The following is a 63,792-nucleotide window of genomic DNA, read 5'->3' on the forward strand; positions in this document are numbered from 1 at the left end:
CCAACTTTACGAGCTGGTTAATTTTTAATCATATGTTTTAATAAGATTTTCTTTTTTCTAATAACTGTACATTTTTGTACCATGCACATATTCATACGAATTATGCACCTCGTAAAATCGTTACGAAATTCCTGTGAGATCAGATTGAACACACTCATGGGAAAACGTACCTGAGGTTGCCATTTTGAATGAATTTGGTATGATGTAAATTGTGCAAAACCATACGATAAACATATGATAAAAAGCAAGAACTTCTTACGAACTTCCGATATATTTGAAGGTGGCTGAACCTTCAGGATCTCCTGAAGCAACATTGGATGCAGTTTAAGGACTCCATATGCGTGGTGACTTTGGGAATGTGGAAGGACGCATCTACTGGTCTTCAAACTCCTGGAGTCTGTAATGGACAATTGAGTAATTCTGCAGTTGAGAGATAAAATATAAAATCATCAGTATGGACGGAAAACAGTTACATTTATAATATTGTGATTCTCTGAAATAACGGTGTAAAGAATTGTTGGAGCTCTGTGTTAATGTACCATGAAGTCATGTTTGATATGAATCGATAACATTCATCAGGTTTGATTTAAAATTCTGATAACCTATTAAGGTGGAACCACAGCCATGGCTGAGAACTCTATATTTTATATTTACTGCAATGGCTGTATTCAAATTCATTTACGTCAGGTTATTTGAAACAATTTTCATTCACTATTCTAAACCTACCCAGCCCTTTGTTTCCAACTCAATTCATTATAACCCAAACCACAAAAATGAAAACAATACGTTCGGTTCCTATTGCATAAATATACTCTTGTTTCCAAACTTTAGTTTGGAGTCGTGCTGTGATAAATGTGCTTTTCCATTAAGTTAAAACGCATCTGCATCACCACAAGCCATTTTGTATCTTCCGACCCCTTCATTTTCCCCTAATGTGTACTATCGAGACAAACAGGTGTACCAGCCAAAATCTATTCGGCATCTGCACAGATGCACAACCGTAGCCTTTCCCAACATACAACGAACACAAATGCAAAAACCCGCCCACATGCGCGCACATACCCACACGCACCGAGCATCTGCCGTACACATGTCAAGCCGCAAGTGCACAATCATGAATATTTAACAGACTACCGTCTACACAAGCTCCATATATGTCACCCCCTCCACCGACAACACCAGACAGTCTCTTCTCAAATGGAAATCTAATTATTCACGCCGACTTTTTTTCACAGTACTGAGACTAAATTTAAAAGTATATGTGTGCGTGTGGAGACGTCCAAGCTTATATAAATCTCAGGAGTATTTTTTGACAATGTAAGGAAGACAGTGTTTTTGCACTGGACGTCGCAAGAATATAGACCGGCATACTGTATAGGGAAGGAAAATAGAGGTACCGTGTGTACATGTATGTGGGCTTTCCCAAGGCTTCTGAGAAATGTAGGTCAGGGACGAGGGCCGCGCGAGGAGGAGGAGGATATTGGCTTGTCAACCTGGACTCTGAGTGGGCTGAAATGAGCGCAACTCTCAGAAACAATTGGATTCTCTTGCTAGGGCAAGATGAAGCAAGATTGTTACATCTGCGGCGCCGGTCAAAACATATTTTAATTTGTTGCTTTACACTGATAGGCTGTGTCCCAAAACGCGGATACTAACATGTACAAAATATAATAAGTTTGCGTAACATGATGTCTACTAAAGAGACGCATTGTTCTAGTTGGGTTTGATAGCATATGTATCGTTCAGCACCTACGATATCCCACAATCCTGTGCACACGGTTCAGTGAAATGAATAAATATTTGATGTAGTGATGCTTAGGAGACACTTCATGAAAAATATGTCTAAGTCACGGATTGATTGAGCCAGACAGCGGCAGACATTCGGAGATAAATTTCCCAGAGGAAACTTTTACTTCTCTTTCAGGCCTCAGGAGACGCAAAGAGCCAATTATGTTTCATTTAAGTATCAACTTTGTCCTATCGATTATAGACAAACATTTGTTTCTTTTCAAAGTTTCTAAGGAGAAAGAATGAGACGTTTAGAAAAGTGTTCAAAAAACAGATGCAAGACATTAAGACACTATAGAAGACAAACCTATAGAAATGTTTAGATTTTGAAACCTTAAAGATTTCAAATACATTTATCGATAATCATTTTCTTAGTTTTATTCGTCATATCCTGACAATCTATGAAACCCACTGCTTTTGTTTTCTGCATTGAAACTAATATCCGTACAGTCTCGCATCTTTGTTAGATTGTGTTATGTCTTAGCCTGAGGCACAATAGTCAGTAAAGCCATCAAAGAGTTTGTGGGGTTAAGCACCGGCTGGCATTATCCACACTGAAGATGCTAATGCCATCGCAATAGCCAGATCCATGAATGTAAATCGGGATTACTGGCTAAAAGGATCAAATCCCTGTCAGCCCTAATCGAGGATGATTTCTACTGATGAGCGTGGCAGAACTTAGCGCACGGCGGAAGGAAATGCATTTAAATTGACACTTAACCTGCGGATGCCACTTAGCCGGCTTTAGTGATGGAGATAACAATGTGTGTGTGTGTGTGTGTGTGTGTGCAGTGTGTTTACACTAATGGAATAACGCACTTCTGTTGCTTCCGTTTATCCGCTCGCTTTTGTACTAAAACATGGTGGGTTGACAAATTTGGGAGGAAATGCATCAAAAGCCATTATGAATTATCGTACATGGCCTATCTAATCTTACGGGAAAACTTAACAATTTTACGAGCTGGCGATTTTGTATGAATTCGTACGATGTAAAAACGTATGATTACACAATGAAAAAAAAATGTTTCGCTTTCATTTGAGTTGTTTCTTTATGAAGTTTATGAAGAATACGAAAATTACATTCATTATTTAATCAAATACAGATATATTTTGGCAGATAAGTCTCTACATGTAGTTTGACCTATTGAAAAAATCATAATAAAGGGAATTTCTCAAAGTGACCATCATCTTTCCAATCGCTGGCGTTTATGCCTGTGTCAGTAATTTTTAAAGTTCCTCCGTTTATAAGATACTGAAAGAGTTCTTCAGGTCTCAAAGAACCCATTGACGGTACTCACAAAAAAAAACTTGGTTTCGGAATGATTATTGACTAATACTGTCCTCATAAACCAAGACGACGTCACCCATCATGGCTTCATCTCACCTTACCTGCGCTACAGAATTTCCTGACAGTGGCAATTGGAAAATATTTTTTATTTGTGAAAATGTGTACATTTTTCGTTAATTTGCACTATACCGATATATCGTAATTAATGATGTAAGCTCAAAATTTCCTTGAGCTAAATATACACTTAAACATTGATGCTACATGAAAATAAATATTACCACAAAAATTAGCACCACAGAATTGAACAAGAACCATAAAAAGTTTGTGCAAAAAAAAATGTTCTACACTGTGTGATCAGAAAAACCAAACTGACAGAGGAATCTTTCATGCATTGAGCGCACACTGCCCTGTCTTTTAGCTTCCACGAACGGCTCTTTTGATGAACTGTGCATGGAGACATACGTTTGTGAATCGCAATCAATTTACGCCTTTTTCTCCCCATATCGCACATTTACAGGCCAGTGCCTGTAATAGTCCGGCGTGTTTTTTTTCTATCAGAGATAAGTGAAAATACCTGATACCCAAGCGATGCAAGATGACAGCTGTCTGTCAAAGAAATAACTTGTGACGCATTGCACAGCCGAGTCATTTGTAACGCTACCTCTCTAACTCACCTTTGAAATCTCAAAGTCGCATGTCTTCTGGTTGCTTGAGTAGAGAAAACCGAGCACGCATCCCCCCCAAGCTGAAATTATCATATATAACGCGATATTGCTCTCTGTGGGTAGCATATGCAAATGCTCATCCACAATGCATTTGGTCAAACGTCTCGCGGTTATCGCGCTCGCTAATACCAGCGGTTCGTTTATAAATGCAATTACATAGGTCCATGAAAGCATGTCTTGTACACAGGCCTGGAATGGAGGTCTCATTCTCCGAGCCGTGAAGCAAGTAATTTCTTTACAGACTGTGAAGTTATGGCTTTCTTGAAGGGTTGTGGCATTGCAAAAGCGCAGAGTTTGTGTCGGATAGAGTAATCTCGTTGCTCGCCTCTGAAATAGACCTGCTCGTGCTGTATATCTCTCTCAGTGTGTTTACACATCTCTGTTTTGCCATCTTTCCGCCAGAACTTCACCTGACTGAGTGGGATGGAGACAGAACTGCGGTTTGCACCTTTGGTTTTTATTTCTCTCAAGAATGGTAAAGGGATAGTTCAGCAAAAAGGGAAATTGTGATCCGTTTACAAGCCAATTGCAAACCTGTATGACTTTCTTTCTTCTGCAGAACACAAAAGAAGACATTTTGAAGAATGGCGGCAACCAAACAAAATTGCCCCTTGTTGACTTCCATTGTATGACATTTCTCAAAATATCTTCTTTTGTTACATACTTTTGTGTGAACCATCCCTTTAAAGGGCAATATCTTCACTGTCCTTCTTCGCTGTTTTTCAGGAAATGTAAAAAAAAAAACTTTACATGCTGTGTTGTCAAAGTTAACAAGCACTTTTTTAATACTAATAATGGTATTTTGATATTTGCTGAGATTTGCATAAAGTGTGAATAATTATAACGATTTATGGCAAAAATATTTAATCACATAATATGGAGATACAAGGGGTCAACGATACCTGACATTAGTTAAATGAAAATGAATGACATACATTAAACTCCAATAAGTCCCGCATTATTAAAGAGGAATAACATTTTATTTTGGGAGTCCCAAATAGATCAGATCATGTCCTTTTCATATCAGCCACACACTCTTAACGTGCATCAAAAAACCCTCCAATTTGATGGACATCCTGCACGTTTGTTGTGTTATGTCCACGTTCTTACACTTGCAGACCACAGTTGTTTCGGTTTTATCGATCCCAGAAATCCCAGCAAAAAGGGAGCTACACAGTAACGGTGTTGTCGATGTGTGCTGACTGCGCCTGCTTAGACACAGCGATAAGCCCTGTGGACGGTGTCGTTTCCTACGAGGCATCTAATGCAGGCAAACTCGAGGCACAATCGATACCCAAATGGGAAGCATTTCAGACACTCTACGCGTCGCAGGTTAAACGGGGCTGTGTAAAAATAAACGTGCACGTAAGCAGGCTCGATAAGCTGCAAGCGAACGTAAATAATTTGTGTTCAGCGGAAAGCTTCCGGAAATGTCGGTTTGTGTGCTGTCCGCACAGACAAGCTGATATTTCGCATGTCGTTAGATAAAAATGTTATGGTTGAAATGTCAGTCGTATGGCTCAAAAGGTCAAGCGCAGATGTTTCTCCTGAAATGTAAAAGGTCTAACAAACAATCGAGTGTTATTGAATTATAAGACGAATGATTGTTTAACTTAAACCATTTGGTTTGTGAAAAATGTCATATTCAAATATTGACTTTTGATTGACTATTTGGGCCAGTTGAAGACACCGTCGAGATCTCTTTTGAAACAAAGACATTTGGGTGTTTTTCAGGAGAAACTTTTGAGATGCAGAAAACTGTGAAAGGTGTTCACAGAGCCTGTGCATTCACACACATCATTGTGAACTCACCCTTAAGATGTCTTTCTCTGTGGTCAAAGATGGCTCACTGGGCGGCCCTTCCTGTTGTTTAGGAGTGTTGTGAGCATTTATTACAGTTGAAAGTTCAGCACAAAGTGTGTTGTGTCTTACGGATCCGGCTGGTAAAGTCTGGTATCTTCTCGACCCCTTCTACCCGTCTCAGCAGGAAACTCTCTCTCTCTCATCTCTCTTTAAAAGCAGCCGGTGTTAAAGAGCACAGCTTCACTGTCACAGTACATGCAGTGTGCAATGTGGCATACTAACCATCTGAGTCTCTATCTGAGCATATACGCTTTATTCTTTTCTATATCCAACGGTGTTTGTGGATTTATGCACTGCTGCTTTTCTGCATTTTTATCCTTTTGTAGCATCTTTCCAAAGCTATTGATCTGCCTACCTAGGCAGCATTTTAAAGCCTTGTGGCCGTGACCATAAAAAAATCCTGTTTGAGGAGGCAAGCAGCAACATTTGTTTAATCCCAATTCTCATGCAGCATCAGTTTTGTGTCAAGAAACAACAATCCCAGAATGCACCATTTGTGTGTATGCATATGATGATATTGTGAGAAATGTCTCACACAATTTATGTTAATGGTGTCCATGTTGTTTAGATACATTCTTCGAAATATCTTATTTTTTTCCTGTTCAGCACAAGAAAGAAAGTCGTAAAGATGTAGTCTGAGTAAAAGGTGGATTTTCATTTTTTAGGTGAACAATTCCTTTAAAACATTATTTCTTGTCATGATTCTGCCTGCTCTTGTCTTGATTTTCTGGTCTAGGGGCAGAATCATGACAGACCCACGTGTTTTATGTGGAGAGGAACATATTATGGTCAATCAGGACATAATATGCGTTCTCTCCAGTCTCGTCATTTGGCCCCGCCCCTCTCGTTTCTAGTATAGCTTTCCTCCTGTGTCGCATTACCCACACCTGCCCAACGTTATCTCCTTTGTTAGTCTCCCTATATAATACCCTCTTGTCTATTGTCTTGTGCTCGTTGGTTGTACATGTTTCCTGCCGTGTACGTAGAGTTCCTTGTTTGTGTTCTGATCTGCTGTATTAAAGTCTGTTTGTCAACCCCTTCATCACTGCGTCTGCCTGCATTTGGGTTCTTCCACCACGTTCACCCTCGTTCCTGACAATTTCTATAATATCAACCTTGCACACCTGTAGTTAATAGATAGGTGTGTAGGAAAAAAGAAGAAAAGAAACCCTGCACACTTTCAGTGCTTGAAATAAAGATCAATTGAATTAGTATTACAACGTTTCTGTCTCATGGCCTTCATGAGTCAATATTAATACTCAAAAGTGCCGTGTGTAATATTTAGGAGGATCTATTGACAGAAACGCAATATAATATACATAATTACTCATGTAGCGTCATGTTTTATTATCTTAGAAAGAGATATTTCTATCTACATACACCTCGGGTCCCCATTCACCATGTTGTTTCTACAGTAGCCCTAAACGGACAATCTGCTCAATAGTACCAGTAAATACGTTATGCAAAATGCTTCTAAAGGGAGGTGATCCTTTGGTTGCAATTCACAACATCGCCGATAGATGCCACTAAAATCTCCACATTGCTCCTTTAAAATAAACATTTCTAAAATATACACAAAACAATAATAAATTCAATAATGGAGTAATTTAATAGGCAGCTTTGCCCAATATTTTGGATGGTACCATCACGGTTAAATTGTCATCGAAGTTAGCTACCTATCTATCGACCATTTTAATTTGGATGCTGCTTGAGAACAGAAAGGCAGTAGTCTATTTAAGCATTAGGAACCTCAAAGGTTTTGGAACAGCACTTGTGTGTGTATTCATGCGCTGTGTGTCTGTGTGCGCTGTGACAGCGGAGAAGACTTTAGATAGATGTATCGGGGGCTTGGTGAGAAGGGGCAATCAATTGAAGAAAGTGAGAGAGGGACGGCGCACTCCTACGCATCAAAACTGCAGTTTTTCTGCTCTTACACACACGGATATCAGCTACCATCACAGCAATACTAACATTTTATATTTCTATTACTGTAAGTGAAAAAGATTGTTTATGATGAAACATTAGCTGTGATGTGATCATCAAGCCTTTACATGGAACATCATACTAAGAACTCTTATACTTAATAACCTTAAAAAGCATAAGATCGTGCAATCTGCCTTCTTAAACCTGATCAAAACAAAACAGATAAGACAGAAAACCTGATCAGCACATATACACTTTCACATTGATCATGCAGACACCTTTAATTTCAATGCATTCTTGGATTATTTTCATAAGGAGTGTAGGATATCTTTTATGTAATGCACATCTGCAGAACACAAAATAAGATATTTTGAAGAACCTTGGTAACCAAACAACATTGATCTACATCGTATAGAGACAAAACTACTGGGACGATTCTCAAATATCTTCTTTTGTGTTCCACAGATGAGTTGTTTTGTTGCGAAAGACGCTTTACCCAGAGATTGGAAATCAAAGGGAGAGAAAGTGAGAGCGAGCTTTCGAGCGAGAAACACTATAGATGGTTTCAACTTAAACAAACGTTACTGCGCATGCACAGTTTTGTGACCCCATCTGAACTTCCGGTACACATTAACAAACAATAGCGCCTGTAGTTTATTTCTGACAAAAATCTAAAGAAACCGAGAAGAAGTGTTACTTGGCTAAACTTGTCTCTCCAATATTTTCAATTTAGACTGCGATACCAAACTCAACCACTAAATGTAAGTGTACCATACGGTTTCTTTAAATGCGTCAAAACTACAGGTCCTATTCAACAAATTGTTTATTTAATAAAATGAAAGCACAACAAAATGAAACAAATCGATTAATTTATACAAATATTAAACAGTAATAAATAAATAGTTATATTATTAGAAACTAGCAAACATAAACCGGATGTTAACTTGGGGTCAGGCGTGCATGCGTCGGATGTAACGGTCTATAAACACTATATTTGAGTTTAACAAACTGAAATGCAATAACAGCAAGTCACGAATGCTATCAATAGCACCAAACAAGAAAAAAAATGGTAATTAAATAAAAAAACAGAAATAACGAGGATGTGGATCATGGCAAGCCTCTTGGCCTTTGGCACCGCTGTTCATTTCAAAGGCTTACCGTAAAGCCTGTGCGTATGGATCTGTTTTGAAGTGTAGCGTATTTAAATGAGCGTGCCGTGTGTTGGTTTAAGCCGTGACTGGCAGCTGTCAGTTTTGACTCACAGCTGGTTAAATCCACCTGTCTCATCGGTGCGGGTTTAAAGGTCTGCGTGGTTCAGGGCACCTTCTGTCAGGATCTACTCTGAATAACTAGGGAAGACGAAATAAATAATTCAAGCGTCTCCTCTCTTCCTGGTGGGACGGCGAGCGTGTTCGTGTGTTCGCGTGTTAGCGTGCAGCATTTAGGAAGGAACGAGTGGGAGGGGGGTTAGAGCGTGTGTTGAGGTTACAGATGATGTTCGTCAGTGCATGTGGGTGGAAGTTTGGTTTGTATTATGTGAGGCGATATGGCACAGCTGGAGGTTGGAGGGCATCTCTCTGGTGTGTAGGAGATGGGAGCCAGACACAAGATGTCTCCAGTCCTCCAGCTATCCCATGATCCCTTATCACCCCTGCCCCCATGTCTACAGTATTTCCTGTGTCTGAGTGAGAGACCAAACAGCTTCAATATTAGTGTGCATGCTACGGCAAGTATTGTTCTTGGAGGATCTATTGACAGAAATGTAGTATAATATACATATCTATGTGTTCAGAGGTGTATAAAGACCTTAAGTAATGAAGCTTTATGTTTTTGTTATCTTAGAATGAGCTATTTACATGGAATTCGCCATGTTGTTTCTACAGTAGCCCTAAAGGGACAAACTGCGCAACAAAGTGGTTGTCGTAAAACCATTATCTCCTTTGGCAAAGACGCTAAAACGTGACGACTTCTTTGTCTTGTGTCAGCCACCGTAGTGCAATTCATACACTGGACCTTTAAGATAACGGGCTACAACAAACCACATCCATACATATAACACCTGGGCATGTTACTCATTCTGTGTGTTTGTATTAAGAGACTTTGTAAACCTGCTGTAAGTGATACTTCTGTTTTAGTTGACAATTTAACAAGTCTTAAAGGAGAGACAAAGCCATATCTATTAAAAATGTTTTAGATTTAAGATGATTCAGATTCAAGTTTGTCATTGCGCAGAGTACAAATCAGAAGTAAAATGCCGTTTACACTTATAACTAGAAGGGCAAACAGATAGGCTATATGTAGGCTTATAAATAATTCACAAATCCTTGAGAAACGCTGAACCTCATGCATGCCACCTAGAAGGATTTTATCAGGTAATCCAAATATTTATTCTATATAAACACCAAATATTTATTTATAACATTATTTATTATGATTGAATCAGTTTGAACACATTAGTTTGCACCATCACAAATAAACCCATTCCAAACCCGTAAGACTTTTTCTGCAGAAAACAAAAGAAGAGACTTTGAAGAATGCAGGTAATCAAACAACATCCCTTGACTTCCATTGTGAGGAGACAAAACCCCTCATTTCTCAAAATATCTTCTTTTGTTTTCCACAGTAGAACGTCATATACAGGTGTGGAATGACGTGAGGGTGAATAAAATAATCATTCGATTTGGGTGAACTGTCTCTTTAATGCAACAACTCTACAGTAAGACTCTTCCAGTGCAACCACCATCCAGAATACCATAATGTATAAACAATCTAGCAACACCCTAGCAACCACCAATATCATGCAGAAAAACTGAACACTTTATACAATGATTCAAACACCCTAGCAACAGCATAGGAACCCACTAAAAAGCACTTAAGACTCCTTGCAAATGCATAGCAACACCCTGGCAGCCACCTAGTTTGCGACTTCTGCAAAATGTTTACTCCTGTACTCTCACATGTGAACTTGTTCAAAGATGCCTTCAGGACATCAGTTGTTCTTGTTTTTACTCTAATTTAGACAGATGGTTGTCATTTCTTCCTACCTTTCTTTATTTCTCTCCATCTCCCTGCCATTCTGTCTTACCCCCCCCAGCTGTCTGTCTCCAGTGGCCTTCACCCACCGGAGAGACTGAGCTGTTTTGGGTGTAAAATGTCCCCCAAGGCAAAAATCAGCAGTCTTGTCTTTAACATGGACGACAGACTCGAATCTCGCCAAATTGCCTCGGCGCTCTGATTAAATATTCCGGGAAATCCGGTATGATAAATAAACACTGTAGATGCTCACAAACTTGATTAAAATGACATTTTACATGTCCTGAAGCTACCTGAAAAAAAGAGGCAACCGGCGAGTACTGTCTGCATATAAAGCCCTTTAATTGTTCTATGCTACATCATTCATATCGTTACGTCATTTGAGTATTCTTGGCTCTCGTATGATGAATTCTTTGGTTCTTATATGTCTCTTTGAATAAAAAAGCCTGCAGAATGATGGAATTGAAATGGCATAACAATTTTCTTGTACAGACCTTTATGATTTGTTATGACTTTGTGAAGAAAATGTGATTCATCCAAAAGTCACAATTGAGATGCTATGAAGGCCTTATACAGTAAAAACAAGCTCATGGAAATTCGTAACTATTTTACGAGGTGACTACCTGGCTACATTCTCATTTGTACATTTTGGTACAATCTGCTTTCGCACCAGTAATGGTTAGGTTTGGGGCGGGGTCAGGGGTGTGGCTTCGTTATTGCGATTTCTATTAATCAAATACTGCGATTGGTTCGTACGAATTCATTCGAAATAGCCACCTAATAAAAAACTGTTATAATTAACCATTTTTGTACCATCCACTTCGTATTCATTCATAAAAAATTTTAACCTCATCAAAAATTTGTTATGAATTACCATTGTGTTTTTGTCCGATCAACTTCATATGTTTTTGTACGACATAACCACCTTTAATAATATAATAGAATTTATTCATGTTTTGTATGATGCACTTCTTAAGAATTCATATAAAATAGCCCGTTCATAAAAAATAGTTACAATTTACACTATTTGTGGGATGTTTTTGTACGATCCACCTCGTCTGAATCCATACGAAATAACCACCAGGAAAAATAGTTACCAAATGCTGTATTATAGTGATATCAAATATTGACAATTTTATCTTAAAGGCTTATTCATTTCAAAAGTAAACCTTAAAGTAACAATAATAAAACAAATTAAAAGCCTTTTATTCTACATTCCGATTTTTCATTAAAAGTTTTTGTGTTTTATCATCTTCCAATTGCTTGTTGGTTTCACTCGCTCCTTAAAATTCTGATTAAAGAACGTTTGTCAACAGTAATACGTCCAAAAAACCCTCAAAATGAAGTGCAATGCCAAACACAAAAAACTCTCAAAAGAAAGATTCAACTACATTGTTGCCATCTTAAAGGTTACAGGGCTGTGGTTCTGTTGTGGTTGGTCTACATCATCTCAAAATAATACCACAGTGTTTACAAGGAAAACAAAACAAACAAACCTTCTTCTTATTCCGACAAGCAGGCAAACACAAGGTGAACGCAGGTTCAGCCGCTCCACAGGCACAAAGTAATACCTGTTTACTCTCAGATAAGCGGAGATTGCTGTCTGACTGTGCTCAGATCATTCTCTATTAAAGACACATCAGATGCAATCAGACCGTCGCTCTGCTCAATGAGAGAGAGAGAGAGAGAGAGTTATGAGTAGTGAAGGGAAGGACAGAACGGTGACTTGAAAGTGAGTCTGTTTGCAACATCCGGTTAGTCAAATCATATCAGTTCCATTATCAGCTGCCTGTGTTTAATCTAACGTGCTCTGACCTCCACAAACTGAGCTCGGGTTTGTCAAGTTTGCAATCAAAAGTCTGAATATTGAAGATTTTATTAAGACAACGGTTCTCATCAAGTGTATATAAAACTGAATATATTTACAATACAAAGTTGATGTGTACATGAAACAAATCTGAGAGATTCTACTGTATTGCTCATGCCATGGTATTTCCATAGCACGATAAAATGTAATAACAAACTATGAAATCCATAGCCTAATTTCACCATAAAAGGATCTAGTCATTTTCTCACCGCGGGTTGTCCCAAATCCTTCAAAAATGGCTCGTGCAAATTACATTATACAATTATGCTACAGCATATCAATCCATCCATCCATCCGTGCAGTATTGTATTGATTGATTGTTTTCATCGTATGCAAACTTGCACCGCTACAGTTTTTGCCTGTCTACACTCCCCTTACTTTTCTATATATACCGTAGATCTATATTGTCTATATTTCTTTGCTTATATATGTGTATGTATACATGTTGTACAGAGAGCAAAATTGTCATTGTAAAGTTAAAGATATATTCTATTCTATGTTTACCTTCGTATCTGAAGGTTTAAAATACACGGGCCGATAAGTTAAACAACCGAAGACTCCCACACGACATTTCTCAATAAAATTGACGTGACAGGGTGATGAAAAAGCACTCGGGCAAAGCAAGCATCTGTACAGTATGCGCATCTCATGTGTATCTAATTCGTGCAGACCAAACACAGCGTTATTACAATAAGCCAGAACCTTCTTTAGAAGCAAACATTGAGCGAGCGGCGCTCACATGTGGTCCAAACAGAGCCATCTGTGAGGCAGCAGATTGGCTACGGAGCATGACTGAAGAGCCGCATCATCAATTAGAACTGCTGGGGTTGAGATGAACATCATCACGCTGCTCGAGTGACAAGCACCCGTACACCTGCTTTATCCCACACCTCTCTCTCTCTCTCTCTCTCACACACACATATAAACAATAAATGAAAGCAGGATAGGACACTTTGCAACGATTAAAAGACATTTACTGTATTTAGTATGACTTTGCTTCTCATTTCATATTTTTCTTCCATGAAACCCTAAATGCAGAGTGGTCACCATCCGCTTTCATTGTATGACATCACCTAATATTCAGCTGTTTATGTGCCAAGAAGAAAATGATTAATAAAGTAAAGCTCATTTTGACAGAAATCAGAGTGAACTATCTCTCTCATCTGATGTGTATCACCCTCTCATTTTCTCGCTCTTCCTCTTTTCCTTCTCTGTTTACCTTTATCTAAATCACAGTCTCTCCTTCCTTTATTTTCCTCCTCCTTCTGTTTGAACATGTGGACGGATTAATATCTGAGTCGAGGTGTTTGGAGCTTATTTGAGTAAAGCGAGGCCGCTGGTGAACAAAAGCACCGGAAGAAAACAGATCGTGATGCCGATTAGATCCGCCAGTCATATTGCTCTTAATGTCTTGCTGGAAAAACATAATTGCATCTCTGCATCACGATGAGCAACAGCCAAATACAACTTCCTTCCGCTTTCCTTAGAACCAAAATATAGATTTTCTTCTTAAAAAGTTGTTTGGGATTTTCTGTTTTCAATAGTAGGAGATTGTGACCGCCTCTTCCTAAGATAAAAAAAGCGAGAGTGTTACAAAACCTCTCCACGTGTCTTAAAGGCAAATAAATGTTTTTGATAAAAAGAAATCTGGACATGCGTCTCTTTCCTTTGCACACAATAAAAACGTTATTTACAATCAAATGTCCCTGAAAATGATGCTTTTGTGTCCGTATGAAACTTGAAAAAAGGCATCGCAATCCATTACCCAGATAGCACAGGAACGTCTGTAAGATGTCAACTAAAGATCTGGAAAACATCTGATGCATGAAAACATCTGATAAATGTCTTAGAAAGAGACGTTTTACATACAATCTAAATCATAAACATCTGACAGACATCTTCTAAATGTCTCTATATGGCATCTGACAGGAGACATGTCTTGACCAAATACGTCTTGAAGATGTAAATAAACATCTCTGAGATGTGTACATGTAAATAATGACTAAATCTTAAATGAGGTGAAATAATAGGGCTGTAACAATATCAAAATCTCACTGTGCGATAATACCTCGGTATAACGTCCACGGTGCAGTATTTGAAATGGCAAATGATGACTTGGAATCGTGCTGTAAGCATCCTATTTTCTTTATCCTCTAATCATAACTGTTGCTTAAAGGCGTGAGTTATAGTATGAGATGGGTCAAATGACCTAAAAAAATCTAATAAAATAACTGCACCAGATGGACCTTGCCAAAGGTAACATCTATTCTTTTTCTTACGTTCTCCATGTTAGGCTTTCATCCTCCACTGCCTTCCAATTAAGTAAACACATGCCGCGATGGGGTCGAGCTGACTGAAAGTTTGTCAGTATGCCTCCGGCCAAGGCTATATCCCAATTTGCATAACATCCACTTAAATATTGTGCGAGATTAGAACACCCCAAATCAAAGTTGGTTCGAAAACTATAATCCCAAAGGTGTCCAGATGGTGTACTATTTCTGGTGGACTGGAAATGCGAATAGTTTTTAGGCTAATCCGTGGAAAATAGAAAATTACGTTTTTGTCATTTACGCCACACGAAAATTCTGTCACAATTGACTCACTCTCAAATTGTCATGAATATGTATTCGGTACTTCGTTATGATAAACACAAAGAGAGATATTTGAAACAAGGTGCGACTCACCAAATTTCCATTGTAGTCAATTAAACACAAAAGAAGATATTTTGAAAAATGTAGGAAAGCAAACAGTTCTGTGGCACTTTCGACTACCATTGCAAGATTTTACTATGGCTGTCAGTGAAGTCCCAGGAATCTCAGTTGCTAACATTCTTCCAAATATCTTTCTTTGTGTTCACCAGAACAAGGAAATGTAAACAGATCTGGACCAACTTGGGAGGGAGTAATTCATGACAGAATTTTCATTTTTGGTTGGAGTATCACTTTAAAATGCATTATTAAATATTAAAGGCAGAATTCTGCCCAAAATGAAAAATCTTTCATCATTTACTCAACCTTGTGTCATTTCAAACCTTTCTTCTGCAGAACACGAAAGAAGATATTTAGATTTTGCTGTTGGTAACCACACTCTTAAATAAAGGTGCTTAAAAGGTTCTTCCCAGCGATGCCATAGAAGAACCATTCAAGGTTCATTAAAGAAATATATATTTTTCTTATAAACAATAGTTTTTGCTTACTTCACATCAATTTGCCAACTCTGAGTGAAAAACAAATGACTTCCAGTCTCGATCTGTCACCACACAATGACTTCCATTCAGTGCGAACTCCAGTTCAGTCAAGCGTATTGTGAACAGTTGAAGCCCATTCCTTACCATTCTCTCATTGGCTGAACAAAGCAAGTTGTGTATCGCTGAAAATGCACAAGCACACAAACAAATGCTGAGTTAAAGGAGTCTGAAGGAATTAGCAAGGTACTCGCTCTCAGCCCACAGCAGAAACGGACAGCCGGGCGTACGGGGCGATAGCTGCGTGTGTGTTTTGTACGTGTGCGTCCTTAACTGGCGTTAGTGTTGCGAGCTCCCGCAGGCGAAGAAAAACCCTCACGCTCTCGATTTCTCACAGCACAGGCCCCGAGAGCAGCAATACGGAGTTGAAAAGACAGATATTAATTACTCCAGCTTTAAACCCGCTCCCCATTGGTCCGAGTAGAAATAATCACCCCTATTGCCGAACGCTTACCCAGCAGCCGTCGGTAGGCGATGCAATCATAAGACCCTCACGAGGTCCCGCTCCATCTCTGCTAGAGGGAATAGATACACATGACAGCCATTGATACATTTTAGTTTTTCAATTTAACGTGTTCAACAACGATAGCTGTGAGATAGGGAGTGAATTACGTTTTTTCTTTAATTTTGTCAAACTTGATAGGTCTACGACCGAAGCCAAAGCAATGCAATTACATCCTGACAATGAGCAACAAAAACTCTCCTGGCTGATTTAAAAGAATATGGTATTGACTTTTGACATCCGTAACAACTTCATTTCACGCCGTCGTATTGTTTGGATCTGATTGACGCTTCATGCTAAACAAAACAAGTGCTTTTGTAATAGCATCAGTGTATTGCCATGGCGGTATCGTGGAGGTAATTGTTTGAAAATCAGCGTCTGATGAAATGTTAAATTAATCAGCCAAATCTGGGGCAATTGAGAAAAATGGTAGCTTGAAGGCACTTCATCTATTACTAAAATCAGATTCAAGCACTTAAACAAAACAGTTCTGTTAAATGCAAAACATTAGCAGGACCTGCTGTGTGCTCATAACATTGGATCATGATGACAAATGAGACATGATAATGTCTTTTAGAGCAGCACAGATGCATGCAACATTACTCTGAAGACTATTTTAAAGGAATTACATCCCTCTGATATACAGAAATACGCTTTATGTTATAAAAACATGTTATATTGCGATTAAGTAACTTCTCTGTCTAGAACATAAAATGAAGCTATCTTCGTGTACTCCTCTTGACGTTGGTTGAAGCGAAATGACTTCAAATTGACAATTTACCTGGAAAATCAGTCGTGGCAGTTGGCCAAAAAGGCAGTTCGTGGCGTAGGCAGATAATCTTTTCATAACAAAACATACTAATGAGATCATATGTAATATAAATTCACGCTAATGAGCCACCTTGTAAAATAGGTATGAACCCACTGGAGTCTTTTTTTAAATGGATGTACAGTATGTATTGTTTGGAGCTTCGAGAACGGGATGAACGGGAGTAAATTGAGGGGTCAATTTAATTTGGGGGTAAATGTTCCTTAAAAAACTGGTTTTGGTTACAAGAAATGTGACAAATTGCAGCTTTAATATCGCAATGAAAGGTGACATCAAAAGATCTCAGCTGGTTTGACTAGAGGCAAATTGTTTGGTTGGCAAAACTATTTAAACACCAGTTAAACCAGAAGAAACCAGCAACCCAGGTAAAAAAGAATGCAGTCAAATACACTTGAATTACACTATGTACACTTTACCAAAGTATACTTAAGGCGCTCCATTGTCACACATTACATTTGTACTTAAAGGGGCGGTTTTCCGGAGAGGGATCATCTTAAACCAGGACTAGGCCTTAGTTAAATTAGGTCGTTTTTAAAAACATACTTTACAAAAAAACGCAACTTAAAACAAAACAATCGCACTGATATATTTTAAGGTGTAGTTGTTGTCGATCAAGACACCTTTAACATTTAAATGAGTCTGGTACTAGGCTCAGCCTCTGTCTGGGAATCCGCCCCAAATACGATATTAAAATAAAGTCTTGAAAACGTCTCACCATGAAGCTTAAGAAGATCTATGTGTACTCAATTGTGCTATTGTATCTTTAAAAGTACAATTTTAGTGTGTGAAAATAGAGCATTTCAATACATTTAAGTGCATTAAAGTGCATTAAGTGCATAGGTATTTTAGTGCACTTATTGGAGCTGGGAAAGCACCTTTCGTTGTGGTTGTTGTTCAGCAGTGTAAATAGTTTGATTTGTTTGCGTCCAGTATAGACACTGTTGTCATGTGCTTTACAGTTCTTAATACTCAATTCTTTCAATGCTTTTACTCATTATCTTTCATCCTCTGTCCTGTTTGCGTTCTCTATTTTAAGAACTAAACAGTCACAAGATGCTGTGTTCAGTCTGACCCAGTCCGACCCTGTAGCGTGAAACTCTCTTTGGATGTATTCTTTAAACGCTGTGAAAGATTACAGAAAACCTTGAAATGGTTTGCATTGGACACACAGTTGAAGCGGGGGTTTTTTACACTTTCGTAACAATCATAGTTATAGCACTTTGATTTTGTGCTGACATTTTTCAAACCTAAAAATAAACTGTACCGACCTTCTTGAAGCTGCCATCTTAAAGTGTTGCCTCTCTATCGCCATCTCTGTTCAAAACATAAAATTGCAGGTTACTTACATGCTTATCTGTCAAACGTGGAGCACTGATTTATTTGATGTATTTGCTCAATAACTTCATTGTTTACCAAAAAAGTTTTAATGTTAAATCGGACAATTCACTAAGATGTGACCTTAAACTGCATCTGTTCGCTATTCTTGAGGTCAAAGGCCGCTGGTGTGGTTTGTCCAGGGTTTGCTGAGGGCATCAGCCATCAGTCAAAGGTCCTGGCTGAGATTAGCAGCCTTTCATAACGCATTTAGTGAAGAGACTTTCCAGGGGGAATATGTCCATCTTTGATATAATCTACTTTAAGATGTTTCGTTCCCGGTCAGGCAATCTGGCTGAAACTCCGACAGCCAGGCCAGCACACGAACCCATACACAGCGCTCCCCGGCTTAGCGTAATATCACCCACTCCCATAACCGCCTGGTTTGCTGGCTCCCTGTGATGTTACCATTGGGGCCCATTGCTGTGTGATCAAAGCAAGGTTTTGACAACCTCTCCGGCAAATCGCACGCACCCGTGGAGTGCAACAGAGAGCGTGGTATGAAAAATTTGCATCCACTAAACGAGCGGCTTGCACTACTGGGTCTCAGCTGGTCCCTTGGCAATATCCGAGTCCATTTGAGCACCGGGTTTATTAATTGTCCCAAGCTTTCTTCCGTTACGTTCGCCGCCACGCATCAGATCGACGCATTTGCACGGTTGGTCTGGGGGAGCGGTCAGGCTGTGTCCTGGACAACAGCTGCAGTGGATCTGTCAAGACTATTGATACTTTGATCATGTGGTTTTATTGACTTATTGAGGTCATTGTTTTGCTCTCACAGCCTTTTTTTGCATTCCTTTATGAATACATTATTGCAATTAAGTGCTATTTAACATGTACCATGACTGTAAATATGATTTCCACTAAGGAAAAAGCATCTCATATGAGATTTTGTTGAAGGGAAAGCTCCCCCCGAAATTGTCATTCTGTCATAATCTTGTCGTTTCAAATATGTATGACTTTCTATCTTCTGCACAACACAAAAGAAGACATTGTGAAGAATTTATAGAGTTGTTCGGCTACAAACGTTTTTCAAAATACCTTCTTTTGTATTCTGCAGAAGAAAAAGTCGAACAGGTTTGGATGGACACATTTTTGGTGAAGCTTTAACTTTTCTTATTCTAGTGTTATTCGAGTTCAATACAATCCATCTATCCACAATAACAGCCATGTAAAGTTTCATTACCATTGTCATCGCCCATCAAATATGACATATATTTGTTTCATGCCCGCAAAACACTCGCCTCTCCGGATGGGGGCATAAATAAATTAACCCCCCCTCCCTCCACCCAGCTGTGAGCGAAGCTGTGAGCAGTCAGCCGGCTTCAAAAGCTCCAATAAGGAAAGTGGTGTCCCACTCTTTTTGCCTATTAATGGAATCTCTCCACCTCCAAGGCCAGCTCAATAGAACACGCACACACAATCGGTCCGCCCCGTCATTAGCCTCTATGGCCTAAGATAAACAGCACGCTTCGCCTCGGCCCATTACTCCCTGTCTAGTGCAGTGTCAGGCCCTAATGAACTCTGTCTCATGGGCCCCCTGATGCACATACAGCCAAGAAAGGTTATGAGCCCACCCAGCCAAAATTGGCCTTATGAAGGCACGTAATTACAGCGTCCCCGTAAAGCACTACTGCTCTATCAATACTACATGAGCTCGTGGGGGAAGGTACGGGCCCCGTGACAGAGATGATATGGGCCCCGGGGCGGCAAGAACTGTGGCGCTCCCATCAGTGAAAAGGGAACGGTACCAAACGAGGGTGAAAGAGTACACGGTGTGAAAAGCTCGTACGGTGCTTTTGACAGCTATCTGGAGATTCCGGTAGACCACGGATGGGTAAAGATGATTGACTGCCCTGCTGGAAGAAATACGCGCTAGACCAGTAAATTGGTCTTGGTCGGACTTGGAGACCATCTCAACCTACCATAGGTTTAAAGTGTGTTTAGAGCACTTACCGAATATTCATTTTTAAACACCCATGCAGACAGGACATATGGAAGCGGATGCTGCGGTCCAGCTGTGCCGTTTCTGTCGGCTGATTGGATGCGAGATGATCCCTGATGAACTCTCAGGATGGGTCTAATTACTACAAATGAGCAGAACAATGTCTTCCTAGCGTGAATAGAGATTCCTGGTGAGCCGGCTGGTCGAGCTATGTGATTTTGCTCATTCCAACCCCGTCTGCATAAAATCGTCTGTCGTGATGGAAGTCTTATAGTTAGGAATCTAACACAATAGCTGCGGGCCAGATGAAGAACGCTGAAGTTCTGCCATGAACCATTTCCTTCCTAATCACCATTTCGCCCTTCGCACTTACTGTAGGCTACCACGGTAGGAGGCTTCCTGCAGAACAACTGTAAACTTAATCGGAAAAATACACTCTTTTAATTTTAAAGAAGTGTTATGAGTTAAATACAGATCCCGCTCTATTTACAACATCTGTTGTATGATATCATTTAACGCGGAGAATGATTTCGAATCGTTCCTCGGCGTGCAAAGGAAGCAAACAAAGAAAATATGCATTTACAGTAATGGACTTATAATGGAGTCTGTGGGGCAAGGCATTCTGGGTGGCTTGAAATCTGGTGCGTATTCTTGCAGTTAAATGAAAAATAATAACTGACTAATTAAAAAAGGAAAATTATTCTATTATGTACTGTTATTGTATATCGTTTACAAGTGTACAGTGTAAAACCCAGAAACCTGAATAATGTATATCCAGTGTAAAGTCAACACAATGTCATAGCAATACATAACTAATTGATAAAGTGGCTAATTTGTATGAGTTAGAAATGGTTAGGTTTTTATTGTTCTTTTCACATAACTACATTTTCGTAATACTCAGATCGATCTAATTCATTAAATTGCCCCCTCGTAACATAGTTACGTATTTCTGTAAGATCAAGCTGGGTGTGTATGAACAGTGTGAATCTTAAAACAAGATATCTCAGGGTTATAGAGAGATGATGTCATCATGTATGTCAACCCGGGCGGGGAGTTACACCGGACGCAACCGGTGACATGACAACCTGCTTGTTCTTAATGGTCGTCACGCCGGTCGCGTTCGCTGTAGACGCGGTGTTAGCGCCGCACAGGTTACCTTGACTGAAAGCCAATTAATCTACATCCACGTTTTTGGAGTTCTGTGAGATTTGTATGCACGCTGATGTGTAAGAAGGATGTAGTCGCTTTTGGCAACTTGTTAGCAACCGCCATTTTGACATTTACATTTAGTCATTTAGCAGACGCTTTTATCCCAAGCGACTTAAATGAGGTAAACAGGGGACAGCATAAGGACAACAAAAAGCAGGTCTCTTATAGCCTACCACACTATACAAGCTAAGACTTTTTTCTTTTTTTAAGGATAGAAAGAGTAGAAAAGAGAAAGAAGTCAGAACTAATCGGTCCGGTGCTGACGGAAGAGATGTGCTTCAGCCGATTCTTAAAGATGGTACAGGATCTGCCCATCTTGTAGCAGCGGGTGGAACAGATCCAAAGAAAGTGCGTGAGAATGTTTTTTTCCCTTTTTGGGATGGCACTACAAGTTTTTAAGACACAATAAACTTTTAAAAAAATCACGAGCGTGTTATAACCGGTGTGTTTTATGTCATAAAATAAAACATGAATATATTTAGAGGTTTTGTTAAATGCAACTCGCTTCAGTGTTTGCATGCAAAAATCCATCATCCCTGAGGTACTCATGCGTGATAAGCCTTTAAAACATGTCACTTATTAGAGATCATACAATGCACTACCGGAAATGTATGCACTAAAAAAAGCTGTACCTTGATGACTGGTTCATAAAAAACCCTTTGTATCAGCAGAACTTAGCAGATAGCCACAGGTCCCCTATAAAAATATTCCTAGACTAATTTTAAGCTTTTAAAGGAATCAATACAGGTAGCCTTTGTTTTTAACAGCGCAAGCAGAACGTTTATATGAGGGGAGGAATTACAGCTCTGTTTGATGGCTGGAGAGAAACACTTCCTCTGTTTTCTTGCACTGTCATCTACTGCCATGATTTTCTGTCTGTTAAAATGTAGCTGGAGACAGTTCTGTCCATTCACAGCTATATTGCGGTTTCAATCAAAAGAGTTCCATGACAAAGTCATCTCGCGCTCTCTCATTTCTAGAGGTCATGGATTCTGAAGCTCTTCTGCGTCCCAAAAGGATTACATCCATGTTCACCGGCACGATTCTCTCTAATCTGAAATCTTAATAGAATTCCATGGCTGAGACAGTCTAGGAACTGAGCAGCTTCAAGAGGTTATCTGGTTAACTGGAGGATATACTTGAGAGATTTAGCTAAATAAAATGGGCTTTTACAGGCGATCGGATGTGAAACACCCGTTTGGTACATGCTTTGCTCAAGTGTCGACGATATAAATAAAAAAAGTCACATACACAAGTGTGTTAAGCAAAGTCGCAAGCACAATGTGTTTCCCTTTAAGAAACGTCTTGCGTTGTACTGTTTGTGTCTCAATTCACACAATTCCAGGAACCATGTTACGCTGAAGACACGTGAAGGTCAGGAGACCGAGATCACACACGAAACATGTGACCTCAACGCTCCGCGGAGTCGGTCAACAGCTAAATAGAAAGACCATTCTAGCTCCAACATTAAAATCAGCATCTGAATTGAAATAATGTAACGTTAAGCAAATATTGAATTTAGAATTGCTCATGTCATTATTAAATGTATCTAAAATAAGTATTTTACTTATCAACTGTGTCTTGATATAGCAAGGTACGCCTGAAGACAAAATGAAGAGCTTAAACTAAAGCGTAGCTTTGTAGACCTCGGTTTGGAAAGTCACGATTTCCAACGAAGCTTGAGGTTAGAGACATAATTAAAGAAAGAAGTTATTTCACGAAATCATTTCGCTCATAGCATGGACTGCTGGGGCATGTTGTGTATCGATTAGAGAAACCTGTTATCAGTAGTCCCACTTGAACTGAGGTATCTGAGCGCTCGGGATAAAGCCTGTCTGGAGTCGAGAAGGGTGGACGTGGTCTGAGCTGCTGGATAGAAGGATGAACCGACCATTTTTCTCTTTTTGGTGGCGTGTAGACTTCTGTCAGCGATGTGAGGGATTGTAGCACAGTTGCACTTTTAACAAGCAATGTTGTAGTTTGTTTTATCTGTGTCTACGCATTTTATTGTTTGTTTTAATAATGACATATTAAAATGATAGATCACCCAAAATCTAAAATGATGTTATCATTTATTCACCCTGTGTAGTTCAAACCCTGTATATGACAGAAAAGAAGATATTTTGAGAAATGTCTCAGTGGTTTTGTGTCGATACAATGAAAGTCAATGGGGTCAAGTGTTGTTTGGACACAAGCATTCCTCCGAATCTTCGTTTGTGTTCTGCAGAGAAGAAGAAAGTCATTCATGTTTGGAATGAAATGAATGTGCGTAAATTATGAAAGAATTACATTTTTTGGTAAAGTGTGGCCTCTAGTTTACATTTACATTTAGCAGACGCTTTTATCCAAAGCGACTTACAAAGAGTACTTACTACTAGAAGGTGTTTAATTGGGTCTAGAGGCGCCTCTCAAAACAAAAAAATTATTTATATAGAAAAATGCATGTTTGATTCATAAAAATCATCAGCTATACATCATTTAAATATTTAGATATAATTTTCATAACTCACACACTGTAAAAATGAACTTTCCGCTAAAGATTATTGTCTTGTATTAGTAAAAGTATTAAAAAAATATCAAGTTGCATTTACATGACAATGGAAGTGACCCAAGATATATACTCTTTTTTTAATATGAGGAATTATGAGTTAAGTAATAAGTAGTTTATTTTTTTAACCAAGCAAGGAATCTGGCAAAAATCATCTTTAATTTGGTTTTAGTTTACCTAATTCAAGATAATTCTTTCACCTGTTTTTTCTCTTTAGTATCTTGATTCAAGAATTTGTTGATATTTTTACAGAAAAAAAAGACAGAAATGCATTTTTGCAGTGAAAACATTTTTCCTATAGCCAAAACACCATTCATTATAAGTATTTACATTTTACATGTATATATTCTATCCAAAGCGAGACGGCATTTATCATTTTGTATATAAAGGTAAAAAAACGGTGTTTACAGAACTTCAAATACAAAGTGCTGTCATTTCAAAAATCTTTTCATCCAAGTGTATTTTTTATATCGAACTGCGGTTTCATTCTAGTGAAGACTGTAAAAACAATCTTTAAGTGGACTTCGGTTACCAAATTTTATTTCTGAGAGATTTTTACCTTTTCAGATGGTGAGATGAATGTGCTTTGTGTACACAATAAAGCTACTTAAAATGGCATATGTCACTCTTCAGTTGATAAATGATTTGTGTAAAGATACCGCCTCCCCCTTCACACACACACAGTGAATGTCATTACCTGACAGCTGCTACGCTGTGACCGTTGCCATGGTTTCCTGGTGAATGGCTCAAATCTGTGACCTCTGACTTCTCTTTTGTACTCCGTCACCATGCAAACACCACACACACAGCCACAAGATCTGTTCGCCCTCCATCTAAACACATACTTTTTAATTAATCTCTACGTTATGTCAATATTATTCGGCACAAGGCTTGAGCTATAATTTCCTACTTTTATTTCAAAAACATCATAGCACTTATAAATGCTAACAAAAGACTGAATTACAGTGAGCTCTGATCAATGGAGATTTGTCTTTATGTGGATTTTCACTAGGCTATGCTTTTATAGCTCTAAAGACTCTTTTAGAGTCTTTGTAAAGTCGTTTAGCAAAAAGCGATAACGCAAAGATCCAAAGCAAGACTACGTCAATGAAAATGACGCTCGCCAGTGAAAATGTCTTTGGTCGTTATGCAAACAGCATACATTATCACAGAAATCACAGGCAAAGTGATCATAAAACCGCATGTGAATATGTTTATTTGCTTCCAAAACAAGGTTTTATTGCTCTGAGCTGCTCTCCTATAGCTCAGGAGATGTAATGGAGATATATATTTTTTGATGTTCCTCCAAACACTTTTCAGAATTACTTTAGAGATTTTAAATATGAAATTAATGTGGTTATCCTGAGGGGCCATTAACACAGAATGCATCTAAAAACGCAAGACGCAGCGCTTAGGAATGGTTGCGCAGCGTAGAAGGCGAGGGTCTCGAGACGCCTTTTTGGTAATAGTACACAGAAGCTCGCAACGCTCGCCCCGCCTCCAAATTCTTCTGATTGGTCCACTGCTTTGGAACCGACATTGATGAGCGGCGCTGCATGTAAAAGTTGAAATTCATTGGCGCTGCAAGAGACGCGAACATAACGGTGATGCATGTCCGTAAAAAGTGTGTTTACATAGAAAAACTATGGAAAAGTTGCGCATTGGAATCGGAAAAACGCGCTCTGTGTGAATAACCCCAACTGAGACAAAGGTATGTCAGATCTGAACAAATCAAAGTCCGCAGTCACAAGTCAGTGTGTTCTGACACTTTAGAGGAGACAGAAGTTAGATTACTTAAAAGGATTTCTCACTTTGTCCTCCGTTCAATCACATAGAAGTCTAGGAGACACAATTGATAAACTAAGGAGCAATCGTTCGTGCTTTCTCTGTCCCTCAGGTGTAACCCAAACAATCGAACCTTCATTCGCTCCTGCGGAATCGCTCTAATTACCTGACCTGTATTCATGAAACGACATCTACAAATCCAGAGTCTCCTGGGCCCATTACTAAAAACCACGCAGAGCAACACAAGGCAAGCGTGATTATCAACATTCTCCACAGAGGCTGCATTTGCATCCCCGTAACCTTTCAAAGGACGGCAGGCAGGTCGGAGAAAATTTCCTGCCTGCCATTCTCTCCTATTTAATTGGCTTGAGAGGTTCTGCCCTTTGTGGCCGTATCTGAAATTCCTCTTGTTTGCTTTCTGCTGTTTATTCCCCGCGTTTTGGCGTGAGATGCACCAGCGCAGCATTTACAGAAAGAGCGAGCTGAGAGTGCATATTGTAGCCCCAGGTTTGCAACGGGCACCTGGACGGTGAGTCGACTGTAATGACATTTACATTTACACTTCTTCCTTTGAGTCACTGATTGAAAATAATAATAAGAATGCTATAAATTTTTATTCTTAAACATGACCGATGTTGCTCTTGCGCTTACTTTACATTATAAAATGTTTAAAACATAAAATTGCAGGTTGATTTACTTATCTTTACGTGGGTTGAAGTCAAATGGTGTCAAACCGCCGTGTCCCACGAAATCGTACACGACAGCTTAAATTATAAATCATTATTACAAGCTCACCCATGCGAATTAGGTTAAAGGGATAGTTCACCCAAAAATGAAAATCCTGTCATCATTTTAAACCTTTATGACTTATTTTCTTCTGCAGAACACAAAAGATGATATTTTAAAGAATGTTGGTAACAGAACATCGGCGGTACTTATGGACTTGCCTTGGTTTTGTGTCCATACAATCAAAGTGAATGGGTAGCTTCCGACATTCCTCAAAATATCTTCGTCACAGTTTGTTAGTTTAAATTCTATTTCAGCTTTAATAAAGTTTTCAGACAAACTTGAAATACATACTGTAATGAATACGTTTAATTGCATAAATTATTTTAGATTTTCGTGCCTGGTGCTGTGGCACCACATGAAACACAAACATGCAGTTTGCTGCCATTAGCCTTTTCATGGTGGTGTGGTAGCTGGCATCTTCTCCATTATTAATGCCGTAATACCGCTAACTGTCAGTAAATGGCTATGTCAGCAGTGAAACGAAATGGAGGGGAGTGGAGATTAATGTATTCTACTGTACCTCGCCGTGGCTATGGACACATTACGGCCTTTACCATAAACTCGGGCTAAAATGACTGTACTTATTGTAAAGATAAGTCAGATGGCAGGTTTTCCCAAGCAATGCGGTGACGGTAATTGGCTCTTAGGTTGAAATATCCTTTAAAGTCAAAGCAACGCTTTATTAATATTAATGCGAAACCAACTGCAGTTTTGGTCTATCAAAAAAGGAAACACATGCATTGATGTGCAGTGTGCCTTTAAGGCTAAAAGCTGAATTTATGTGAGGGCAGTTTGAGTTCGCTTTTTATTACTTGGTATATAAATCACAAATCAAGTCGGATTTGATGTAAAAAATATTCTGAGGGGTGCTTGGGCATGCAAAAGTCGGCAGGTGGTTGCCAGGGTCTTGCTATGCAGTTTCTATGGTGGTGTGGGTGCTACGACGTAGTTGTGTTTTGTTTGCTAAAATCGTAAGTCTCATCAAACAAACACAAAGGGCAGGACTTATCTATATATTTAATCACCAAAGCTGTTATATAATATTAAAAAACCATAGCGCTACAAAGGCATTGAAAAGTATGCAGTATTTGTGATGTCAGCCGAAATAGAAAGTCATTAATATACGTAATAATAAATATTAAAAGGTCACATTGAGTTTAATAGTCAGAGGTTTATAAAAATCTCAAACCCTAAGTTATATAATAGTAATAGTGATACTTGCCTTAGGAAGCGCCACTAAATATAATTTATAGGCGTCTATGGTTGTGCTATAGATTAAAGGGTATGGCAAACACATTTGGTGTTTGTGTGTGTAAGCTGGATACAGGAGAGAGAGAGAAGGAGAATGTGTCAAATGGATAAATGTCAGTGGGCGCTTCATCGACAGAAGGCCCTCCCCTCCCTGTTGAAATGCCATGTGTAAATCGTAGTTCCAGGGCCGACAGCCAGCCTCCCCGAGCAGAATAATGAGATTACAGCACTCGCTGCCACTGTGGACGCATCGGGGTGGGCCGGCGAGGCGCACATAAACCTGGCTTACACAAAGACGGCAAACAGCTACATTTCACAGGAAAAAGTAAGCTTTACACTGAAGCAGATTACAATTACCTCTCTTTCACACTCTCCGACTCTCTCCCGCCCGGTCTGTCGCTTTAAAAGGCTTATTATCACTCCAGTCTATCTCGATCAAAACAATGTCTTCAAACCTCTCTTTCCGGACCATGCAGTTTACATGAACATCTAATGAAGCAGAGGTTTTGATAACCGGGGAGAGAAATGTCCTTTATAAACATTAATGAGAATAAAATGTTTTGAGGTTATTATTGCTAAACAATTTTATAAATTAATATTTTACATATATCAATTACAGATTTATAAACTTGTAAATTTAAAATGCTCTATATTAATATACTGTGCATATCAAATATATCAAATGTCTAAAATACGGTTACTATCTGGAAACTTTTGTCTGCCAAATCAAAGCATTGAACAATCTGGAAGCTTCGAATGTTCTTCCTGCCTGAGCATCGCAACCATAAGACCGTCAACATGCATATGAAGAAGCTCCAATGTAACATCAAAACTCATTAAACCTATAGACCATTTTGAAACACTTTGTAAAACACGGATCAAAATGAACTTCCTGTTTACATAAAGTTACATAAAGTTTAGAACAAAATACAAAAAATCTAACAGAAAGCTTTAAGACTTCATAATATATGTGAAATAAAGATAAATAAAATAAATGGAAGGAAGTTCTTCTGGACCATTGTTTACATCTTCAAAAAGGGTCTTTACAAAAAAAACAATGCTTCACAAGAGGGATCTTTGCAAAACCTAAAATACGCCAAAAAAAATAATGCAGCAGATCGTTCTAAGGACATGTTCTTAATTGTCACATCTTAGCATAACTTTCACACGTGCTTTAATCTCCAGACCTCACTTCTGATGAAGCAATCCTCCCGTCCTCAGGTCCTCTGCTTTAATAGTTGGAAAGAAATCCCAGCCTCAGATAATCTTGGTTGAAATCTGCTGGAGGAGAGCCGGCACACATCTACTCCGTCTCCAGAGTGTTTTTTAAGGTCACTCTTAGGCAGCTTCACCACCGAATTCATGAATTCATTCATACCTCATTCCCTGCATCCACAACGCAGGTACCAGATGAAAAAAATTACATGCTCACCAGAAGCCAAAGCATCAGCTGGTGAACAACATGAATAATTCAAATCAAACTAGCCATTACAACTACAGCCCATTCCGCAATTTTGACGCTGTCTCTTTTTTCCAACCGAAGCGAACAGATTTGGTCAAGATCTTCCTTTCAGAGTCTCTCGCAGTTTATGGGTTCCACTTATCAAATTACATGCATGACACTATAGGTCAGTGATGCTGTGAGGTGCTCAAGCTTATATTTCGTATACGGGCAGGCAGATATGTAGACAGACAGACAGAAAGGTAGATGAGATACAGACAGACAAGCAGACAGAAAGATAGACCGGTAGATGAATATACAGACATAAATCCAAGTAGGGAGACAGTCCGGAAGGCAGATAGGTAGACAGACAGACAGACAGGTAGATGAGAGAAAGACAGATAAACAGAATTCCAAGTAGGGAGACAGACAGGCAGGTAGATAAGCAAATAGACAGATACATGTACATACAGTAGACATAGTGTGTGTATGTATATATATATATAGATAAACAGACATACAGACAGACAAGTATAGAAGTAGACAGACAGGTAGATGAGTATACAGACAGAATAACAGGTAAGGACACAGACAAACAGGTAGATGAGCAGACAGACATATACGTATACATGTACATACAGAGAAACAGACAGAGAAACAGACAGATAGACAGACAGACAGACAGACAGACAGACAGACAGACAGGTAGATGAGTATACAGACAGAATAACAGGTAAGGACACAGACAAACAGGTAGATGAGCAGACAGACATATAAGTATACATGTACATACAAATAAACAGACAGACAGAGAGACAGACAGGTAGATGAGTATACAGACAGACAGGCAGACAGGTAGATGAGTATACAGACAGACAGGCAGACTGGTAGATGAGTATACAGAGAGAATAACAGGTAAGGAGACGGACAAACAGGTAGATAAGCAGACAGACAGGCAGGCAGATGAGCAGACAGACAGACAAGTACGCGTACATGTACATACAGAGAAACATACAGACAGACAGACAGACTTACATTGTAAGTAGTCAGAAAGAAAGACATGTAAGTGAGTAGACAGACAGGAAGAAAAGCAGACAGACAGTCAGATAAGTAGGCACATGTGTAGATATATACTGTATACCGTAGAATAGATAAACAGACAGACAGACAGACAGACAGACAGGTATAAATTGATAGACAGGTAGATTATTTATAGATGAGTTAAATTTAGCTAACATAACAAGAGGAATAGAAAGTGTGGTGTTCGTTTTATGTGTGATAAATCTATATTGTCTATCACTTTAGTTCACTGAACAGACCTCAAAGCACTACGCCGGTCCTCTCTGCCGAACGCTCTCGGTTCAAATGAGACCCAAATGCTGCTCTTCAATTTATATAGCCTTCTAAAAATAGCTGGGTTGTACGTTGTGAGTGACACTTCCTACGAACCAACCAGCGGTCGCGTGTTGCATCGAACCCCTCCCACTACTCGAATTTAGCCCTGCCCTCTAGAAACGGCACCCAAATCGTCGGCCCTTTTTTCCTTATACGGTTACGCACAAAGTTGATTGACAGACAAACACGCCTCCTCGATTCGCGAGCATCCGCAGACGCTGCTTGGGCTCCACACACTGACTGACACAGTAACCCGCGAGCGCCCGGTGCTGCTGCTGCTGCTGCTGCTCACATTTGAAAGAAATTACGCGGAAAACTAAACGAAACGCGGACGCATGGATCTTTCACAGAAGACATTTTAAGAGAGTTAACCGAGACGTTTCGCATCGCGACTGATCTGAATGTTTCAGTCGAACGAGCAGAAGCGAACGCGGATTCCTCGCGCAGAGAATCAAAGTCTCACGAACGCGCCGTATAGCTGCGAAAACATGGATGTTCTGGCCAATTACAGTATTTTTCAAGAACTTCAACTCGTTCACGACACCGGCTACTTCTCTGCGATGCCGTCGCTGGAGGAAAACTGGCAGCAGGTGAACAGCTTTTTCGCAATTTGTTTAAACTTTTTCTATCGCGGGTTTCGCCTGTCAGTGAGCTCGTGCGCGCGCAACTTCCAAAGACGCGCATCAAAAGATGTTTATTGCGTTTTTCCCGCACTTGCAACTCATTTTGCGTGACTCTAGGATCACTACGGCTCGTTTGCATTTAATGTTGTATTGCATTATATACTCTTGTTTCCATGTCTCACTGTAACTTCTGTTCCCCAAGCGCGCTGCAGCCTGACATGCTGGCAAATTAAGATCTGAATAAAACAACCAGAGACTGTTTGAATAATAGATCTACATCTGTCCTATCGATGTTTTTTCAGTCCTCTCGGCGTGGCACAGACTCTCGACTCTACTGCATTATATATAAACGCACGCGCGCTTGATTGAGTTATAATGTGTCCGGAAGTTAAACGCGCGTGACAGGAGTGCACAGCATGCATGTGCATGGAACTGTGTAGAGCTTTACGTTTATTACAATAAACACATTTTCACGAGAATGGCACTTTTTCGTGCACGAGGAAAACGATGGCACGCGGCGCGCAGAGAAAGCATATTGACATCCACATGGCCATCGGTGTGTGCACCGGCGTGCTTTCATGACCGTCTGAGATTTATTAAATCCATTTAGGGAACAGAATCGGTCTGCACCGTGCACATGTGAGTAATGACTGTAGTACGGGACTGCGCCGTCGAGAACGCATGGACGCCCGCATGCTTTGCGCAGAGTTGCGCTCTCCGCAGTGCTGAAGGGGAAACGCATGGTCCGATGGTGCCGGTGCATTGCTTTTCAACGTGCATTGATTTCTTGATTGTTCGGCCATTATTTCTTATGCTATGGGTTGTGAGTGCATTCGTACTCATGCAATCCGTTCTTTTGAGTGGTGCAAAATGCTTGCATGGACTAGTGGGTGCATTGGCACCATGGACTTTTGGTTAGGCTATATGTTCATTATGCCTCAAGCTTTGCGTTTCAATAGGTGACCGTGCGGTATTGGTCATCAGGTTGTACTTTGACACTTTGAAAAGGGGTCAACCAGAATTTAGGGGCCAGTGTTTTTTAGTGAAAAAAATAATGGGACAGGCATGTCCTGCAATGTGACAATCTATACTTTTTCCCAAAAAGATATCGCCTTAACATAAAACACAACCAAACGTAAGATAAACACAATGGTGAAAATAAATTGCGACTAGTTAATCTAACTACACATACCGATAAATCAGTATTTTACGTTAAAATATATATTATTTGTCATCAACCCATAGAACCTTTACTTGCATGTAGAGGAAGCAGCCTTGCTATTGACTTGCAAAGAACTGTATGAATTAGAAATGCTCAAAGACTGACATTTGACCTCAATATAACTCATGTGCCTTAGGTGCTCTATAGTTCTAAGTGAGCCTAAAGGCCAGACTGGAGAATATTGCTGAATTGCTCACAAACCGTGTAATCCCCAGTAAATGGAGAGAAATAGGCCAGAGCAGACTAGGCTTGGATAGGCCCACACAAGATCTGTTATTTTCTAGATATCATCTCATCAGGTATCTGGTTGTGCTCAGAATCCACCGCAGATTAGTGGTTGTGATTGTCTTGATCTCTTGATCTTAAGTGAAAAAAGTGTAGTCAACATATTGAGGCACTGCACTTATATGTGCAGGCTTGTTCAACATATTCGATACTTGATTACATGACAATTTCAAAAATAGTTTAAATGTGGGTTGAATATCCACCTATATAAATCGAGGAAGTATCACACAGTTAAAAAAAGATTGTATAGCCACAAGACACAGAGCATAAGTTTTGTGCCTGAAGCCTTTCCATCAACCATTTTAAGCCCTAGAGCTGACAGAGGATATAAAAAAAATCTCACCTTGAAAAGACTGTCAATGGGATTCACCTAGTCATGTGGAGAAGGACGACTGCAATATTGGAACAGAATGGCGTCCATTCCCATCAAAACCGAATGACCATTCTGGAACACATATGGGATATGGTAACATTAGACTATTCTGGAGCGCTTTAGTATCTATCAAAATAGTATCTATTTTGGGACTTCTGGGAACTTGAAATGTCTTTTGTTCTCTTTGCTTTCAACTTTCAGATATTTTTAGACTATGAAATTCTTGGTATTAAAATCTTGCTTGCAGCTGCAATAACATGTTGTGGGGAGGGATGGGGAAAATAATGCGTTTATGAGATGTTTTAATGCAATAATAAGTAGTAGGAGTGGGTGATATGACCAAAATCTTACATAAGAGTACAGCTAATTGTATAGACGGTTTCATAAGACTCAGGCGCCTGGCCCGAAGTTAACTTCTGGTCGGTTTTTGTTTATCGGTCTGGCTAGTAGCTAATAATATATATATTCATAATTACATTTAATATTAATTAATATATATTAATACATCAATCTAGTATTGTACAATAATTGTATTAAAAAAACAATATGTTGAATTTTATTGTATGTTAATTTGAGTAAATAATCAATATAACTTGTAACTTCGCAATGTAACTTTGTCGCATTTAAGTGTAGCCAAGAATGGTTCTTCTATTGATAACCTAAAATAATACTGGCTAGACATACTTTCATCTTGGAAGAGTTAGCTATGAATTAAAGGATTATATTATCAAATTAAAATATTACACATAAGCTACGAATAAGCTAATGTACACACACACCTGTGACATCACAATGTTTATTTTCCAGTTACATTTCTTTCATGCCAAAATCTCTAGCCTACCTACAGATACTTTCATGCCCCCGAGCCCTAATAAGTAGTTTGTTCTTTATAAGACTAAGAAAAATGTTAATGGTTTCAAGTCAAAAATAGTACTTCCAACAGCAGGAGATTTCAGTCACTATATGATGCTAGTTAATGGTCCTTCCTAGCTGTTCCTGCATGATTTGTCATACAGCAGAGGCAAGGAATTACTAATAAGCGTTAGAATTATGACTTACAAGAGCAAACAGAAAACACCACACATTGCTCCAAGCAGTCTCTACTAGGTTTAATTGATGTGCTAATACTACAATAATAGGCAAGGTTAAGTTTGACTCACTGATTAGGATTCTGAGATTCCCACATCAGGATGCGGTTGTGAAAATGTTTTTGTACTCTGTGTCTTCGCGAGCTCAGATCAACCACAGACGTTTTTCTCTAACAGCCTTGGGCCAGGGCATACTCTGTAACAGATACTGTAATGACTCTCTGAAGAGCCTAATGCACTGTGCTAAGACAGCACATTGTGTGTTTCACAGTGTCAACTACTTACAGGAATGCTTCTCTAAAGTCATTACACTGCTTTCTTCACTAAATGCCCCGAGGAAAAGTTGGGAGTAAAGTCTAAGAATAAACCAGAGTAAGTTTAACCCCATATCTCAACTCTAGCCAAACCTCGACAGCTGCATTTGGAAAAACGTCTCATTTCCTCGTGATTCACTTCCTTATCCTTATCACAACCCCTTTTTTACCTTGGTCACAGCACGCTGGGCCGAGCTGCAGAACTGCTCCTGCGGTCGCATGCTTATGAGGATTGACAGGCGGCACGCCGCAAAAGTGCCAAGCGTGCATATTCTGTGCTGCAGTCTCTCGCATCCAAGCCTGTGACATGCTGAAACTCCGCCTGCCCAAAGCTGGAAATGAGATTTAGGAAGAAAAACATCAAATCTTTTCAACTTGCTTCATTGCACATAGCTGTCTTGGGTACGTATCCCACAAAACTGTCTTCAATCCATGCTCGGGCCAGTGCAGGCAGGGGTTGCAAGGTCTCACATATCCGCCTCCTTGTTTTGGCCCATGGAGTCCAGCGTATTTCCGTTACTGTAGGCTATGACTGCTGAAATGTGTGTTATGTAATTCTCCGAGCGCTACAGCTGCCTTCTAAAGAGAGCAAGTCGGCCGCCGGATAGAGTCAAACCCGAGCCTCTCCTGAAGGCACATCACTGTGAAATCTCAAATAGGCTTCTGGATCGCACGACTCCGTGGCCCACGTCTTCTTGCTGGAAGACAGACCATACGGATCATTTAGTAAAACACACAGATACAGTTTATCTCGTAAGAATAATTTATGGACTTACCAGCAACGTTCTCAGCAGTGGCTCGCCTCGAGACGTAAATAAGACACCCTGTCCTCTGGCTGACTTTATAGCGATACTGAAATATTACACAAAAGAGACTCTTCAGAGCCCATTGAAAACCAGCTCAGATCTTTCTAACGTTGAGACATTATCCCGATTGCGATTACTAGTGCATTGCGTCTTAACCAATTATTGCAAACCAAATTTGTCCATTCGCACCCTTTCCAGACTCCATTCACACTCTCTGCTTGATTGCACATCCCAAGATTGAGCTCTCTGCATCATCAGATGTGTTGGCTCGTATTATCAGCATCAGGGTCCTCATTTATCATCCAAACCAGCGACAGATTTTTGGATAACGCACCGTGTAATGAAGCTAAAATTATCTGGTTCCTTGAGATAACATCGGAGCTCTGATTCCGTTGCTACAGACAACCATCAGTGATTGAAAAAGACAAAACAATAGCGCTCTCAATCTCACAAGTTGATTTTGGGAGTTATTAGAATACATTTGTCACGCAGACTGCATGGCTGATGTTCGAAGACGAGTATGGCCCACAGAAGTGAGAGACTTTTTAAATATGCAGAGAAACCGTATCATTAGTGCCTACACCAAAATATCTTGCTGTACCTTCTGACAGGTTCACTTCCGCAGGTGGACTTCGGGTGTGAAAGCGGAGCCCGCTGCAGGGTTTCGTCAGTAGCTAAGTCACTCGTCTTGGCTCCTGCAAAGCAGACATATGGTGCTTTCTCAAGATTACTTAAGAACGTGGTTGCAGTGGCTCTTGCGTGACGCACACGACAGCTACTGAGAATTCGGAGGTTACACAGCAAATGTCATTAATAGCATTCGGTAGGCGTCACCGTAGGCTTTTAACGTCGATTTTATTTTTGCTTTTGGAACCAACATTTCGCTACAAACACAGATAATAGAGAAAGTAAAGTAAATTTTGGCACAACTAAATCAAGAAATGACAAAGGTGGATTCCACCAAAACATGTCAACCGTGTTAATTAAAAAAGTTATGATATTGCATTACTAAAATATACGTAATTGTGCCGCATCACTACTTTAAAGTTATACAATAAGTTGCTCTTTTGTTGGTGAAGTTTGCATGCAATGACATATACAACAAATATACAGATGGTTTTCATTTACAAGCAATGTTGTTGAGTTTTTATAACATTCATCTCAAAGTGCTACTTAAGACAACAAGATACATGCTACAACAGTGCTTGCGCAACCAAAATATACCCCCATATCATACCAATATGAGTTTATTTTCAGTAAAAAAATGAACTAAAAGTATTTTTTTAATAAAACAAGTAACACGGTACTTGTGGAAACTAAGATTTAGCTTCCGATTACCCAATGCTGGTGATAAACCCATGCCACACCTTCCAAATTACCGGCACCATTCGTGACAAAACGTCAAATATTTCCACTCACCCTCACAAAAACTTGTTCTCCAGTTCAGTTGTCACATGTGACTCTTATCTCACCAATAACAACAGTCCTGCCACTGCAGAGCCTGTGCGAGAGTGTCAGGGTCACCCTGTAACAATACTCAAACTGACCCCCAGCAATCCAATTAGACTCCTGCACTACAGCAGCGAGTAGGCAACCCACTCTAGGCGCTGAGATCATTAATCTGACTGAGGCCAGATGATTGCCCGTGATGGCTGCCACATTGAAGGGTGATGAAAAGGTTAGCATCTGATGAAAGAGTAGACGGAAGATGCTGCGCTCATTTGTCGAAGGCCTCCAGAGTAAGTGTCAGCACCCAGAGCTGCGGAGCAAAGTGAGGCATCTTTATGTATGAGTCCTGAATCTAGTGCAGACGGGAGACACAGCTCTGGCACTCCAGTCTTTGATTAACAGGCCGACTAGAACCGTGTGTTTTTTTCCTCTCGCTCTCGCACACAGCTTGACAGCGATTTTCCCTTCATTTAAGGCGGAATTTAAAACTTCTACAAAGCGACGCAGGGTACGGAATGATTGGGCCGCCGCTAACATGGAAAAGACATGCAAATGTTCTCACCACTTTGTGGGAAGTTTTAGAAAGGTGACTCGATGCAAGTTGACATCAAATTAAACCTGACCTTTTTACCTCTTATACACGTTCCTAGTGCTTTCGTGAGAAAATATCTAATGTTCCATCATCAAATATCTGGTTTTAGTCATAAAAGTACAGTGGCTTATGAAATATACATATTTAAAGTCAATGTATAATGTTCGTATGCAAATGTAAAATGATGTTTTACAGGGGATTAGGCAACATCTAACGTATAATGTCAGTGTAAACTTAAAATAAATAATACAAATTTTGGAATAATATTTTCATTTCATGTCTGCGTAAGTCTCTTTTTTTAATCATGGTATGTTGCTAGGCAACCACTTTTTGTTAATGCAATTCAATGCACTTTGTTTTGGTGTCGTTCATCATTCATTGAAAGCATGGATGTTAGAAGCCAGAGTCATCTTCTATACCTCAAAAGAAAGCCTTCCAACAGACCTTGAGAGATACAATGAAGGACAATATTCTCTCTGTAAACAGCCCATCACTTTTCTTCTCTTTTTTCATCCCAAGCCATCAATCACCGGCAGCAACGATTCGGCCTCAAAATGGTTCATGAAATTTAAAGTGACAAGAGGCGTTGTTTATCAAGGTTTATGCAAGCTTCAATCAATCACACCTTATATTGCTGCGCTGACGAGTCCGCAGCTATACTGCAGTTAAGAGAATTCATCTAAAGTGCACACTAGATTTGATCTATTATCACCACAAAACCAACAATTCAACACTATGACGTAAAACAGAAAAGTAGCTAACTTGCTAATATTTATTTTCATTTTTGATTTTCAGAAAAGCGTGTTTGAAAGATTAGCGTGTGAAGTGTCAGTTGAGGGATTTCTGCGCGAAACAACGCTGAGCTAAGCACTTCTGCTGCCCCAGCGTCTGTGGCATGGATGTGTATGTGTGGACTTACTCAACCGTGGCATATATGCAAAGCCAGCTGTATTTCCATATGCTCCAAGTTACCGTTGTCTGAGTTCCACATGACCTGGCCGGGCTCCAGTACAGGCTCGCAATGTAACACCTGGATACAGCAATACCCAGTCTCACCAGCCCATCCCTCATGTTGAAGCAGGCAAACGCTGCGTTTCTTTCTCACCGGTCTGCAGTTGCTGCTCACTGGAGGAGGCGCCGTGCAAATTTGGGTCTCTGTCAGTCAAGCTGAGTTTTTTGTGTTTTGCATTCTAATTATACGCCTACAAAAATAAGCTGAGATCAAATGGAATAAGGCTTTTGTTATTATATTAAACTAGATTTTTACATTTTGCTTTACTTTACAACATGGTTCATGGATTGAGGGTTTTTTAGGACTTAGACGGAGTTTAGGTTTTCTATGTGGTTGTTAGGGATTGCTATGCGGTTGCTATGGTATTCCTGGGGTTGTTTGCTTACCCAAGTCAAATAGCCCAACCTCAGGTGTTTTAGACATTCTGGTCCATTGAAATGGTTTGGGTTTTATTGCCAACCACTTTAAAATCGTTACTCCAATTACTCCAACAACTAAAATTTTAATTTGGTTACATTCACATAGTTAACAAATTATCACACAACAAACAACGATGTGCAAAGTTAAAAATACTGAGAGTTGAAATCTGTAACCTTGTAATGGGCAAAAGTTGCATTTTAAGTCTATTCATATAGAATCTTTCCAAAGGTCAATACACAACCAATCTACAACCAATTAAAAACACATCAATGCTCATCAATAATATTCATTAGCATTCACTGGGAATGTGTTCTTTGTATTTTTATACTTTGTTCACTAATTCATCTTTAGTCAAGGCAATACAAAACTTCCACCCCTTCCTGCGGCATAAGGAGGTTTGTCTTTGTCGTAGCATGGGAAAGCTATTTGGGTCGGAAGTTATTTTGGGACGCTTTGCTAGAAATACCTGTGGGAGTGTGTAATAGTCAAAACGAGACCATCTTTTTGTTCGAAACCGGTGTACTCATTTACATATGTTTAGAACCAACTTTGTTGTTGTTCAGGTTGCATTTGTTCCAGTGCATGAGCACGTATGCGCCTAAATGAATGTTTATGAATGTCAAAACGTACCCAATTTCTGTTTACGTACCCAATTCCTCTTGCCGCTGTAGTAGATTATCATCTATTTCTAATTTAGCCAATTATAAGTCATTTGATTCACAGTTGTGCAGCGGCAAACTCAAGCAGGTGTGAAAAGATCATCCTCCCCTTCTCAAATCCCTAGGTTTCGCTTTCAGTCTTGGCACGGACTCATATGATCGTTCCCCCGAGGTTGAAACGTCCCACGTGCCTCGAGAACAATAGGAAAGATATGTCATCCAAACACATGACTCACTATCCCCATTGGCTGGCGTGTTAATTACAAAACAGGGTTAAACGTGCCTAAAAGGCTCCTTTGGTGGGGTAATATGAAAGCGATGGCAAATCTAGACTCCATCTTACATTCTCAGCGGTCGGCCCTCAACTTTTCTGCTTTACAATGCGCACTTAAAGACAATGAACATCCCGTCTGGGGTGATTCAAAATGGCCACAGTAAGTAGGCTGCGCGCCTCTCTTAATGGACTGAACTCGATGAACTTGCCTCAGAGGGGAAGGTGGGGGCCGTCGCGCATCCCTGGGATGGAGGGAACGTGGAAAAGGCAGCTAAAGGTACAAACGCTCAGTGTATTTGTGTATATAAAAGCATGCGACTGCTCTGTAAGATAGAACAGGTTTAATGGCGGCATCATTCCCACAGTGTGCAGTAATGTGATAGATCAGAATAATGTAATACTTAGGAAAGAAAAATAAGACGGACGCGTTTCCTTGGCAGTGAAAAGGTTGTGGATTTGATTCCCAGGGAACACATATACTGATAAAATATTTCGCCTTTAATGCTGTTGGATAAAAGCATTTGCAAATTGCATAGACATACAAGATGTATCAATAAAAAAAGTATTATGTTTATTATTTGCTTTAATGTAGAGCTGGGCAGAAGAATCACATTTAAAATGTGTAATCTGATATTTACTGATCTTTTTTTAGAAATATCCATAGGATTTGTATAAATTCTTTAATCATTGACTTGAATCGAGAGCTTGTGAATCGGAATCGAATAGGAACATCAGAATCTATACCACAATTTAATGTGTCAGTAGCATATATAAAAATACATTTCCAAACATCCTTCGTCATTAACAGTACCATTTAGGAGAGATTTTTACAACATACGGTATGAGCCACAAAGAGATCTGATCTCACCATCGAGTCAGTCTGGGATTATATGAAGAGACAGACATTAAAAGAGACATTCAAGAGACACCAAATCTATAAGAAATGTGGCAACATCTCCGAGTTACCTGTAAACTGCAGTACTGTAATTTGTAATGAAAATAGCTTGTCATTGGTACACTTGCACGGTTTTGTAGGTTTGCTTTGTGCAAGTAAGTTGTTTCAAGCATCTTGGATATGTTGACAGTTTTTAGGATTTAGACTGTCTTTTCATGTAATCCCAGATTGCCTTGATGCTGATCAGATATTTGTGTGGGTCATACCGTCTGTTATAGGACTCCTTGTTCATATACAAATATAAAACCTTGCATTATTACAGTTATAGAAGTATTTAAAATGCATATAGACACAATAAAGCTAAATATATCAAACGAAAACCAAGGTTTTTTTGTCTGACTCTTGAGCTGCATTTTCATAAAAAAATATTCAACACATCCAAATACACCAAGCAACCTTCAGTTTTAGACATAACCGTTTCCTTCTACTAGAGTTACTGACAGTTTTAGGACCTGCGTGCAACCGAACAGCTACAAATTCTGTAGTTCGGTCAAAAACTGAACCAAACTAAAGGGTGCACCGGTGCATCAGAGGAGCTCTGGGAATCTCCTCTGCCAGGCCTGTTGTCGAATGTGCGCTGCATAGCCCGATGTAGAGGGATGTTCACTGTAAGCTTACCCAACCCAAACCCTTTGATCCTGGCCTTTGTAATGCAAATCAAAAAGAGTAGAGAGGGCACCAGGCACAATCTTCATAATGGAACTATGACGAAGCCCCTTGACGAAGGGGGTTCTTATTTCAAATTTGGACTACATAGTTTATCAGGATGGTATTGTGCAGGTAGGATGCTTGATCGCAACCTGTATCACTGATATACTATAATTTTGTCAGTGGGCAAGAAAAGAACAGGAAACAATTATTGGATCCCAATTGTTAATGGCCAATGCCAATAACTAGAAAGGTCACAAGCCAAAACAATGCGGGTTTTAGCGAATAAAATATATTTTTTTAATTCTGTGATCATTTATTCACCCTCATGTTGTTTCAAACTTTTTAATTGTGAAACACAAAAGAGGATTCAGTGGTTTCGTGTCCTCACAAGTCAATGGGGGTCAATGTTGTTTGGTTACCAACATTCTTCAAAATAATCTTTTTGTGTTCTGCAGAAGAAAGTCATACAGATTTGGAATATAAAGTACCGATTAATCGCGATTAATCACATCCAGAATAGAACATTTTGTTTACCTAATACATGTCTTTGTACTGTGCATATTCATTTAGTATTTATAAACTCATACACGTATACATATTTTGAAAATATTTCTTTGTATTTATTTATATTTACCTATTATTTAAATTATAAATAAATGTTTATAAATTTGTATATGTAATTTTTTTCTTGTATGCATGTATGTTTATGTTTAATGCAAAATTAATATGCACAATACACCGACATAATATTATGCAAACACAAAAGTTTTATTTTGGATGCGATTAATCACAATGAATCATTTGACAGCCCTAGAAATATTAAATGCCTCCTCCGATTGTCCATATTTTCCATGTGTTAAATCTTTTGTTTTGTATTATGGTTCTCATTATAAGGATTAGGCCCACTGACTCGTGCCACAACAGGTCGTCCCATCCTCAGGGCATGCCCCCTTCCCTTTGTATGTTAACAAGCCGTTAACCCTCAGTTAAATATGAGCAACACCCCTTAACTCCCCCGCCATCAATGGACTCATGCTGGGACCTAATGCTCTCTAAGTTCTTCAACGAAAATTGGTGGATCTTGATAAGATTAAGCAGCATTTCCAGACTGCGGCCGTAAACCAACCCAGAGACTCATAAACAACCAAATCCTGTTAAAGTAAGATAGTGGATCCTGTACTGAGCTGGCACTGCCTGTCGAATAATCTCAGACCGGCTCTGGCAACCCGTCCTAAATTTTCATTCAAGAACCATCATTTCCTGTTTAAAGCAATCAATGGACAATCTTTAGGATTGACATTTAAGAGAATCACAGATTGTACTTCTGTTTAAACTAATGTTTTCTGTTAATTTCTGATTTGGACTTCGCTCAGTTTTTGTGGATTTATACGCCGTGCTGATAGCGAAGCACCCACTCCCTTTTAGCTTTCTCTCAAATGGTCGGGAGGGAAATGTCAACATGAATTCATATTCAAATGAACTCCCTCTGACAATTAAAGTGACAATAGCCTTGACGCATGTGGCGAATTCTGGCGAGGCGCCGGGCTGCGGAGCGCACAAAGCCCAGTTGCACGCCTGACATAGTTTTGCTGATGAAGTGTCTGACTGTGGCTCGGTACCCATGCATTGACCTCTAACCCGGGGTTTTTAACAAACCACTATATAGCTATCAGTTGATTGTGCTGAATAGGCTGAAACAATGGACGAGGGAGTTCAATTGAGGTGACTTGCTGCCCTAGAGGTCGGCTTTAACAATCCGTCAGAGTTAGCTACTGTACGCTTTCTGCGCTCAAATGGTAACAAGATAAACCCATTTCTGAGAAGTTGTGTCTTTTAATTCGTCTCTTTGTAGCCTTCAGCATTCTGCTGCTTCAAATGAGACAATGGTGGTTTATTTCGCTTATTTATATGTTGAACATACGCAAATTATCTGAAAGATTCGTTTTCATTTTCATTTATTCTGCTCTATGTAAATATGAGACAATGTCTGCTCTGAATTTTGCAGATTTAATAAAATATTTCTACTCTGACAAACCCGAGAGCGCACTATAGATCTGTCGTCAAGGTAAAAACACGTCATGACAGTGCGGGGTGCTTATCATTGTATTTACACTAATAGAGATTAGAGCTTTTTCATCTAGTTATTTTAAACTGTTTACAGGTGATAATACTGTGTTGTTATGTCTTTCTTTAAAGACCCATTCAAGCAGTCTGTAGATGTCAGGCAAATTGATAAATCTATCGAAAGACCTTCAATTGCAAGTGACACCTTATGAATTTATTTTACATTAGAAAATGTTTTCAACATTTTCTAAAGTAAAACTTAAGAAAAAAACTTTAGTTGACCTACATTTTTCTCACTATAATTACTGTAGTTTAACCATGAAATGTGTAATAATTTTAAGTCATAAATATTACATACCGAAATAAACTATTTTTGTTAGAACCTCTAGTAAAGGATATATTACTTTTAGTCGTCATTCAGAATCGTAAAAGAATCGCAATCTCTATTTGAAACAAAAGAATTGTGAGTCTCAATTTCTCCAGAATCGTGCATATCTAGTTTCTATAGTTCACGACTAAATCATTCTTAATATTCTGATGGTTATATGTTGTTCTAACGTTTTGTGTAATTTATAAAATAGCTAGTGTTTCAGCACCAGAGTTGTTTACGTCTTGCAAAACGGTAGCTTGTTTTTGAGAACGTGTTCTATGCGAATGCCAATCGAGAAACACGTCTTATTTGGGTCTGGTGGATAGAATCCAAAATCACAGCTTCTTCAATACCGCCTGGTGAATATATTTCGCATTCCTAAACAGCGAGAAAAAAGGGTCAGCATGTACTCCCTTCAAGCTTCCTTCCTCCGATGGTAAAACTACCTTCAAATGGTCTGGCGCTGATTGATCCACACACATCAGAGAGCCGGTTTATTGCTAATTACACTGCCTTTTCCCCTAAAGCGTGAGCGTAAGATTAGCGCTAAAGCTCAGGAGAGACACAAACACTTGGACTGCTTTATATGCCTCCGGCCTGTAAAAATGTGCCAGGGCCTCTGTGCACAAGTGATTTCTTAATTGCCGTTATGTCATATCGGTTTTACTGTCACCGCACGGTTATCAGCCTCGAACCGCGTGCCACGCCATACCCCAACACCTTTAAACAAGCTGCGGCAAGCATCTACAATAAAACGCGTAACTGAACAGATCTCGTACGCAAAGGTAGCTTAATAAACACATGCTTAATTAAACCAATACCCTGTTATAGGCGGTGGCGCTGAACGGTGTCTTTGGAAAAGGACTGGTTCATACATCAACAAGATGACGACAAAAGTACTCCGGAAACGTTGACGTCTTTATCTGGCGCTTTTGTTTTGCCACTCGCGGTGCATGCAGTCCTGTTAATGCTTGTGTCAACAGGGCTCTACCGGATCTATTTCACGAAGGCCAGTTTTGCCTTTACGGTTACTTTAAGACATCAGCAGACATTAGCTCACATTCAGCTAACAGCAGCGCAGAGATAATGCGAATGTTCTTACACTAAGATGTCAATCCAATGAAATTTCACACAGGATGCCAAGTAGAAACTATTAGCGAAACATGAATTTTAAAGATATGTTGCAAGGCTTTCCAGTTTTATTGATCCACTTGCCTACAAACTACACTGTATAGTCAACAATTACACTTAAAACAACCAATTTCATTTTCACTTCTACCATGATTCTAAAAACGTACGCCATTGCCTCATCATACCAACACAAAAACGCATTTATTTGATTTTCTTCTATTCTTCTTTGCTTTCTTCTTAGCAACACTGTAGCCTGATATCTCTGTTGTCTGACTCCTGCATCTCCTGCGTTTGCCTAAGACTACGTGTGAATGTGTGTGCAAGCTTACCGCAGATGAGATGTGGGTTATTTTTAGGCGCCGCCTGGCGAGGCTGTAAATGGGATGCAGGGCGAGTTGCGAGGGCCAGTGTTGATGAGATCACGCACGGCCCCATCATTCCCCGTCCTATCGATCTGCCACGGCCCGAAGGGGGATTGTGTCTCTGGGTGCCGCCAGCTGGCCGGTCCCCTCCTGAATCAAAGCACCGGCAGGTGGTCATTTGTGTTGCCCCCTCTCCCTTTAGCCAAGTCTTACATTACAGATCAATGGCTGATCAGAGAACAGGCTGGATGAGTTTCACTTCTGTGCCCATCCGTCAGGGGGGTGTCATTGGAGTAAGTGGATATCTGGAGTCAGTCTGTGTATATCTAAGAGAACACAGTGTTTGAAATAGCTTTTGTTCAGGCTTCTTTGTTATCTACTATGGTTATTAACTAGATATATAGTCGCAGGTGCTATACAGATTTATTTCAACAAAATAGTTTCGAAAACTAAGCTTGAACTATGTTTGTTGTATGCATTTTAATGTGAAGAGAATGTTGTGAAAGATACGGTTTATGACAAAGCAATGCACGCTACTTGACCTTCTATTATGCCAAACACATTATTGCAGGGATGCACATAAATCACCATCAACGCTGAAGCTAATTTGCCCAAATTGTTTGGTATAATTTACTATTTAAATGACCATTAAAATCACTTGAAAGGGGTACTTTAAGGTTAAATGCCTTTTGGCATTTAAAAAGCTTTAAATAACAAAGGGCCGTGTATCATCAACAACTTCGCAATATGACATAATGCAAGACCAAGACCACGGTGTGATGTGATGTGTATCATGATACAAGTCAATTTTGAATTGAATTTCTTCCGATCAGAATTTAGTAACAGTATTATCTGTTTATTGTACATAGAATAGCTGTTAACTAAATAACCGAGCAAATAAATCATCGGTCGGTTACCAAACATTCTTCTAAATCTCTTTAGTCTCTTTAAATGTGTCTGCCAAAAAATTGGATTCAGTGTAGTGAGGTCATGTGACAACAATGTAGCATACTACGTTTAAAATGTCTGACGTGCATACGCATTCACATACTCAAGAATAATGTGCAGTATGCAGTATACACTCCATCTCGAACACAGAGAGTGTCTCTTTAAATGCACATGGTCCTGAATGGATGTCGATAGGGAGACATCACATGCCCATTCTTGAAATTGGAAACCAATTGTGTACCTTCCGCAGAGAAACAGGCCAGCACATTTTCCACTTTCTGAACTTTTGACAAATGTACCAGGATGGCGATCAACTACCTGACCTGACAAATCTCCCCGTTCCACGTTTTTCAGAGAGCTTGTTGCCTTTCCGCTGCCAGCGGCCTTTAGCTCGGGGCGGGCGATGCTAAATCATCTCCCAAAAATTAATAGAGCATTTCTCTGTCAACTCGCTTAACATCTGTTTGCATTTGATGTGGATGGCTGTGCTGCATTTCTTCTAGGGCTCCTCATTCATTTTTATAACCAGCTTGTTTTATTAGCTTTGCTCTCTGTCAGCTGCGGGGAAGTTGCATTTCGATGCTAATTGGCGCGCCGCGTGACGATATCCCCGCCGAGCCCTGTAGCACGCGCTGAGATGGTATCGGGGTATCTTCAGCTCGTTTCTCAAATCAGATTATCCTATATTAAACTTAATATAGTGGGAGCCATAGCCCGTCTCACATTACGTTCACGTTGCTCGGTTTATGGGGGTCGTAAAACGTCGGGGCGCTGCCGTTCCATGTTATGATGGCTAGAGGGCGTGCTGGGACGGATAGAGGAAGTAACATGTTTTCACAGGTGCACAGATGCAGAAAAGATAATTGCGCAGCGGGTTCGACTATAGGAGACAGATGTGTCAACGTCGCTGTCATAACAACTGATCCCGAGCCAGTTTTGTCACTTTACAGATGATAGATCGACGTCAAACTCACGGCGAGGAACAGGTCACAAATCAGCAGCGATGGATGGGTGTCGGAAAAAAGGGCACCTACGTGACTGACAGTTAAGGGCCTTGCGTTTCTGGCTCTCATATTCGCAGCTGCGCTCGCTGCAGGGCATGTCACAGATGACTCACTTTATCAGTTTAAACCTCACAATGTTTGACAGTCGCTCATTCCACGACGTGGTGCAAGATGCCGGCAGGGGGTCTTCACTCGCTCGGTTGGGGCACCCAGTGACATCACATACTGTTGTATTTTCATGCTGTGTAAGGTTGAGCTGAAATAGATTTTTTCTCGATTTGACTGAAATGTATTCCTTTTTTTACTTACTATTCTTAGAAGCTGTTCTTAAATTATTTCTTGCAAAAAGTGACTTGAGCTGTGTTTTCATTATGAGTTCGAGGCTCAAGTGTAAAATGCTATCCAAAGCATTTGTGGCATAAGGTTGATAACCAAATAAATAATAAAACAAGAATATATTTATAATCTCAACTCGATATTATAGCATTTTTTTTTCGTAGTAGCTAACATTATTTGACAAAATGCTGTCAACACTGCTCAATTGGACACGTTTTTTCTCCTTATACTTTTCTTATAAGACGGGGTGATATGGCGTAAACAGATCAAACATAGATCCTTCTGTCTCAGTAAAGTAAACGCGTGTGCATGTGCGCTGTCTGTCTTCCTCTCGCTGTCGGATAAATGCATATGCAGCTCAATAGCAATGCATTCAGATGAGATGAGTAAGAAATGCTTAGAGTCGTGGCCATTTATATATTTTCAAAGAATTCAACCGCCCGTCATCAATTATACCTTACTTATAGATTTGTACTTATGTGGCTTTCTGATGTCCACTGAAGGAGGTCGAATGACCTTGAGTTAAATTTGCGGTTTGTTTTATACCGTAGCCTCTCGCAGATCAGGTGTGACCCGCACAGGGAATACAACATGATATTTAGGCCATCTGTTGCACAACCCAATGACACTCTTGTCTTTTTTATTGCCTATTTTATGGTAAAAGCAGGGCGTCGCGTTTTGATTAAACATTCAAATTACAGAAGACTCGCAAATCTGCAGAGAATCCTTTATCGCCGTTTTCTGATTGATTGGCATCAGACTGTTCAATGCGACCCAAGCTCTGCAGCAGACACATTGTGTTTGCCATTTTAAGTAGTAATATCCCTGAATGTCACCTCCTCAGGGCCTATTGGGGGAGGGCTGAAGAAAAAGAGAATGAGATAAGAAAAAAAACAGGCCGGTCGGTGGCTTTCTATCACATTTTCCGAACGCATCACCTTCAAGAAAATATCTACCCCATTCATGACACGAGCATGCACCTCTCTGTCCGTCACATCCTGTCTGTCCACTCGGACCCTGTCTGCACCGGTCCCCTGTCATACGTGCGACAGTTCAACACGGTCGGCATGACACGCTGGACTGCTGAACCCCCGCAGCACGGTGCAAAATCAATCCTTAGCGTGTCGACGTGTGTCCAGAGGGCCCGTCATGCCCATGCGGCTGCCGCCGTGCTGACAGAAAGCTTTTTATGTCATAGATTGCGATTTATTTCACAAACACGCACAGATACACACAACCATCAGCGCTTCGAGGAGAATCTTCTCATTGCTTCATTTAAGTGACTAGTTGCCCGTCAGATCAGGACACAGAGAGAAAAAACTTGCATTTCTATAAAAGAGAAAACAACAGATTTTTCTAGAAACACAAATATTAGTGTTTTGAAAAATGGAGCCATATGGGAGAGAAATTCGACACACACTGAGTTGTACTGATGCTCTGATAAGATCAATATAGTCATGCAAAAATCTCTGTAATTTCAAGCCGTTGCGTTTCTGTCAGCGACTATTTGAGGCATTTAGATATTTGTAGGACTAAATGCTGAGTGACGTCTTGGGTAATATGAATTCTGCTATGCTCTGTTTACCTGACTCTCCCGAAACCTTGAGTTCAGTGCTGACGTTAAAATGCTTTTAACGCCGAGAAGACGACACGCGCTCTATTCATAAAATGACAAGCAAACAATATTGCCTAGCAACATTAGCGCCGACGATCTGCCGTCATGACTCAAACCTGAGACGTTTATAGCCAGAGGCCAGTTTGTCTGAGATGAGATAGGTTACTGTTATTATAGGTTACTTTGCAAAAGGTTTGGGTCATGAAATGAAAAGCGTTCGAGATTATATAAAACATGGCATAATATTTGATCTTGGTACTATTGCTTTTGCACAAATAGTTGTGTAAAAACGTGATTTAAAGATACATTAACTCACACAGTAGTACAGTAGGAGTGTAATGCTAGTCTGCCATACAATTTGACATTACGTTTTTCCGCCACTTTACAATTAATCTGTCTGGTAACTGTTTGACTTCTGTTATGATCGTATATCATTCATATGGTGTATCATGTAAATGCAAGCGTTTAAGCCTTTAGAAACTGGACGATTGGTGTGATTGGCTGAGGAAAAGCACAGTTTTTTGGATTACACCGTAACATTCTTACCAGTGGCAGATCAAATCCCATTACGATGCCTCTGGAGGTTTGGCAGCATTTTTGGCAGCATTAGAGAATTTGGTTTCCACTCTTGCATTGTGACTGCCGTAATGTTTAAAAACCAATAAGAGCACAACATGTGATATGACCTTAAAAAGTCATATGAAATAAAGAAGAAACACAGTATATACAGGTACATATGTGCACACATATTTATGCATTATACTGTATATAAAATGTTATATTATAGATTACAATTCCTATGGTATTTTTGCAGGTCTAAAGCCCATTGCACATTGAGTCCGAAATTTGCGTCCGATAATTATAAAAAAATGAATACGACCTCATTTTGTGTCAATCACATTTACACACTGCCTCCGATCATTTTGTCCGTCATTGAAAAATTAGTGATACTTTAGATATATTATCAACACATGAATAGAGAATGTAAAACAATATCAGGGATTGCACAATAATCATTCCTGGGAAAACCAGTTAGATCTCTATACGATTTGATACGGTAACAACATACGATACGTCTGTAAAATGACGTTTTCTAAAAATCATTCTAAATGTATAGAGAAAAGCAGCGTCCACACTTAAACAATAACGTTAAAACCTTATCAAAATCCACTTTAAAAGGCCAGCGCGTTAATAATGTGAAACTGCAGTGCATGAGCTAAAATAAACAGCATTATCTCCGTGGATGCTAATATAGTTATCGTTATGATTCTTGGTGTGAATGGGCCTTTACTTCAGACAGACTCCGAGTGTATATTATTTGAAGCATAGCACACTGAAAATGTTCATTTCAAACCAGCAAGAAAAATCTTGTTTTACATGACATTACCGTTTAAACATCTTTATGCAGGAATCGTAGCTTTCCAAAACATTGATGCATAATCGTATTACATTGATGCTGTTGTTCTACGTGCAATTCTTGAACTTTAGTCTGAAACATAAGAACCATAAAAAATGGAATAATCCAAGTGTAATTGCTAACTCTCTCTCCTTCTGTTTGATGAGACCGTATTGCTCCACATAAAGCACTCTAACAAGCAATTCAGGGCAGGTCTGTTTCTTCAGCTCCAGAGAGCTCCTAGCTTGTGCAATCAATCACAGTGCAAGCATCTATTTCTGAAGACCTGCTGAAGCAAATTATATGCAGTCTCGCTCTCAGTAGCCAGTTAACTGTCCAGAAAGAAGTTACAGCGAAAACAACATAGCGTTTCAATACATGTAGCGCTAACAAGGCAGAATGGGACAGATGGTTTTATCTTTCTATTTAATTTCTTATATAAATAGCCATGTACTGTAAAAACAAGTCCTTTTAATGCAATGTTTTTTACGAACAAATTGACACCATATTCGAATGAGTTCACAGTTAGCCTAAAAACGGAACAAAGACTTCTGTTTGGGTTGTGCCTCAGAAATTATGTCTCTTCAGTCCAATGTATGGTACGTTCTTGTAATCTAACGTTTTTGGTGCACTATTCCTTTATGTTTATTGTGGAGAAAAGCAGCACATTTAGACAATAAGGGCAATAAAAACTCATCTTTTTCCATAGACGTGCTTGGAGTTGGAGCGCTATCTTCAGACGGAACCCAAGAGGCTCTCGGATCTTTTTGACGAGGAACTAGACGACATCCTTACCCCGTCCTTCATGAAGGAAGACCCCGAGGAAGATCTTTTAGACCCCGTCCTTCCCAACCTGAACGAACCACCTAGCCCACCACCACCTCATCTTACCCCACGCAAAGAACCCCTCTCTTCCTCCTCCTCCGCTCTTCCCTCCCCAGACATCACCTTAGGGGTCAACGCTGCCCAGCTGAATGCCGTCACCTCTCTAACACCTCCCTCGTCGCCTGAACTGGGGCGGCACTTAATCAAACCCATGCACACGCTCAGTGCCTCGCCCGACGGGACCCTCACGCTCAAGCTAGTGGCCCGAAAGGTGGGCTTGAGCACCGCCAAGCTGGTGGCGGCCCACCCCGTGCCGCTGTCTCCGCAGCATAGCAACAGTGGGGCGCAAAGCGACGGGGAACAGGGCGGGACCTGCTCTGTGGGAGCTGGCGAGTTGGCAGAGAACAAGAAGAGGGTCCATCGGTGCCAGTTCAATGGCTGTCGGAAGGTCTACACCAAAAGCTCACACCTGAAGGCACATCAGAGGACACACACAGGTAAGCACGAACATGGGGCGGTATATTGTGAATTCATGAGTAAATATTGTTGTAAATGATATGTTTGTTGGTATACAGTATGTAAAAGAAAATTATTACAATTGAAATGTTGAGTTCAGCATGGTCAGGCTAAAATGATGGTTCTTATGATTGAAAGTTTTTTTATGTCTGCTAGACATCTTGCATCTGAAATCAGTTTTATTTGTTACGCTTGTGACACATTTGCATCTCAGGAGCCTGATTTACAGAAGCACAGGACACATTCTGAAGTGTTCTGCTGTAGCCGCCTGAAGAACAACAGACTGTAGATTTACCAGAAACGAAGAAAACACTAATTGGAGGTGTTTGAAAAGGAAAACATCACTTCTGTTGGGTTAGGGATTTAAACAAAACCTTTAAACAAAAGGCACTTAACTTATCCTGCACCATTCGTGCTACGGATATGATTGATACCTCAGATTATATGGCTGGTTGAGGAGAGGTGCGCTTTAAGTTTTCTAAATGATTTATGGCTGGCGGAAGTATAAAATGGACAAAAAGGTGGAATTACATTGACTTGCATGGAAAGAGGACGTGATAGGTGTGTGATGGGCCAAAACTTGTCGGGCTGAAAATCGACATGCAATGGTATGATAATAATTGTCTTTTCACATTCCGCTCGTATACAAGTATTTTAACAAGAATAAAATACATGAAATATGTTAAAAACAAAACATGGCCACATGAATCCATCACTTCCTCAATGCTATTTCACACAATACCAAAACGCTTAAGTAATTAATGATGCTTTTGCCATCACCATGGCAGCCCACCTGTTCCACCCCCTCGGTCGCAAACGTTTCCTCAAGGTTGCAACAGTACTTCCTCAGCAAATCTGAACGTTGCAGGAAACGGCCATAATTCTCTGTCTCTTCGATCTCAATCCAAAAGCACTCAGACTGCTGTCTCGCCGAGTGAATAACTGCAGCGTGATGGATAGACTGGCCGGAATGAGACGTATTCGCCCATATATTTCCCTACGTCTGCTCTACGCCAGTTAACGCACCGAAGCGGTTCCTGGCGCTCAGAACTTGAACACAGAACGCAGCAACGGCTCCCTCATGATGCTTTTGAAAATATTTGAGACGTATTTAGTTTGACAGGATTAGAAAAGCCGGACTCTGGAAAAAAGGATACGAGTGGAAACCATGTGAAATTCAAAAAATGCCTGTGAGATAACAAGAAACAAAACTAAACAAATATGAACAATGTATCAATGCACAGTGTATTAATATATAATCACTTTTCTGACGTCACAAAACATTCTTATTTCTCATATATCCCTCCAACAACCCGTCATTTAGAAACCATGTTGGTTTCTATGGATGTGCAAATCCTGTCCAACATTTTCCCAATCAGTGACCAGTTTCCCTAAAATATGATATTCCAAGAAAAGTGAGTTTGGTCGTGAATACCAATTCGATATTGTTTGCTTCAAAAGTAACAATTGAACAGGAACACACACACCATCTATGAAACGTTGTCTTGCTGGGTTAATGTTTCTTGTTTTAACGGGTGTATAAATGCTGACTTTGATACTGCGATACTTGTTACTAAAAACAAGTGATTTCTTCCCCAGTGATTTCTGTGTCACGCCTCTCAACGAATAAAGGAAACGCTTTAATTCCTGATGGCGAAAAGATTCGCCAATTCATTTGCAATTAGCGAAATCCTATTTCTGAGGCATTATTACCTCGACAAATTCCACGATTGAGGTTTGTAAAGAAAATGAAGGAGTGAATGGAAATGACATTGCCCTCTGGAGCGTTTTATGAATGGCGAATGAGATAAGACAGTTTTCGAAGGAATCGGCGGAACTGTGAAGGGGGTGAGGAGAGGAAAGTTGTGGCACTCATTTCCACTTTGTCCCCCTCTTAAAGATCCATTATAACAAAGTCTGATTTGGAAAACTATGAGAGCGATGATGGGCAGAAAATGGCTTTTTGCCGGGTGCGGGCAACAGCTCCCGAGCTCATAATGACTCTCCCTGTCTCCGGTTTAACTGAGAAAATGTAATTAACTGAGACTCAGGCACCTGTAAGGCTGCTCGGAGAGAGAACGTCTAGGCGAGTACGTGTATGTGTGATGGGGGTGGGGAGTTGCCAGGCAACCGGTGTGTCTCCGAATGGGACTCTATAATTGGGAACGATTCTTCGGTATCGGCGTTGGTTTCGGTTTACACCGCTAGCCCTGTCCGTGCGCTTTCATTCCCACGAGCCAGGCACATGCACATATCTACTCGTACATACATGTATCATGTAACATCCCGGTTGCCAGGCAACTGCATCCTCCCCTGCCAGTATGAGCCGTAATTGGCTGGTGGCACAGAGGGACAGACGATGCCAGATCGAGCCGGCTCCACTGCTGCCTCCTACATTACGCTCCTGCCCGGTTGCTAAGCGACAAACTCGTGCATCCGTGCCTCCCTGACTTATAATTGGCTGGTGCTGCGGTCGTAGCGTGCACAGGTCTAAACCTGTCCTGCTTAATGTGGCTAGCTGAAAGTGCGTATTAGCATTTAAATGTTGCTTGCTTTTATTTTAAAAAACGGTGGAGCGGTGATGTAAAAATGCATGGTCTTGATGCTAAACTTCCCTGGGGCTAAATGTGTACGTAGGTTTGCCAAAAGGAAAGTGGTTTCAGAGGCAGGAAGGGATAAACTAAAGAATTAGATCTCTTTAATATTTCAGTTGTTTCTCCTGCATCCCAATATAAAAACAAATGGGGAAACCTCCTTAAAGGGCCAGTTCACCTAAAAATGATTTCTGTCATCATTTACTCACCCTCGAGTTGTTCCGAATCTGTATACATGTATTTGTTGTGATTAACAAAAAGAAAGATATTTGGAAGAATGCTTGTTACCAACAGCCACCATTGACAACCATAGTGCACAGATTTAACAAGATAACCTTACAAACATTTGTCATCAGTTTTTTTCAAAACCAAATGATGTCCACTTAAATGTTCAATTATATTCATTTGAAATACGTTTCATTATACTATTTTCACTGTATGCCAACTATTGTTTAATTTGCATAAATCTGTGTGATGAAGATACTTGAATTAAGAACTCCATGAGGTCTCCTGAGTTATTAAAGAGGAACCACTAACCAATTACACATTTGAATACAAACCATTTATTTCGTAAACTTTCGTTCCCTTGCATGGAATTCGCCATGTTGTTTCTACAGTAGCTCAAAAGGGACAAACTGCTCTACAGGACGTGTTTCGTAAATACGTTATCTCCTTCGGCAAAGAAGCGGTTGGTTGCGATTCGCAACCTCACCAATAGATGCCGTTACATTTCATACACTGGATCTTTAAAAAAGTGTATTTTACTTTATATTGTTTTAAATATCAATCATTTGAGCACATGGCGAATTCATACAGTGTTGTGAGAATACTCGAATAAAGGCGCAGTCTTGTTTCGGGAGATTTGTGGCTATCAGGAGCAGTGTAGACAGGGCCATCTGGTTGACAGTAAATATGAGGTTCCTCTCCATTACCCATCATTACTACTCCAATTATCACCTCGCTCAGAGATCCAAATAAACTCTGCCTGCCCCTCATTCATACTGTACACCCAGTGCTGCTAATGAACAAGCCACCAGATTCCTACGCATCACAGCGCTCCTGCGATGCAGCGCCCATCCACAACGTAAAATACATAACGTGGAAAATGGGAACGAGTTCTTTCCCATCTGTTAAACCCAGTTAGATCTCACTGTAGGCTCGTGGAGTGCGAGCTGGTTTGGACCGACAGCTGTGTGCCCTAATGACGATCATGTATTTCATAAACTCCAATTGTGTCAACACTCTTCCGATAGGCTAATCAACTTAAAACAAATGAATTAGACGGCTGACTGGACCAAGTCGTTGATTTCAAGGTCCCTTGGGAGAAAACGTGTTTTAATCCGTTATCTGTCTGTTTTTGTGTCTGCGTCAGGGGAGAAGCCGTACAAGTGCTCATGGGAAGGCTGCGAGTGGCGTTTCGCGAGGAGCGACGAGTTGACGCGGCATTACCGCAAACACACCGGCGCGAAGCCTTTCAAGTGCAATCACTGCGACAGGTGAGGTTCTAAAGACCATACGGTTACCTGTTTGTTTTATTTCTAGTGTCCTGCAGTATGAATACAATCCTTATAACTATGAACAAAATGTCTCAGGTTATTATTATTATTTGTGCAGTTTTTGAATTCATTTCGAGACTACGTAAAGTGTATAAATATAACAAAATATATCTGTCACCCTAGAGGATCATTTAAGTCCTCAGAAACATATTTAGTCACTTAAGATGAAACATAAAAACACATGTCTTCATAAAATGTGTACCCGAGTGACATTTAATATGTTTTCAAGGAAAGCATTTCATACGATTTGATAGGTGTCAAATGATAAAACAGTGGATGTATTGCTACCATTGATGACAATAAGTGTTGTCTAACATTGTGGAACATAGGTAACATGGTAAACTACACCTGTGCTGTGTGAACTAAAGGGGAACAGACTTCATACAACCACAAAAAATCATTTTAACATCATTGTGTAAAGTAAGAAATGGCTCCGAAATTTTGTTTCTGAATGAAAGGCCGTAGTATATCTGGTTTAAAGATACTGCTTCATTTTACCCACTGTATATATGTATATTATAACAATTGTTTGTCAACATCACAAATTTGTTTTTCATTACCGTTTCATTAGAGAAAGATCATTTTATTGATGGAAACATATCAGCGCTTGCTCAAAAACAACAAATACATCAGCCTCATTTAGGTCATGTAAAATCCAACATCTTTTGGGGATTTGGGGAATTCTGTCATCGCTTCTGCAATCTGATTTATATTGTAAACATTACAGAATCTAACACAGGTGTCCTTGGGTCTAAAAACTGGATGAATACTCTTAAGGTTTCATTTTGTAATCTCTAAAATCATCCACCTGTCACCTGTGCCTGGTGGTCCCAAGAATTAAAAACATCTGCTATTCAAACAATGGATTACTTATATTAGCTCGGGTCTCATAAATAAGCTCACAAATGATAAATGATGAGTGACAGTTAGTGCTTCAAGTCTCAAGTAACTGTTCCCAACTTTGGGTATAACTTCAGTGGTTATTGTAGCAGACTGATACAAAACTGTTCTGGTCCTATAAGCGGTCTGAGGGTCCGACGTCTCTCTCTAATCAGATTCGCCTGTCACAAAATGGCAACAGAAACTGGAAGTAGGAAAACTATTAACTTTTTCCTGCCGCACTGCTGCCATAGCCATTCATTCAGCTTGTTTTCTTGCATTGACCGGACAAGCATTTTCCCTACTTCCGGTTTATACATGTCACGCTGTGAAATAGGTCTATTTCTAATACACCTGATAAACCTCAAACCGAACATCGTGATAGATTCCATTGCGATGATCGCTTTGGTAATGTACAGTATGAGCGGCCTGGGAGGGAGTGGGGACGATTGCGCTCCGGCATGGTTTGGGACACACTATAGATGCAGAGCTCTCCAAAGCTTCAGTTTGTTCGTCTGTTCAGACATCTGTTAACTTATCAGAGATGCACAACACCACACAGCAACTTTTCAGTGTTGCACCAGGCACAGTCAGTCGTAATCATTACAAGAAGCTAAGACCAAGCGACTAACAAGGTCTTCACACATTCATTCCAATAAACGGATATTACGTTTTTGTGGGGGTTATTTTTGAAAATACAGTCATTTAAATTTGCATACAAATTACATCAAATCTGTAATTAAATTACAGAAAAAAATTAAGTAATCCCATACTTTACATTTTTAAGGGAAAAGTAATTAAATTACAGTAACTAATTACTTAGTACCTAGTTACACGCAACAATGCAGTCGCGCTACTGTCACGCTACTGAAAAATGTGCTTCTACTTTTAGTTTGTTACTCCCCAAAACGGGCCTACAAAATATCAACCTTCAGCTGTGTAGCAGATGACCTTTAAGAGTCCCAATTGTACCGCCAACTAAAAATCAAGTTTTGAGCTTTCGCTACAGTAGCTTCTAGTTGAATTATTACTTAACTTAAATATTCAGGCTAGTACTGACACAAATGAATGCAAGTGAACCCTAATACGCTACACATGCTCCTACATGCACCACAAGACATAAAAACATTTATTACAAATCCACACCTCCATTTAGGCCCAACGCTAATCATGTTTCCAACAGATCTAAGCTTATACCACATTTAAACATTTTCCACAATGCCTGCGAGACGCTTGCCTTCTGGTATTGCCAGAGAGCGTCTACCTCTGAAGCGAATCTTAACTCGTCTCAGCTTTGATGTATAAACAGGTCCTTCATGCTTGTTAGACTCGCGTATCTCACTTAAGCTCAGCCCCTCCCACCCTTGTCATCCTGGCGGCTCGAACACCTTGGGGATTCCATCCTGCTGTTGTCACGGGACCCCCGGATTATCATAACAATGACAGAGTTGACGGTAACATTGGAGAGTATAATGCGACGTGCACCCTTCCTCGACCGAACAGTAAATACAGTAGAGAGAGATCCTAGACTCGTACCCTCGACCCTCGGGGCCTCTTCTTAATCCGTCCCTACCGTGTCCGGAACCCCTGTCGGGAAAGAGGGTGGGGGTGTCGAAGAGGGTGGAGGTACACCAGCTGGTTTGGTGCCTCCTGGCAGTGGCTTGATCTACCATCTGTCCAATCCTGCCAGAAAACACACCCCTTGATTTCCCTATTGGTGTCCATCCCAATTCCACCAACAAACCTTATAATTCCAGGACAGGTGAGACATTGCATGAAAACGTATGTCTCAGGGATGGGTCAAGGCGGCAGACTTGGAATCTGACAATTGGCTAGTCTAGTCCGTCAGCGAGGTCAACTTCACTTGATCTTTTAAATGAAATATGGGAGGATTAAGGTTGTTTTAATAAAAGCAATTAATAACAATAGTCTAATTCTGTCAGGATAATAGATCCCTTTCAGAGGCTGGTACGAAAAACAAGTGCAGTAGGGAAAAATTTGCATTTATTCATATAGCAGATGCTTTTATTCAAAGTGACTTGCAAATTAGAAAGCATTCAACATTTTGCCTTTAATTTAAGCTAAAACCCATGGGTATATAATGTATACCATGGTACGCACACCACGTATGATATACCGTGGTATATATTAAAATACCATGATATAACCTTACCATACACCGTCTGAATCTGGTTTCTTTCATCTGCAGGTGTTTTTCTCGATCCGACCACTTGGCGTTGCACATGAAGAGGCACATCTGAGGAGGAAGAGGATGAGACAAAAGGCGAGGTGGAGGATGAGACAAAGAGGAGGTAGAGGGAGAGAAAGAGAGGGATTGTGGGAAGGAGCTGGATAAACCTCAGGCCGTTCACCCGGCCTAGCAGAGCGGGCCCCTGTGAGAGACCGATAGAGGGCCGTAATTGATGGACCGTCATTGGATGCGCTTAAAACAGGTCTTGAGGTTCGGTTGGCCAGATCCGAGTCACGCCTGGGATTGGGCTTTGCTAACTGTGTGGACGTTTTATCTGATCAACTGTGCGGACTATACTTTAATAGGTATTTGCTTAATAATCAAAGCATCTGTTTCTACTTCTATGGCTTTCCTACATGTCCAAGATACGATTCATTTTTGTCTATTTCAAGTGCATCGTATGCATATTGTGACAAATTGACGGAAGGCAGTACAGTTTGGACATCAAGTCGAGAAACGGCTCCTTTGGTGAACATCTTTGGAGATGTTCCGTAAATGGATTTCCGTAAATGGATTGGTTTTTCCACTTTGAGCAAGGATTATATTTCCGCCTTGATCCCGCCAAGATCTAAAGTGGAACAGGGAAGATGGATTTAAATGGCGACAACATGGAGTTTTGTTTTTCTGCTCAAATGTGAATCTGATTGGATGCAGCGGAGGAATCGGTCTCACCTTCTACAAACGTGGACAAACCTCTCTCTTTCGAGTCCCACCCTGCCATCCAATAGCTGCGCAGCGACACTTTGAGACTTTTTTAAAGGAAGAGATCTTTTTGATTGGTGACTGGGTTATGTAATTCGTAAGACTTTTTTGCGTTTTTCTGTGGATGTGTACAAAATAAAAAAAAAGAAATGAAATGGACCAAAAACTGCCATATGCACAAGCAAAGAATAGCGGAGTCCACACTGGCACAGACGGCAATTGTGGGACCTCATTTCTAATAAACGCAAACTTTTAGTCGCTAAAAAAGAAAAGCAGTTATGTTGTTGCACACGTTTTGAGCATTCCTGAACTTTATTCATGACCCGTGAAACTTTCTCTCATAACCTTGATTTCTTCTGGAATTTTAGCATGAAAAGCAAAGTGGTTTCTGTGTAAACTTGGCAACCGAATATGTGACTTCCATTTTTATCAAGATGGCAGAGGTTTGCATCTACAAAGTTTCAATTTGTAAACAAATCAAAATATGTCCATTCAAACCACCTGGACAGATATTCTCCATTATTTTAGTTCGGATGAATGAAGGCATTTTACTATAAGAAAGGTGTCCGTTGTGTTTTTAAGAGTGAACACAGTTTTACTGGTTGAACAATTGAGATTTCACAGTTACGACGCATCTGCTCTTGTGAGGTTACTGATTTCAATTTTTTTAAATTACCGTCTGCCTTGTTTTGCAGGTAAAAAATGGCTGTACAGTAAAAATTGTAAAGGAAAAGTGAGGCTCAAAATACGTACAATCAATCGCGGGATCGAGCACTTTTTAAGAAAAGTGTTATTGAATGTAAGGTAGTTTGATTCTGGACGGCCCTGCAGCTATGCAATCATCCAGGCAGCTGTAAGGCTCAATCTGCCCGAGACAGATCCTGCAAATATGTGTATTTAAAGGGACAGTTCACCAAAAATATCTGTCATTATTCACCCTCCCGTCATTCAAAACCCAGAACACAAAGGAAAATCCAAAGTGCTGTTTACCCTACGATGAAAATAAGGCTATTCAAAGATGTCAAAATTGCACCATAAAAGAAGTCTATACAATTTGTAAGCTATATCCCAACTCTTCCAAAGCCATACAATAGCTTTGTGTGAGAAAAGACCCATTTTCACCACGTGTGCTACAAACATGGCACGTCACAGCAGGTCTTCACTAGACACTTAAGGACCAATGGCGTTGAACTTTTATGGTGCTTTTTTGGGACGCAATTTCCAAGTTCCCAGCTACTTTCACTACATCAAGGTTTCTTCATTGTGATTTAGAGCGTAAGGACAGAATTTCATTTTTAGGTGAACTACCCCTTTAAGGAAGATTTGTGGCGTACGCCAATTGGAACATCAGTGAGAAGACAATAGGAGTTGAATGAGTCCCATATATGAAAATGTATAAAATAAGCACAACCAACTCAGATTTAGTTTTAACCACTGCATACAACTCATATTGTATATAAAAATCAATGATGATCATATTGATGCTTCTAGGGTTCAAGGCAAATGCAACAACAGAATCAAATTTAATGTTTTTTAAACATCGTAACCTTGACAAAATGTTTCTGAATTTGTTAGCATATCTATAAATAAAATAACACCATTCGCCCATTTGGGTCATTTCAACAAAAATGGGTGCTAGAAAAGGATATTCATCTGTCTCTAACATGTGCTTTTCACTCACTCGTCTTACATGGACCAATGGGAGAAACATTTTGACAAAGGCAGTATGGGTAATGAGAATCGAATTGGCCTCTCCCGGCAGCGGCCGCCCTGGTCGCCCCCTCAATGGGGTGGAACGGAGTGGCACCTCACTGGGGTCGCATGCCGTGCTTGTGCTGACCACGAGATCTTCTCACAACTATCCGACACAGTCAATTTCACCAGTCAGCTTACCTCCGTCTCCGTCCGCATTAGCTCCCCGAGAACTAACAGCGACGCGAGGTGGACGAGACCCAGAGCAGCCGAGTCACGCATATCCATATAACTTTTGTTTTCCTCTAGGATTTAAAATAAATGTTGTCTGTTTTAAAAGCAACCGAAACATGAAGACCAGAAAGCAAGACGTCATTTAACTCATATTTGGCAATGGAGATAATGCAAGATAGTGGCATAAAGCATCCATGATCACATCAGATCACATTTCACTAAAACATTACTTTTGCTATACGATATTTAACTTTGTTTTTCAGTCCACTGTGATGTTTTGCATTGCGCCACTTTACTATTATAGAAATGATAAACAATTAATACAGAATGTGATTTTTATCACCACAAATCAAAAAAGAAATCTAAAGTAAATGACCTTAAAGCTTCAAAAGGTGAAATGTGATCTGGGCGTGTCCACCCCAAAAATATTCCTGTTATAAACCAGTATTCACACTAAAAGTCGAGCTCTTCATATATATATATGTATATGCTGCTGTATATGTACAGTATATATACCATTTCACTTGATCAACAACCCGTGACGTTCGCTTGTACTTTATCTTCTGACCATTTTTTCCCGCTACATTCAGTCTTTAAAATCATCCGGAAGGACCAATTAGGGACGTTACCTGGCGAAAAGCGTCTAATGAGTTTGTCTTAATGGTCCTGTTGAACCCCACAGAGAGCTTGTTCTCTGCTTGTTTTATGTGCACTGTCTTTAGTTTCTCTCGAGTGTGTACGAACCTTCTGCCTTTCGCCCACTTAAACAGCAGCGACGACTTGCTGACCTCTTCGCTTGTGGGATAATGCAATTATTTGTAATTACCGACGCAGGTACATTTTTACACGATAAAAGTACAAACTTACACCTTAAAGACAAGCGGAGATGCTAACGACAATGCAGGGAACATGAAATTAGGAGTTGACCGCGATTCCATGTTTCATATCTCGTGACGGTGCATTTAGTCCGTATTACAGCTTTGTGCGTTTGTTTTGGATCAGAGCATTAGTCGTGCGTTCACACTAGCAGCTTCTCACTGTAGCGTAGTATTTTCGTCCCGTTCCACTGCTCAAAACGCTGTGCTAATAGCTTTCAAATAAATGGTACGATGACGAAAAACAGAGTGATTTCTGATGTTCGTTGCACTTGTAGTGTAGTTTTCCGGTTAAAGCCTTTCTACCACATTTCCCGCTGTAAATGAACTCCGATCCGTAGGCTTTCTGCAGGCATTTCACGCTTCCCACTTTGCTCAGATGTTTATGCTGTTCTTTTTGGTTTCGTTTTCTTTGCTGTAAAAAGTGTTTGCATATATTATTTGTATTATATGATGTTAGTACGACAATGTTCTTTATTAAGGAAAAAGGAAAAAGAGTTTATTTTTGTTACTGGTTTGTTTCATAATTCTTTTTTAAATTGGTATTGTAATATATCTATGCAAGAACTGTTAAGTGAAGCATTTTTATTTAAGAATGTCATTATGTGTAATAAATGGTAGAAACGTATTGATCTCGTGCTTGTTATTTCGAAGTTCGAGCGCAGACGTCTTTTGTAGCGCGTGCATACATTCAGCTCAACATCCTACTGGAACGTACAGGATTGCTAACGGGATTATGGAGAACCAAAAGTAATAAAGTAGCCCAATCGGGAATAAATACGAATCGTCTTGAGAATCTGCTAAGCATTCGATTATGAGTCTCCATGATAAATCGGCTGAATCTCACAGGGATTTGTAAGTATTTTATGAGGCGGTAATTCATATCTGTATTGTGTGAATCATACATTCGAAAATTCGTA

At 40.0% G+C, this 63,792-nt stretch overlaps 1 protein-coding gene across 2 annotated transcripts; it reads left to right on the forward strand.

Moving 5' to 3' along the window:
* Positions 1-31,156: 31,156 nt before the first annotated feature.
* klf7a (Kruppel like factor 7a) lies at positions 31,157-60,203 on the forward strand (the record flags this gene model as incomplete). 2 transcript variants are annotated; one of them, XM_079463462.1, is made up of 4 exons in its annotated part: positions 31,273-31,389; positions 51,458-52,070; positions 56,056-56,179; positions 59,328-60,203. In XM_079463462.1, exons 1-4 carry the CDS (start codon positions 31,288-31,290, stop codon positions 59,377-59,379), a joined length of 891 nt encoding a protein of 296 aa, XP_079319588.1. In that variant the 5' UTR covers positions 31,273-31,287. The 2 variants fall into 2 exon arrangements, with proteins under 2 accessions (XP_079319587.1, XP_079319588.1); XM_079463461.1 differs by lacking the exon at positions 59,328-60,203 and having other exon boundaries at positions 31,157-31,389; positions 56,056-56,183.
* Between the last annotated feature and the right edge of the window lie 3,589 nt (positions 60,204-63,792).

Source organism: Barbatula barbatula (assembly GCF_947034865.1).
Source record: "Barbatula barbatula genome assembly, chromosome: 8".
Lineage (NCBI taxonomy): Eukaryota > Metazoa > Chordata > Actinopteri > Cypriniformes > Nemacheilidae > Barbatula > Barbatula barbatula.